General features: G+C 36.2%; 1 protein-coding gene across 1 annotated transcript; it reads right to left on the bottom strand.

Moving 5' to 3' along the window:
• Positions 1-46,261: 46,261 nt before the first annotated feature.
• LOC116265264 (uncharacterized) lies at positions 46,262-47,338 on the bottom strand. Its single transcript, XM_031645817.1, has one exon. The coding sequence runs from the start codon at positions 47,336-47,338 to the stop codon at positions 46,262-46,264; it is 1,077 nt and encodes a 358-aa protein (XP_031501677.1).
• Positions 47,339-64,892: the final 17,554 nt, after the last annotated feature.

The following is a 64,892-nucleotide window of genomic DNA, read 5'->3' on the forward strand; positions in this document are numbered from 1 at the left end:
TAGTAGTTGCAAACATTTTCATGATTGACGAGAACCACCACTTAAATATAGGTTGTGAGAGATGACAACCAAAATTAGGTAGTAAATATAATCATAAAAAACTCATCTTGTTTTTTTTTTTTCTGAAAAAACAGTGATAAAACACCAAAAACAAGTCGGCTGAATAAAACGGCAAAAAGATATATTTTTTGAAAAGAATATCAAAACTAAAAACGTGGTTTTCCTATCTTTTTCATATTTTTTCAATTTTTCTAAAAAGTTACCATTTTTTTTTGCATGTTTTGCTTTTTATTTTTTATGCTTGCCATGTTATACGATAGAAAGACCTCCCATAATGAACAATGAACATGAAAATAATGAGCTTCCTAAATGTTGTTTGTCACATTCTGGCCTGTACATGAGTACAAAAATTCAATCACTCAATTAGTATGCTTCACATATATTTCTGATGCTCATATCATGCTTCATGCGAGTAATGAAACGTGGTGATTGGTCATACAGATTATATATGATAATTAATCACTGAGTTGATCTGAGTATCACATGCAGATTCTAGTATTTGGATCCCTATGTTACTGGAATGTCAACAATCCAGCATCCATAAGTTAGAGCACACAAAAAAGCAATTATTTCACATAAGACTGTAGAAATATCACAATATCATTTAAATGTCTTGACATGAGCATCTTAAACATGTTATCCAGGTGAAAGAATCCATGATCAAAGATGCATGCTAGAAGCTCTAGGATCAAAGCAGGAACTAGGGGTCGTCTGGTAATCACAACCATATAATTACAAGCGAAAAACATGCCAGAAAATGAAAACAGTTAATATCCCTGTCTATTGTTACCATAATTTCTCATTTAGCTTTGAAAAGGCCAACCAAGATGCGACAGACAAGCTTATAATGGAAAGAAGATTCCCAGCTTGTCCAATTGGCAAAGATAAGCCGACTGACAGAGACATTGTCCTATCAAATCACATACCTAAACCCCCAAATAGGAAAACTATATGTAGAATATTTCCTTCAATTTTCAAACTAGGAAAAAGGATGGATTTCTTTTTCATGTTGCATTGGACACGTATCCTGATAAGCGATAAGGATACCAATGTAGATTTGCCTATATATAGATATATATATAATGAGCTTGTGATGTTGAAAAATACAAATAAATCGAATTCTCTGACATGATAAAGCTGAGACCTTCGTTATTTGAATCATTAGAAAAAATTAATATGTACATGAAAAAAAACTATGATTTTTAGTTGATGCATTTTGAGGCACATAAAGTCTAGGGAAATGAATTGGTTTGTCAAAAATATCTTCAAATAGGGAAGGCTAGACGACACTGTAGATGGCGGACACATGGACCGAGTTTATCAGCTAACATGATTTGTCAATTCAACTCTTTCTTATTATTTTTCTTTCATTTGACCTTACCACAGAGTAAACTTAACTTTCAAGGTGTGTGCATGGGTATATTTTACAAGAACAATACCTAATTAAACAAAATCAGTGACAGTGGTGAGATTCTACAACATGTACATCGAGTTGGCTCAATTGGAATTCGTTTATTTTTAATAATTTTTTTAAAAATATATATATATTATATATTTTTCAAGAAATACATATAAATATAATTAAAATCAATTAAAAATTATGGAGCCCGACCTGGCCCGATGCCCACCCTTACTTGCATTGGCATTGAGGGTAATATATATATATATATATATAATTTAAAAATATCATTTTTTGTTGTTATATGTATCTGTCATAATATTTAAGGACAGATTCATGGAATGTTGTAACATAATATTACATAAATTTGTCTAATATTTGGGACACATATAGGGAACAGTTACATACTGTTATTGTTGCCAAACGGACCCAAGATCAAGATAAGACATAAGCATATGTGGAGGCAAGTTACGATGTACGTAGCTTCACCCAGCTCTGTTGGTGGAGAAAAAAAGCCCGGTCAGAGGTAAGGAGTTTTCTTGTAGTGGCCGCTATCACCATCTCTGATATCTTTGGCCGAGTAAAGGCTGCTCAAGCCATTACAGTTCCAAGAAAATGATCAAGTAAGATTATTTTGAGTGCTAAACAAAATCAAGTTAGAATGCATGGAGAATTAAAATGAAAAAATAACCTGTGAAAGTCCAACAAAGAGAACTTTAGATTTTGTCATTGAATGGATATGGTCAATGATAGTCGAAGGGTCATATAGTCAATGTATTTGAGTTTAATTGGACATCTAACCAAACCAGTTCAAGAAATATCAGATATGGAAAAAAATTTAATATCCGATTAAGAAATTGGATTGGATTCAGATTTAAGAAACGACATCTGACTGGATTCAGATTCAGATTTGGATGTACATATATATCCAATTGAATTTGGATTCAGATCCAGAATGGATTTAATTTTCAATAAAAATCTTATATTCAAGTGCTCTTACATTTTGAAAATCAGCCAGAATTGATTCAGAATTCGAATTCAGATCGTGATATTGGATTTTAGATTCATTGTTTGTATTCGAATCAGAATTTGAATATGGATATGTGAATATCCAAAAAAACAGATATAGTACAAGATTTATCTTATTTGAATCTGATACAATAACATTCCTACTCCCAACTCTAATCCAAGGACTCCAGAAAGACAATAAATAACAAAAGATACAAACCCCTTAAATTATTCCCTACTGGCCTGCAAGTGTCATGCAACAGAGATAGCTAATAAGAAACTTTGGTAGATAATCAAAATTAAAAACTCCATCATATACGTATGTGTGTATGTATTTGTGTGTGTGCGTCTATATATATGTTTGCATCCCAAATTTTTATTGGTTTTGGAGTGCTTCAAAAAAATTGAGTTTTGTTTTGAAATAAGAAAGAAAAGGGACTCGCTCGTTGGTACGAGGATTGACTGTTCCCGGCACCTTTACCGGGGGTAATCGATCCAAGGGCTATGTTCATCATTGATGCATTTCATTTTAACTTAAACATCATTTTGATTCTATATGCGGTGTAGAAAATATTGAAAGTTTGATGTTTCAAATTTTTGAAAAGACTCTTGAAAGGTTGCTTGAAAATGTGAAATGTTTTGAGGAAAAAGTGGAATTAGTAAGTATCGTTTGAAAAGCTTGTGAAATCATCTTGAAATCACTTTAGTGTTCTCTTAAGACTTTAAGTAGGTTTGAGATTTTGCTCTAATTCGGTTACCACCTAGTTAGAGCTCCATCCCATCTTTCTTAAGTTCTTTTGGAGAGATGCTTGTGATCATAAGTGAAATAAAGTGGGTGAGAATGCATAGATGCATTAATCCTATATGAATGTAAAACATTCCTACCACAACATTCATCTAAAGTCATTCCTACCACAACAAACATCTAAGGTTTTTCTTGTTGTATATAAGAAGGGAAAATTTTTGAAAGAAGATTGAGATTGCAGACCATCAAGCATGACTCCAATGTTGGGTCATTACTTGGTTTGTGGTCTTAATGAAGTTGGTAGATAAAAATATCATGAGAGGAGAATGTTAAAAAGAATACAATAGATAAAACACTCTTATGAAAAGAAAGAGAGAGAGATAGAGAAAGACATGCATACATGTGTACATACCATCACATATACACATACATGAAAGCTTAAGAGAAAAAGATGTATTGATTTGAAGAGAAATAGAAATTTTAGAGGAAAAGAAAAATATCATACATATATATGGGTTTGAGAAATTTTATAAGAGAAGATATTTGTCTTGAAAAAATGAATAAATATTTGAAAGAGAGGAAATAAAGCACATGTACATACATATTCATGCACATATTAAAATTTATAAAATGAAAAATAAAAGCATAGAGAGAGAAAGTTGGGGGTCATCATGTTGGTATAGATGTATATAACATGTGTATACATCCATACCTTCACAAGATTAGAAATCAAGGAATAACTTAAAATTACCAACTTCAATTTTAATGTGGGCCGGAGGGGAGCTTGGACTCATACAAGAGTCTAAGCTAAGTCCCTAGGGCCATGTTAGAAGGTTCCTTTTGAAAATGTTTTAGAAAATAAGCAAAGAATGTTATTATTTAGTTTATTGTAAGGGATATATTTCTTCCACCATTGGGTATAGAAGAAAACAAGCAACATAATGACACACTCGTTAGGGTTTCTAATGGGATGATTAAGAAGGAAACTAGCGTAAAATGACATACAAATCATATTAACATATACATTTTCGTGAGGGTTTATCCCAGGTTAGACAAGTCCCAACCTCAAAAATTAATATGAAAATAAAGAGTCCCCAAACCACACTCTCATTCCCATCATACATTCACATATAAGTAGAAAATCAAGCAACTATGCATCGAAAATATATAGACAACATTCAAGGAAGGAAAAAGAGAAAGAGGATGACGGAAAGTGAAAGGTTCAATTAGGAGGGAGGACATGATGTAATTATGAAATGATATGTCACCTCATCTTCTCATGTTTCCGGTGCACTTGAGTATAGCCTCTTGACTCTAAAATAGAGATTGAGAGCTATCTCGGCCATGGGGCAATAAGGAATAGAGAAAAATAAGATGAAGCAAAAGAACAACAAACAAGTATTAATGAAAAGAAATAACATGATTAAAATAAAAGATCATCTCGTCTTTCCATGCTCCCGGTGCACTTGAGCATAACCTCTTGTCTCTAAAAAGAGATTGAGTGCTACCTCCTTTAGCCATAGGGAGATGAAGATGAGGAGAAAATATAGTAAGAAAAACAATGCTATATTTAATAAAAGAGAAAACATGATTCAATCACGAAATGAAAGATCATCTCATCCTTCCATGCTTCCCATGCACTTGAGCATAGTCTCTTGCCTCTAAAAAGAGATTGAGTGTTATCTCCTTTGGCCATGGGGAGAGGAGAAAGAGAGAAAAGAAAATAACAAGAACAAGGTTATATTGAAGAAAGGAAATAACAATAACAACAAGAATATATTCATGAAGGGAAAGAACAACAACAACAAGAAAATTTGAAAGAGCATGATTTAATCATAAAATAAAATATCATCTCATCTTCTCATGCTCCCGGTGCACTTGAACATAGTCTCTTGTCTCTAAAAAGAGGTTGAGTGCTATCTCCTTTGGTCATGGGGAGATGAAGATGAGAAGTGAAAATGAAAACAATCAACAAGATTATGTTCAAGAAAATAGGAATAACATAATAATAAGAACATATTAATGAAAAATAACAACAATAAGAATACTTGAAAGAACATGATTTTATCATAAAATAAAATATCATCTCATCTTCTCATGCTTCCGGTGCACTTGAGCATAGTCTCTTGTCTCTAAAAAGAGGTTGAGTGCTATCTCCTTTGGCCATGGGAAGATAAAGATGATAAAAAGAAAAAAAAGAAAAAGAAATGAAAGAGATGATGATTACATACCTCTAATGAGAAATGACCTAAGGAAGATAAACACTTTCACTTGAAATCCCCTTTGAGTGAAGCTCCAAGAGGGTTGTAGCTTGCTCCAAGTTGGAGAGAAAAATGGAGAGAGGAAGAGGGAGAGAGAGAGATCTCAAGAAAAACTCTAAGTCTTTAAGTGAGAATACACTAGAGTTTCTCCCAAGGGCCAATCTTACCCAAGAGGGGGGAAACTGGAGGGTATTTATAGAAGATTTTGAAGCCAAAACCCTAAATTTGAATTTTTTGACTTAAAAAGACTAAAAACACCCTCTAAAAGAAGATTTTTTGGTCAAAAGGAAGGGCAAATGAGTTTCGTCCACCCAAAAAGACTAAAATTACCCTCTAAAATGAGGTTTTTTGGTCAAAAAGAAGGGAAAATGGGTCTTGTCCACCCAAAAAGACTAAAATTACCCTCTAAAAGGAGATTTTTTGGTTAAAAGGAAGGACAAATGGGTCTTGTCCACCCAAAAACACTAAAATCACTCTCTAAAAGGAGATTTTTTTGTCAAAAGGAAGGTCTAATTGGTTTTGTCCACCCAAAAAGACTAAAATCACCCTCTAAAAGAGATTTTTTGGTCAAAAGGAGGGACAAATTGATCTTGTCCACTCAAAAAGACTAAAATTACCCTCTAAAAGGAGATTTTTTGGTCAAAAGGAGAAGCAAATGGGTCTTAAATGATCGATTTGGATCTGAACTTGGGTTTTGGATCTAATTTGGATATGGAAGTTGTATTTTGGATTTAATTTGGATCTAAATTTGAGTTTCGTGCTTGGATAAAACATCATAATCTTTTAGAAAAAAATTTGGTGTGATTACAATATATATATATAGATATATCATAGTCATAGAAAACGCGTTTTTTAAAAAAAAATGAAAAAATGCGATAAATTAAATGACAGTTTAAAACTTAAAAAAACAACATTTTTTTTGCAAAAAAACGTTAAAAATTAAAAAAATACATTTTAACATGTTTTTAACATTTTCTCTTATTTTTTCACTTTTTTCATTTTTTTAATGCCAAACAGTTTTTTTTATTCTTTTTTATTTGTTGCAAATCTACTTATCTTTTCATGTTTATGTTACTGGTTTCTCACTTATTTTACTTTTTGCTCGTTTTTAGTTTTTTAAAATTTTAAAAAATTTACCATATTTTTCTCATATTTTTCTACTTTTTTCAAGTGCGGTATTATACCCGAGAATAACCTCGCCAATATATATATATATATATATATATATATATATATATATATGGCAGATTTTGTATTTAAAAAATAGCAGATTATAAACTTTTGACGAACTCTTTGCAGAGGCCGTTAACAGTAAAAATGCTAGTTCTTTCTTATAAATCCTATTTTTCTTCTTATATGGCTTGGTAATCAACTGATCAACCTTGGTCAAAGCATGTAAATTTAAATAGTCAAATAAAGGAAAGAAAATTTGACGGAAGTCATTAAGAATCTCAAATTTATTCATGTCATCTCTTATTGTTAGATGTCATATGCAGAGTCAGGACGATGTGAAAGAAATGTACATTTTATTTCACTAAAGAAAAAAGATTTCACTGCTGCAAGTAATATAGGGACCTTCAAAAGTGATAAAGAAGAGCTAAGACACTAAATCTAAAACTCTGAATTGATATGCCACCAAAAGTTTCAAGGAATCCCATCAATTTGGAAACTCAGTCATAGTTATAACAGCAAAAATATAATTATCAAACTTTTTACTTACTAAACTTCCAAAAAACCAAAATTTTTAACAATTGCTAATAATGTGATGGTTGGAAAACTTGAGCATGTAGGAAAAAGATCAAAATTTCAACTTTTCCATGGATTTGCAGAAATTTTCAAGACTTCTTTTCCTTTTTTCTTGCAAAGTATTGTCACAACCAATTTATTGACCACAATTTTCAAATCTCAAAGACTGATTGAAATTTTCCAATGCAAAAGTTCTTAATTTTTGTCTCCCATATATGGGCCTGGGTGTTCCTAAGTTTGAGACGACAAGGGCAATGATCAAGAACACAAGTTCATCTGAGAAGAAAAAGAATAATCCAAACATATTCTCTAAGAGAGACCTCCACAACACAGGAAGCCCTGACACAGGTTGATCTGAATCAGTATCGGATCCGATACTTATATATATCAGAATCAGAATCTGAATCTAGTCAGATGTTATTTCTTAAATCCGAAGACATCTATTTCCTAGAGATTAATTTTTTTCCATATCTGTTTTTTTTTTTTTTTGGAACAGTTCAATTGGGCATGCGATTGAGATGGAAAATGACATTTAAAGTCTATCTATCTTACCAAGTGAAATACGAGGCAGTTCCAATTCTTTTGCTTACGTTACATGGAAAGGCATGATATCTAGATAAAAGGTAGAAACAGAGAGATAACATATAATTAAGTGACAAATTGTCAATGATTTTGCAAAAATTATCAAAAACAATAAATGAATACAAAAAACGTATAAGAGAAAGGGAGGAAGGGGGTGGTGGGATTCAAAAAGGAGTTCGAGTTGGTAAGGTGATGTTGGTCAAGATAATGCTCCCGATAAGGCTCGGACTCTCCTTTAAGCCAAAACTCCCTTCGAGTGGATCCATTAGCGCCACAAAGACGGGTAGCCTTTGCTTGTTGCACGCCACATCTGCATTGGGATTGATAACCACATCCACCATCGCCTTGAATTCCTCCACTGAGGCATTATCTTCTTTTCCTATTCGCTTGACACCACTTTTTGAGGTGTGCTTAATCCTTGAGTGCTCACCCTAGGCCTACTGACCTGCCCAAATGTAGAAGACACAAATCAATTTCTTGAAAACATCACCGGTTTCATAATTTGTTGCAAAGTGTGAATGGTTATCATGCTTCAGTAGGCCTAGTAACAATAGTATTTTCTTAAGCCATACCTCGGGCTTATTCCTCTGAGGCACCGCCACGGCTCCTGCTTCCCATGTGCAAACTGCAACCGCATAGGCATCAGCATAAAGTATTAGAACCACATTTCACATATGCTAGTGTAGATATAACAAAGCAAATGCGAGCACATTCTACCAGCCTCCTATGGAATTAGTGTTAAAAGATGGAAAAAAAAAACTCACGCATGTACCTGGTTCGGCATTTTGGTGCTTGCATCCATGGTAAAGAAAGTTCTCTCTTTATTCATTCTCTGATGTTCTTGAGAGAAGATGGACTCTCAATATATAGCGTACAGGCCTGACCATTTTAGGTAAGATAATCACGCAGGAATCCTGCGTGATAAACAAAGTGTCAAGAAAAAAGGGATCGGATCTATTATCAGGATCTGTTATTGTTATGCAAACTACATTTTCGGTGGTTAATGGATTGGGATAGAAATTGTGTATTATCATGATCTTGTATACCAAAAATCTTGTAAGTGATAACCTTTTTCTGTATTATATATATGTTACTTAAAGGAATCAATAAAAATAAGTTCTCTCCAGCTTTATCTTTCACGCTTCCTCTGTTTTCTTCTCTAAGTTTTCACACAAAGCAACAAGATCTTAATGGGTAAGGGAACAATGAAATAAGGCAACTATGAGAAAGGCAGCTCTAGATAAACCTTCCCAACAGAGAAATGAGGTAATGGAGGCAATCCATGTGATTTTGCCAACTATATATGGCTCATTCTTGGAAGTCTTGTAGTTGCGTCGCTTATGATGGCTGTGAAGGGTAAAACCTACCGATTGGACTTGAACCATGGCTTCCATGCACACTGTGAGAATTTGGAAGGTCACGGTTCATAAAAGGTTTCTTAAACACTGAGGAGAAAAGACCAAAAATTTACAATAAGGTGGTAACTGAAACTTGCTTAGATTCCTAAATTAGTCAGACTCTCATAGAAGCCAAGATTGGAAGGTTGAGTTGGATTTACAGTGCAAATTTTGATTCCCATTCTACCATCTTTTCTGGGTATTGGGGATTTTCCTAAGAAAACAATAAGATAGTGGTGGGACAAACATATAATTTATGATCAGCAGCATCTTTAAACGAATTCTCATTCCTACTGTTTGTTTTGGCTTATTCTTAGTAATCAAAACATAAACAATTGATAACGCGCTCAACAATTGCCAATTGGTATAAGCCGCAAAGACCTGAGTTTTTCATCTAAACTGCCAATTGGCTTAATTTCACGGAAAACATGAATTTCATTGCTCCAGACAATCATAATCCTTAATTTTGGTTATGAACACGACCACTCTTTGAAACCTTAATTTAATGTTCAAACTTGGGCCCAATTATATGGGCCCAATTATATGGAGTAGCCAGACAAGACCTGCCTCATAGTCCATTCAAAATATGTTAACCATATACTAATTGTTTTATAAAAGGAAAAAAAGTCTAGCTCCACCCCTGATTGCGAAAGACAAAAAATCCCACAAAAATGAAAAAAGAACAGACAAGTCATGGGCTTGGTGCTGGGTGTGCAGGTCACCATTTTGCTGGTCTGCATCTGCATGAAGGCACCATTAATCTCTCCATCTCAATATTTGTGTAAGTAGTGGCCCGTTGTTTTGCAGTTACCTCTGTTCTAATTTTCTTTCCCATGTTGCTACAGAAAAGTGCAGCATGGCTTGAGTTTGACACGCAAGTTCCAGTTAGCCAGTATTTAACTGTTCCGTTGCTGTATATCATTTCTAGTGTAGGCAGCATATCTCGTGGCTAAAAATATGGAATGAATAAAAGTTCTTACCATAAAAAAGACATGATTTTTTTCCTTTGCATCCTTGTATTGCCGAATGCATTGGAAGAAGTGGCATATATATGGAAGAACCAGCACCAAAGGAATTGCAACAGAACGACTACCGCAAACAGAATCGGCTTCAAACCATGCAATTGTTGCAACCTGAAGCCAATTTTTTTTTCTTTTCAATAACAAACTCACACTCTGTTGCTCCAAAGAAGAAAATAAAGAAAAAAAACAGTAAACAATGAAAAAGAAAGATAAGTGATTATGGAGCGAGTTTTTTATATTAACCGAGTTTTTTATATTAAAAAGTTGAATTCCTCCATTCATGCTTCCCCTCCTTCCTAGAAGCACCCCCAACTTACAATTTTCAGAATTCTATTTAAAAAATAAATAAATACAAAAAAAAATCTAATACTGCAGTTTTTTCAAAGTCAAAATCATGTGTGAATGTCATGTTTTGCAGCAGATCTTTAATTCAATGTACCAAAAGTTTGGATGGGTTAGCACAATATCCATCTACATTTTGGCCAATGGATGGCTGGTCATAACCCCCTTAAAACATGCCTTAAGCTAATACAAACTAATGTATGTATAATTTGTCCTTATTAAGGGTCTATTAGTCATTTTTATCAATTTAAAACAAGCTTAAGTCAGTAACAACTTAGACCTATTGGCAAACATATTTTGTTTAAGTAGTGGTGCAAAACTTACATTGTGTTTTATAACAGTGTGAAAATGGTTTTTCATGTCACTAGTTATTCCTCAGTCTTCTTCAAATTTCTTTTTATTTTATTGTGTTTTCTTGTTCTAACCGAAGACGGCGTTCCAATTCCAGTGACCTTTGAGCTCAGCCGCCAAGAATGAATATACATTGTTGGGGTGGACAAAACATCTCATAATAGATTTTGACTCAAGTTCTGACGATGATTTATCTCTTCAGTAGGACCTGGACAAGATTTTCTCATTGTTGTTTTTCTCTTACACTGTTTGAAAACCATGCCTTGGTTTTCCACTGGACAATTCATTTAAGACAAATTATCCAGTGAAACTCATTTGAGACAGTTTCCACCTACAATGTCATTTATGTAATGACCCATGGCCGGAGCCAAACTAGAATTTAGCAATATTGAAGTCTATTTTGAGTAAAAAATTCCGTAGCCCTATTATGTAGGCTAAATTCCAGTTTTTTTTTTACGTTGCAACGTAAATTGAATGGACTTCCATTGGATTAAAATTGTTGCTATTCATCATGAGAATTTGGAGATTGGGCAGGTTGCGACCAACATCTTTAGGGAGATGCCCTCTTAGTTGATTGGCCACCAAACTCAAAGACTGAAGAGTGGATATGTTAAACAAGCTCCCCGGCAGTCTACCAGAGAGATTGTTTATTTCCACATTAAAGAATGTTAAGTGGGTTAAGCTTCCCAACTCGGAAGGAATGTTCCCGTGCATATGATTTTTGACCAATATCAAGGAACTCCTGTTTTGAGAGGTTGGCAAAAGTGATTGGAAACCCGTGAGCCTGTTACCATAAAGGTTTATGCCCTTGAGTACCAACAGACTGCCTAGGAATTCTGGAATGCTTCCATAGAATTGGTTATGTGGTGCTGACCTGTAATCACCCCAAATTTTTCCAAAAATTTTTAAAGATCCAAAACCTAAGTTCAGATCCAAATTGAGAATTTCAGATCCAAAATTCGAATCACGTTCGAAACAACAAAATTTGAGCGTCGCGCGTGCATAGACCTTCCCTTTGTTTTAAAAACTCATTGCTCATGCCAAAATGTCTTTTTAAACCCAAGTCGCACGCTCGAACGAGTCGACAATCGACTAAACCAAAATCAGATTTAGAGCGAGTTCGGAGTCACTCAAAATGGAGTCGACCACCCATTTTTCTTTAACAAAGAACTTTTTTTTACATATTTAAAAAAAAATGAATGTTTAAACAATATTTTTATTTCATATTTATTTTATTAGATTTTATTTAATTTTATTTGACTCAAAATGGAGTCGACCACCCCGATGCTGTTGCGTCCGGGCGCTGTTATTTGCTCATCCCTCCCCCCTCCTTTTTGACAAAAAAACGCCCTTCAAGGGGCAGTTTTAGTCTTTTTGGGTGGGCAACAGCCCTGCCCACATCAGAAAATGCTTTTACAGGCCTAATGACCAATCCCATTTATTTGAAGCCTATTTCTTTTATAAAAAATTAAAAATAATTCAAAATTACGTGAAATTCGGATGAAAATGTTATAAAATTCATAAAAATTCAAAATTTGGGTTTTGGCTCCAAAATCTTCCATAAATACCCCCACAATCCTCCCAACTTGGGTAAGACTGGCCCTCCATAAATTCTCAATTGAAGACCTAGGGCTTCTCTTGAGCTTTCTCTCTCTCCCTCTTCCTCTTTCCATTTTTCCTCTTCCTCTCCAACTTGGACCAAGCTATAACTCTCTTGGAGGCATCATCTTGAAGCTCCACTCAGGGGGATCTTTAAGTGAAGGTGTTCATCTTCCCTAGGTCATTTCTTATTAGAGGTATGTAATCATCATCCCCTCATTCCTGTGTTATTTTATTTTCTTCTCATGTTCATCTCCCCATAGCCAAAAGAGATAGTACTCAATCTCTTTTTAGAGACAAGAGGTTCCTCTCTTATTTTCTTTTCTTCTCTCTTCATCTTTCCATAGCCAAAGGAGATAGTACTCAATCTCTTTTTAGAGATAAGAGGCTATGCTCAAGTGCACCGGGAGCATGGAAAGATGAGATGATCTTTCATTTCATGATTGAATAATATTTTCTCTTTTATTGAATATAACATTGTCTTTCTTTCTTTATTTCCTTCTCATCTTCATCTCCCCATGGCAAGAGGAGATAGCACTCAATCTCTTTTTAGAGACAAGAGGCTATGCTCAAGTACACCGGGAGCATGAAAAGATGAGATGATCTTTCATTTCATGATTGAATTATGTTTTCTCTTTTATTGAATATAACATTGTCTTCCTTTCTTTATTTTCTTCTCATCTTCATCTTCCCATGGCCAAAAGAGATGGTACTCAATCCCTTTCTAGAGACAAGAGGTTATGCTCAAGTGCACCGGGAGCATGGAAAGATGAGATGATCTTTCATTTCATGATTGAATCATGTTTTCTCTTTTATTGAATATACCATTGTCTTTCTTTCTTTATTTTCTTCTCATCTTCATCTCTCCATGGCTAAAGGAGATAGAACTCAATATCTTTTTAGAGATAAGAGGCTATGCTCAAGTGAAATGGGAGCATGGTAAGATGAGATGATCTTTCGTTTCATGATTATATCATGTTTTCTCTTTTATTGAATATAACAATGTCTTTCTTTCTTTATTTTCTTCTCATCTTCATCTCTCCATGGCCAAAGGACATAGCACTCAATATCTTTTTAGAGACAAGAGGCTATGCTCAAGTGCACCGGGAGCATGGAAGGATGAGATAATCTTTCATTTCATGATTCAATCATGTTTTCTCTTTTATTGAATATAGCATTGTTTCTTTCTTCATTTTTCTCTCATCTTCATCTCCCTCTGGCCAAAGGATATAGCACACAACCTCTTTTTAGAGACAAGAGGCTATGCTCGAGTATACTGGGAGCATGGAAAGATGAGATGATCTTTCATTTCATGATTAAATCATATTTTCTCCTTTATTTAATATAGCATTGTTTGTTTCTTCACTTTTTTCTCTTCCTCATTTCCCCATGGCCAAAGGAGATAGCACTCAACCTCTTTTTAGAGACAAGAGACTATCCTCAAGTGCACCGGAAGCATGGAAAGATGAGATGATCTTTCTTTTCATGATTAAACCGTGTTTTCTCTTTTTGTCAAATATAGCATTGTTTATTTCTTCATTTTTCTCTCATCTTCATCTTCCCTTGGCCAAAGGAGATAACAGTCAATCTCTTTTTAGACACAAGAGGTTATGCTGAAGTGTACCGGTATCATGGAAAGATGAGATGATCTTTCATTTCATGATTAAATCATATTTTCTCTTAATTCAATTTAGCATTGTTTCTTTCTTCATTTTTCTCTCATCTTTATCACCCAATAGCCAAAGGAGATAGCACTCAACTTCTTTTTTAGAGACAAGAGGCTATGCTCAAAGGCACCGGGAGCACGGGAAGATGAGATGGTATATCATTTCATAGATAGATCGTGCCCTCCCTCCTAATTGAACTTCTCTCTTTCCATCATCCTCCCTCTCTCTCTCTCTCTCTCTCTTTCCTTCCTTGAAAATTGTCAATATATTATCCATGCATAGTTGTGTGGTTTTCCATTTATATGTGAATGTATGATGGGAATGAGAGTGTGGTTCGGGGTTCTTTATTTTATCTTCATATTAATTTTCGAGGTTGGGAATTGTCCAACATGGGAAAACCTTCACAAATATGTACATGTTAAAAATGCATTCTCATGTCATTGCGTATAGTTTCCTTCTTAATCATCCAATTAGAAACCCTAACGAGTGCCTCGTTATGTTGCTTGATTTTCTTCCATACCTAACGATGGAAGATTTTTCCTTGTAACAAACCAAATAATAACATTTTATGCTTGTATATAAATCATATTTTACAAAATATTTTTAAAAGCAAATGCCATCTCTATTGTGGCTTTGGAGATTTAGCTTAGGCTCTTGCATGAGTCCAAGCTCCCCTCTGGCCCACATCGAAACTTGAAGTCGGTTATTTTCTATTTTTTGATTTTAAATCTCATGAAGACATGTATGTATGTACATGTTATATACATATATGTGTACATGAGGATTTTATTTTCTCTTTTTATATTTCTACACTTTAGTTTTCAAATTTTCATATACATATGAATGCAAATATACGTGTGTTATATTTTCTCTGTCTAGAACTTTTTGTTCATCTTTTCAAGATGAATGTCGTATCCTACAAATTTCTTATATATATATATATATATATATATATATACACTTCATTTTTAAAAGATTATACAAATACGTATACATACATGTGGAGAATAATATTTCCTTTTATTTCAAAATCTTTCATCTAATGATCTTTGAAGTCTTTCTCTCTCTCTCTCTTTCTTTTTATAAGAATGTTGCATGTCATCCATTCCTTTAAACATTTTCTCACGATCTTTTATTTACCGACTTCACTATGACCAAAAATCAAGTAATGACCCAATATTGGATTCATGCTTGATGGTCTACAACCCCAATCAATTTTCAAAAACTTTCCTTCTTATATATGATATTTACCAAAACAAAAATCTTATATGAATATTATGGTAGGAATGCTCTTAGATGAATGTTATGGTAGGAATGAATGATTTTTCTTTCCAATCATATAGGATCAATGCATTCTCACCCACTTAATTTAACTTATGATCACAAGAACCTCTCCAAAAGAACTTAAGCAAGATGAGATGGAGCTCTAAGTAGGTGGTAACCAAATTATAGCAAAATTTCAAACCCACTTAAAGTCTTAAGAGAACACTAAAGTGATTTCAAAATGATTTCTCAAGCTTTTCAAATAATATTTACTATTTCCACTTTTTTTCCAAAACATTTCACATTTTCAAGCAACTATTCAAGAATATTTTCAGCAGTTTGAAACATCAAACATTCAATATTTTTCTACACACCATATAGAATCAAAAGGATGTTTAAGTTAAAATGAAATGTATCAATGATGAACATAGCCTTTGAATTGATTACCCCAGGTAAAGGCACCGGGAACAGTCGATCCTCGTACCGACGGGCGAGTCCCTTTCTTTCCTATTTCAAAACAAAACGTCATTTTTCTGGAGCACTCCAAAACCAACCAAAAATTTTGGGATGCAAACATGACATTATTTGGAGACCTTGACAATGGCTCAGTGTTTGTGGGATCAACCCCTCAAAATTGTTTTTTCTTATAGAAAGATTTTCTATTGGAGGGTGGCAACTAAAATTAATGCGAAGATGACCATGGAAACTGTTATTTGTAAGATCAAGAACATGTAAGAGGGAGAGATTGCTAATGTATGAATAGAGAGTACCTTCAAGTACTGTGTTGCTAAGGTTCAGACCATCGACCCTTGTAAACCAGGACTGCATGAAGCTCCATTCCACACACAGAAGGAGATATTGGAATTCCAATTTGATAACACAATATAAGGGTCTTTGGTGACAAGAGATTTGAAAGACAGCAATCTGAATTGATCAGTCACGTTGCTTAGAGAAAGAAGTGCTGAGGGCACCTCCCCTTGGCCGAGAACCACAATCAAGGTGAAGGAAGAAAAACATAAAAGAAAGACAAGCGCCTGAGGTGACCTACCGGTGGTTGCCATGCCTGTCCAATTTGTTATGCAGAACATGCATGAGCAGGAATTCAATGTCTTCAATTTATGTATAGATTCTCTTCTAGAAAATTTGTCTTTTTCTTTTTTCAAGTGGTAGAAGGCTCGGGTCTTACTGCTTTGGAACACATTGTTTCATATTTCCAAATTGAGGGGCAGGCCTCATAATTACATCAATGAGACTCTTTCTTGTTTCCCTTTACCACTTTCAATTCTATTCAATCCCAAATCAAAGTTCTCAATTGAGCTTATTTTTTCCCTAGATATCCCAAACTGGTTTCGACCATAGTCACAAATATGCTGTCCGCCTTTTAAATGGCGAGGTTTTTCTTCATATAATATGGTAACATAGAGAAAACAGGAAAAATGTGGTAAATTTTAAAAAAATTGAGTAAAACTTAAAAGTTAAGGGAAAATAAGTTGAATGGTAGGCAATTTAAAAACATAAATAGATGAGAAACAAATAAAAATTAGAAGTTGGAAACGAGCAGTTTAGCACTAAAGAAGTACGAAAAAATGTCTAAAATAAAAAAACGGGAAAAAAACGAAAAATACTGTAAAAAAGTGTTTCCTTATTGTGGCATATTTTTTTTCCAAAAAGTTACTTGAATCGGCTGGTTTGTTCAAATTTATGCTAAATTAATTTGATCTAGTCCTTTGCGTTTAAAAAACTTATTGTTTTCTATTATCTTTTACACGTTGTTTAATCATTTTCCAAAAGAACATAATTTTCATATTTTGTGCTGATTAACAACCAAATCATTTAGTACAGCCATCATGGTCAGATTGTGATGCTGTAAAAATCATCTTTTAAAACGAGTGGATGAAGTTGCCGAGCAACTTCCATGTTGTCGGCCAATCTGCTGATTAAATGACTTCTTTGTCAATAAGCATAAAATATGAAAAATTATATTCTTTTTGAAAAATAAATAAACAGCATAAAAAACTAATTAAAAACTTTTTTTTTATACAGGTGGACTGGATCAAATTGACTTAACAAAGACTCGAAGCAACCGGCTGATTCAAGCCAATAATATTTCTAGCTAATCCGATTCAGTCGTGCTAGCGAAAAGTTGAAGCAACTATGCCATTCGTGCTATCGTGGCTCCCCATATAGAAACTAATCAAGCAACATTTTCATGAATGAGGAGAACCACCACTTACATATAGGTTGTAAGAGATGACAACCAAAATTAGGTAGTAAATATAATCATAAAAAAACTCACGTTGGTTTTTTTTTTTAAAAAAAACAGTGATAAAACATAAAAAATAAGTCTGCTGAATAAAACGGCAAATAGATAATGTTTTTTGACAAGAATACCATAACAAAAAACGTGGTTTTCCTTCCTTTTCATATTTTTTCAATCTTTTTAAAAAATTACCATACTTTTTTTTACATTTTTTTATTCAAATACAGTTTAAAATAAATGTCTTATATCCAATATTCACATAATACAAAAGTCAGTCTTCAACTTATCATAACGTGATTTGGATTCGGTTGTGTGTTTAAAAGTTAGATTCAGATTTAGTTGGGTATTTAAAAGTCAAGTCGGCTCGAAGGAGACGAGACATGCATTTCCAGCATATTAAATGCCTATGTTCAGTGGTCAAACTCTATGTAATTCTTTTCTTATCAGATATTTCTTACTAGTTACAAAGCTTTTTATTGTTAATTAATTTTTATACTCTTCAATTCATTTTTTTTGAAAGGGAATTTGGATTTTTAATTTTTTTTCTTTATCCAAAGATGCAATCATATTCAAAAGTCAGGTTCAGACCTAATGCTTATCTCGGATCCAAATATGATGAGGATTAAGTAGAATTTCCTACCAAAGACCTCCAAAGAATCAACTCATATTGAGTGAGTCAGCTGCATTTACCGGCAGCGTCTCGAATGCCAAAGGTTTAAGTAAACTGTGGCTGAAAGATGCAACAGCCACAGTCATATTTGGATCATTTACTTAAATGCGTTGTGCAGCGCATAGCCATTATACTTGACAGGCATTTAATATCCTATTTACATAAATTGTCAAAACCATAGTAAGTGGTCTAAGTAAACTGTGGCTGAAAGATGCAACAGCCACAGTCAAAACCATGGCAAAAGGTTAGTTGCCACAAGGGTTATTACCACAACTACTTTAGTTAACAGCCACGAGCAAGACCATGGCTGAAAACAACTTTAACCACGGTTTTTGGGTGTATTGGCCATGGTTTTGATTGTGCTTAGTAACATTTTTTTTTTGTGTGTGCTATGACTTAAGGGATCATTTGATGGTAGAGACACTTTCTAAGTATCCCACGAATTTGCCCTAAAGATCAAGAGAGATTCATTGAACACTATAACTACTGTTTTACAAACCTGCTCCAATTGTTGGGCTAGATTCGTGAGACATTCAAAATTTAAATTATTCCTAAGGAGGATTAGTTTAAATTCAGCAAAAAGTCAAAATTTAAAAATTCAAATTTTCTTTCAGAAAAAGAACTGAAGAATATAAAAATTGATTAAGAAGAAAAAAAAAAGTTTTTTATAACTAGTAATAAATGCATAACGAAACAACAGGTCGAGTTGACCACCTTCGATCTCATTCATCAGCCATTAATTTCATGTCCAATTATTGAATCAATGGACACTCAACACAACTAGCCATCATGGTCAGATTGCGACGTTGTGAAAATCAGTTTTTGAAACGAGTGGATGAAGTTGCCTAGCAACTTCCATGTTGTTGGCCGATCTGGTTATTTAAAAGACTTCTTTGTGAATCAGCATAAAATATGAAAAATTATATTCCTTTTGAGAAATAAATAAACAGTATAAAAAGCTAATTAAAACAATTTTTTTTTTTAAAAAAGCAGGTAGACTGGATCAAATTGACTTAGCGAAGACTTGAAGGAACCGGCCGATTCAAGCCAATAATATTTCTAGCTAATCTGATCCAGTCCTTGCTCAACTATTCAACTATGCTATTCGTGCTATCGTGGCTTTTGCCTTTCGAGTTGAGTTCCTGAAACTTGAACTCGACTCGTTTATTTTTCAAGTATATTTGTAAGCTCAAACTCGGCTCGTTTATAAATGAGTCGAGCACAAGCTGAGTTTTTTCAAGCAAGTTCAAGTTGCACCCGAGTTGACTCGCTCATTGTACAGCCCTACCTGTTGAACATTTACAATAGAGTTATTGTCACAAATCAGAGGATCGATGTAGTGTTACCAGAATCAGCCCGAATCGGTTGGTGGCTCCCCATATTGAAACTAATCATGCAACATTTTCATGAATGACGAGAACCACCCCTTACATATAGGTTGTGGTAGATGATAACCAAGAAACAAGCATTCAACAGTCGATGGAGAATTGTTCGATGACAACCACCAAATTTCTGAAAACAGAAGTGAAAGAATTGCTCTCTGTCATTTGATTGTGTTATGTTGTTAGTCAAAAGCAGAATTTATGTTGCATTAACAGCTTGTGGTGCAATGGAGAAAGATCAGCATAACTTCAATTAATGCTGATATACACGATGATGTTTGCCAAGAATTGTCTCAACCCTTCAAAAGCACACAAAAGCAAACAAGCCAAAACACACAAATACACATTAGCAGTTAAACTGCACAAAAAGAGAGATTAATTTCTACGTAAGACTAAAGCAGCCAAAAAGCATATTATTTGACAATCATTTCTTAGGCGACTTATAGCATAGCATAACCAGTACTCAAATATTTAATTCACAAGAAAAATAAGATCAACATTACTTGCACAAGCATATCAGTGCTGTATATGTTAGAATGTGTGTGAGAACCCAACTCTAGTTTCAAAATTTTAACGGAGGCCAAAATACGATTTTTCAATTTTTTTATATAAGTTAAACTAAAGTTTAAGAAATTTACATATCAATGTTTGAATTTTTTTAAATTTGATGGTGGGGGGCCAAGGCCCCTGCCTCCGTCCCTGGTGTGTGTAGTAACTGTGGGTCTGTCTAACTTACTACTAACAATTTTGGTTTGACATAAAATATCTTGTCAGATATTGTGGAATTTTAATAGTCTCTGGTGTCATATCTCAAAGCATTAACGTACTTTATTGATTTAGGCAAAATCCAAAAAACCAACAATCGAAAATCATAGCAACAAAAGAACATGAACTTAATGAGCTTTCTTTTGGCGATGTTTCGTAACATATTTTATTGATGTTTTAATCAATTAAATGGATTTCAATTTTATCAAAGTGCTTCCTAAATGTTGTTTGTCACATTCAGGTCTCTACATGAGTATAAAAATTCAATCACACAATTAGTATGCTTCACATATAGTTCTGATGCTCATATCTTGCTTCAAGCAAGTAACCAAACCTGGTGATTGGTCATACAGATTATAGACGATAATTACTCACTGAGTTGATCTGACCATCGCATACAGATTCTAGTATTTGGATCCCTATGTTACTGGAATGACAAAAATCCAGCATCCATAAGTTAAAGCACACAAATAAGCCAACAACCAGCAACATCTAGCTCCCAAAAAAAAAAAAAAATCAAAATATCATCAAAGATAATCACAACAGGACATTATTGTTATGCATGGAATGTTGTAACACAATATTACATAAATTTGCTTAATATTTGGGACAGATATGTGAAACAGTTACATACTGTTAGTGTTGCCAAATGGAACCAATATGCAGAGGCAAGTTACGATGAACGTAGCTTCACCCAGCTCTGTTGGTGGTGAAAAAAGGCCCATCAGAGGTAAGGGGTTTTCTTGTAGTGGCCGCTATCACCATCTCTGATATCTTTGGCCGAGTAAAGGCTGATCTCAAGCCATGATAGTTCCAAGAAAATGACCAAATAAGATTATTCTGTGTGCTAAACAAAATCAAGTTAGAAAAAATGGAGAATTAAAATAAAAAATTAACCTGTGAATGTCCAACAAAGAAAACTTTAGAATTTGTCATTGAGTGGATGTGGCCAATCATAGCCGAAAGGTCATATAGAGCCAATTCCTTCCAAATTAGGGTTGTCAATATATTTGATTTTAATTGGATATCCAACCAAACCAGTTCAAAAAATATCAGATACGGAAAGAAATTTAACATCCAATTAAGAAATTGGATAGGATTCAGGTTTAATAAAGGACATCTGACTGGATCCTGATTCAGATTTGGATGTACATATACATCCAACTGGATTTGGATTTAGATTCAGACACGGATTGGATTGAATTTTAAATAAAAATCTTATATTCAAATGCTCTTACATTTTAAAAATCAGCCAGAATTGATTCAAAATTCGAATTCAGATTGTGATATTGGATTTTAGATCCATTGTTTGTATTTTGGATTTTTGTCTCCTATATATGGGCCTAGTTGTTTCCAAGTTTGAGACGACAAGGGGAGAAAAAGGATAATCCAAACATATTCTGCAAGAGAGACCCCCACAACACAGGAAGCCCTGGTACAAGTTAAGTCTTTCGATTTCAAAGATGGAAACAATAGGTATGATGTAGGAAAGAATGAGGAATGAAATCCTAATCCAAGCCGACCCTGAAACAGAGCCTCAGGGATTTGATCACATTCCCAGTCAAAACTAAAGGGAATCAATTTACAACAAAGCTTGATCACATCTTATGAAGACTATGGTGCTGGCTCAGAGCATTAGCCTGAAAAACCACAACCTTGCACTAAATTTAAATTTCAATCTTTAAGGGGCACTCATATGCAAATAAGATAAACTTGATGAGCCGGGGTGCCCACACCAACTACAACATTGCCACTGGATCAGAGCCCAATTGGAAGTCTTATCTATCATTTGGTACTCTATTATAGCTTTCGTGGATGAATGGTCCCAAAATGCACCTTTGAGACACTTTTGTCCAGCATATGAGGGTGCAAGCAAACACCAAAATGAACGTCTGTGACACTCAACTCTCTTATCTTTTTCTGTTTTATCAATTTTTTACATACCAATATGGATTGGACCAAAGTTCTTACGTACGCTAATACCTTGTCCTTTATAGGGTGTTATAGACACCCAATCCGACCCAAACAAATAATAGATGGAATGGATGAAGTTAAGAAAAAATAATTACATCTCCTCAAACAAACAAGTGACCAAGTCTAAATTTTGTTTTTAAAACATCCGGTGTAAACAAACACTCGAAGAACCGACTGTTACAGGCCATAATGTTTTTATAAATGTTTACAGAAGCCAAAGTGATTTTTTTAAAAAAAAAATTGCCAACGATTAAGTTTACATTTCTCTACATCTGGGACGGTACTACTGAACTCAAGATCACTAGGTGAGCCACATTTTTTTTTTCTCTAATTATTAAGGGCATTTTTTGACTTTTAACTTGGGTCATTTGGCACCCCACCCCAACCATTGACTTGAGTGTTACGGGGCTAAGCATACCATCTATTACCTTAGCATGTGGAAGAACAACTTGAGCAAGACAAGTTCCGGAGGGATAATTTGTCTGCATTTTGAGGTCAGTTGGATGAAGGGAACATCTTTTAGGAGAAAGATCTCATTTCGACAGAAAAACCCATCCTAGGGTTTAAGCATTCAGCACGCTACAGTGATGGGGGCGACACATTCAATACGAGTGCTGTCAATATTAAAACTAAGAAGTGAATCATTAACACTTGCTCATGCCATGTGAACTCTCACTATACAGGAACCTCACACCACTTCAGCACACACTTGACCCACTTGTAGGGCTATATAGGAGCGAGTCAAAATTAAGCTCGTTCAGCTTGGCTCGATCTTGTGTTTAGCTATACAAGGTCATCTTGAACTCAATTCGATAGACCAAGCCACACCTCGAGCATGACTCTTTTAAGTTTGCTTACCAACTCCCCATTTGACCAAACTTCTTTCTTTGGTTTTAAGCTCTATCACCTGAGTGGGGGGTGTGGGTGCGGTTGCCGATGCGGGTGTGAGTGCCGGAGCAGCACATTATAAAAAATTTAAATTCTGCGGTGCGGTAAGGGTATTTTATTATTATTATTTTTATTAATTTATTATATATATAACAGAATAAGCATGCATATATTATTATTATAATTTAGTTATCAATGTATATAACATACTTGAATAGTTGTATTGCATAGTAAAATATCACAACAACATATATTATATAAGTCATTAGTAATATGGCATTCTAATTGGGCTCGGGTATGAGTTGGAGCAGCGCCCATGTCCGGTGCGCACCTGACTCAATGTGACTCGGGTGCGGTAGTAAAATAGAAGAGTCCGGGTGACTTAGGTTTTAAGTTTGAAAATTTCAAAAGAACACCTAGCTCATCGTCCTTGACCTCAGCCAGAACCAGTAGCGTAGCCACATTGTGGCTGGTGTGAAATCTTAAATATTTATTGCTTTATATATATACATACATACATATATATATATATATATATATATATATTCAACAGATTTGAGTTTGTTTAAACAAGTGCCCCTCCATTCAATTTCTTTTGACTCCATCGGAGCTCAGCCAATTCTCGAAGACGACTAAGCTCGATTTGAGCTTCAACAACATATCTATTGAGATTGCAGCATCACCGCGGGAGCTAAAGGGCTTGGACCCATATGGCGGGTTTGGTCAGCCTCGATTTGGCCTACACTTGGCTCGTCGGCACTATCCCGGCTTCCATGGCTTGCCTGTGCAACCTGACCTACCTGTCCCTAAACCACAACGGGCTCACCGGGGTCATACCATCTGGACTTGGTGGGCTTCCCTTGATTCACAACCTCAACCTCAACTACAACCGGCTCAGGGGGCAGTTGCCATTCCGGAAGGAGGTGGTGGAGCGGTTGGGCCCCAAGCTCAAGCTCACCGGAAACGACGGCCTGTGTCTCGGCTCGGAGATTGTTGGCACTGGCTTGGTCAAGTTGGACGTCGATGGCTGCATCTCTGACAATGTTGCCCAGTCATTGGCCCGTGATGGCTCAGTGGTGAGCTCGAGCGGGTCGAGTCTCAGATCGGATTCCTGGTATGGTGTGGCTCTGGCCCTGCTGCCTGCTAACCTCCTCACGTTATGACACTAGTGTCCTTTTCCACTGCTTTTTCTTATTATCTTTTTGTCTTGTGTAAAGAACATGAACAAAGTGTACATTTTTTGCGTTTTGAGTATACAAGAGGAGCCTGTTTTCACTTTTCATCTTCAGTTGAGTAATTAGACACAATTTGAGATTCTGTGTTCGCTTCTTTTGATTATATGTTTTGATATATATATATATATATATAAAGAAAGATAGAGATTGCATATTATAGAGGCCAATAGAGAGATCTACCTCGTTCAATGGGTCTGTTCAATTTAGAGTAGAGGATGGTTTCCTGGACTTCTCTTGATAATAAAAGGATGTTCTGAGCTACGTGGAATCAGTACCTTCCGACCAAGGAGTTTTGTACTTGATAGATTCCGTTTTATACTGTTTGTGACCGATTCGGTACACCGATCCGCGTTGAATACCGAAAGAGGGTTGTTTGAATTGGGAAGGGCGGTTCGCCACTATTTTTTTTGTTGCTCGCGGGACAAATCTCCAAGTTGCATGAATGGTTTTGTCGGTACGAACGAACAAAGAAAAAGGAAATTGTAGTCAAACACGGCCCCGCTAGGCCCGTGGAACCATATGTGCAGTTGGAACACACTCTCTGCAAAGAGTGGGTACAGAGGCACCACCGAACTAATCCCCTTCGTACCCTTTGTTTTGCTTATTGTGGATCTTGGATCTCGGACTGTTTTACTTTGATACGAACGATATGCCTTACAACAATGCATGCAATGTCCATCTAACGTGTGTCAACACTCGAATTTTTCCACATTAAAATTGAAGCAATATGAAAATTTTACAAGAGTTGTGAAATTTTGCAATTTCAAAGCCAATTTTGAACCTAAATGTAATTTGGATTTGAATCATGAATTTAACCCATGGCATGAATCCCATTGCAGGATTATGAGTCCAAACTATGTCCAAATTAGGTTTTGACATTCAAATTCAATTACAAATGTCATTTGACATCCAAATCTAATTATAAATGTCATTTGACATTCAAATTCAATTACAAATGTCATTTGACATTCAAATTCAATTACAAATGCCATTTGACATTCAAATTCAATTACAAATGTCATTTGAAATCCAAATCCAATTGCAAATGTCATTTGAAATCCAAATTCAATTGCAAATGTCATTTGAAATCCAAGTCCAATTGCAAAATTCAAATTTTGACTTAGATCTAAGAATTGGATCTAATTCAGTCTAGAATGCTACGTGGACCCATGTGTGGGCCCCACCTAGCCCGTGTGGTCAAGAGCCCCCCCAGGGTTCACACCCGTCATTCAAAAATAAATAAATAAATGTTTTGTCCCAATTAAATGAAAAAACCATTTTCAAGGAGAAATGAATGATATCATAACTAAAAACCTAGGAAAAGAGAAACATTTATGCATCTCTCTCTTCTTTAACTAGGTCCTCTTTAAAGAGTTTTCAATCTTCGAGAAGCAATAACTAGGCTGGTCAAACCCACTTAATTCAAGTAGGTTCGACCCTAGTGCACCCAAGTCTTAGCTAGGCTCAGTCAACATGAGCTCAGCTTGGTCAAAAACTAGGTCTGTCTCACGATCCAATTAATGGACGAAAATAGACTTTGACCAAACCAAACCCACTTTGACTAAACCCAGTTAAAGTACAATTTAGCTCAACTAAGAGCTTTCTTATCTCAAATTTATCAAATTACCTCAAACAAAGTCAAACTATTTGCAATTGAGCTTTGACTTTGGTCAATTGGTCGAAATAGACGAATGTGGATAATTTTGCCCCTCTATGATCAAATTGAGATTACAGAGCCTAAATTGACTTATGAAAGGCAAATAAATATTTGGATTTGTCAAATAGATAAATCAAATACCAAATTAAAATTCAATTTTTCAAACAAAAGTTTGATTCAGTTGAAATCCATCCTCAATCAAATTATGGATGAAAATACCCTTTTCGAGCCAAATTTGATAGAATTTTCAAATTTTATTCAAATTTAAATTGGATTATCATAATTCAATGGCATTTGGAGCTTAATTTTTTTTTGTTACGTCCATGTTCTACAAGACTCCAGATCTATGTAACCTAGTTCTATTTCTTTGGTATTTTCAAGCATGAAAAAATGCATGAAGCCAATCCCATAAACATGCCGATGGCCATATCTATAAAATTATTTTCTGTAACAGTACGAAGTTCAAGGATGCTATTTCATATTGAAATTGTGGAAGCATTGCAATATGTGACCCATATCTCGCTGTTATTGCCTTCAGTGTGAATAGGGGAAAAGTGAATTCCTTGAAGCATTTTTAAGATTAATCTAATTAATGTTTAAAGAGCATTAACAAATAGGGTGACGAGTGCAAGTATGCTGGGTTCTTGGGGTTCATGCAAACTTTACAATTTTAAGATTCTCATTTTTAAACAAAGTGTACTTGGATACTCTGTGAGCGATAAAGACTTTTTGACCTTTATCGAGTTTATTCATGTGCTGGGAATGTGTTACTATGCAAGATGAAACTTGGACTAGGAGAAGGATGAGAGCTTAAGAAAATAATCCAAAACATGTCAAGGTTATTTTGTGATGGAACACTTGAGGTTAGTAAACTGGGCCTTTAGGCAATTCCGTTTACAATGGAACCTTGAATTTGACCTGGTTCGACCAAGAACCTGGCTTGGTTCTCAGGAGAGGAAGCAACTATCTGGCTTGTTGGCCAATTCATTCCCAAATGCCTTTACCAAGTAAAAAGCTCGTCAAAAGTTCGTTGACCATCTGGGTGAATGTAGTGGACCTATGATCCGGTAGAGAGCCGATGCTCCTACCCAATTTCTTGTCTCCCCAAGGTACAAGATCTGTTTTCAGTGCTTTAAAGGTACTATCATCTTGTTGTGCTCCAATTTGTGCATTGGTGACCCCTCTTTGTAGCACAGGACGTTGACACCCCTAACACTCAAAATAAACATAGTTGACATTGCCATCCGACATATATAAAAAAAAATAGCAAAGTTAGAATAATTATTCAAAGTAAAGCTCACCAAACATCATAGTGCTTAAGGCAATCACTTTTTCCATTTAAGTGTTAAAAAAGCAGCATAAATCCACCAAAATAAAAGATACAATTTGTACAACCAAAAGCCTCATTCAGTGGGTTGCACACATGAACATGAACATGTAGACACACATTTATATGCATTGATAGAACAAGAAAAAAGATGGAATGTAACCTGAACATTCCCTTGGGCCACAAAGCAGGGTTATTTATTAATCATCTGATGTCTGCAGTTATTTCTTTTTATGTAGATGAGCCCACTTCTAGTGGATTTATTGACTACTTGAGATGGACTAAGACCCATCTCCCAATAACTTGTTTGGGTATGCCTCTTTGTCAAGGGAACTTCAGAAGTGACTATTGTGTGGAATTTGAAGGGAAAGTTACAGAAAAATTATCATTCTAGAAGTGCCGCTCGCTCGATCTCTTATTGTTTCGATGATAAAAATCAGGAAAAAACCGTGAAAGACTCAACCTGTACCAAGGCTTCCTGTGTTGCGGGGGATTGTCTCTTGCAGAATATCTTCTGATTATTATTTTTCTCCTCTAACGGACTTGTGTTCTTGATCGTTGCACTTATTTTCTCAAACTTGGAATAATTAAGATAATATTGTCTCACACTTGGAAGAATTAAGATAATAAGATCGTTTTGCATTTGAACCTTTTCTATCAGTCTTTGAGATTTGAAAACTTTGGTGAATAAATTGGTTGGTTGTGTGAATATTTTGCAAAAACAAAAGTGAAGATTTCTTAAAATCATTTGAAAAGTCGAATAATTTAGGTCTTTTACCTAGGTTCTTAAGTTTTCCAAATGTAACATTATTACCTCTCTCTCTCTCTCTCTATATATATATATATATATATATATATATATATATATATATATATATATACATGGTTGTACATTACATGAGGCTGAGGTAACCGAGTGGTAGCCATGCCTGCATGCATGAACAGGAATTACAAGTCTTTAATTTATGTATATATTCTCTTTTATAAAATTTCTCATTTACTTCCTGAAAATGTAGAAGACTCAACTCCTCCTCCGGCACACATTGCTTCACATTTCCAAATCGAGTGGCACGGTTCATGATTACATTTAAAAAATATGAAAAAATGCAAGAAATGAAAAAAACAGGAAAATAAGAGAAAAATGAGAACAAACAATGTTTTTTGTTTTGGCATTTTTCTCAAATTTATTTTTCATGTTTTTAAAACGGATTTTATAAAAAAAATTGCATTTGTTGTGACCATATTTACTAACTAATTTTGGTTGTCATCTACGGCAACCTGTGAGTGGTGGTTGTCATCAGTAAGACAAACATGTGCAACAACTCAGAGAGAAAGTTGCGTGCATTTAGCGCACCATGCGCAATAAAAGAGGAAAAACATTTCTTAATTTATTAAAAAAAATGTCCTTTATAGCCTTTTTACTTCTTTCTTTTTCAATGTGGACTAAAGGTATTTTAGTCATTAACCATGCTAGCACATGAAAATTAGTGCACCAATATAACGTATATAACTAGATTGGGCAAAATATAGGGTGGTTCCACGATAGCAGGAATTGTATAGTGGCAACCCACGTCATAAAATAAGCAACGACTGGATGGTGTTGAGTACGCTGTATTCTGGGACAGGCCATGAATTTATCAGGTTAGATTAAAATATACGTTGTTCATATATTTTTGAAAAAAATTGGACATGGTTGATGAATGGGCTTGAAGAAGACGAGACATTCATTCCAATAAATGTTTCCATTAAGTGGTCAACTCGGGACTCTGGGAGCGCTACGTGCTGTTTCCTTATGCATTTCTTAATAGTTATAAATGCTTTTTATTCTTATACTAATTTTTATATTCATCGATTCATTTTTCTGAAAGAAATATTTAGTTTTTAATTTTTTTCTTTTTTGCTGATTTGCATTTAAATCATTTAGATTATGGATTGGCCGGTTCACCAAATTGGCAGCATTGTTGACTCGATCCAGAAACCAATTTTCCTAATTAAGATAGCCTTGGTGCTTGTCATTTACTCAAAATTAAAGCTCTACGAACTCAATAACTCCATTTTAAGCTAGCTAACTTTTCGCGAACTGAAGAGCAATATCCAAAGATGCGATGATCAAAAGTGATAAGCGGTTGATCATGCAATGGCAAGAAAACTCATTCTAATTATATAGGTGTCTCCTCCTTATTGGCATGAGAGTTTGGTAGCCAATCAATGACTCTTTATTGCAAGAACAAAGATATCTTTGTCCTTGTTGTGAAGAACGAAAGGGGTGAGGTTATCAGAACAAAGAGAAGTTTGGTCCGACCAGATCGTTGCTGGGAGCCTGAACAAAATTGCTATGAACAAAAGGGGTGAGGTTGTTATAAACTTTTGTCTTACCTTTTTTTTTTTTGTGTATCCCTATATATTCCTTCCTCTCTAATTTTTAGACAATAAAAGGGTTGGGGGCACAAGCAAGAAATTTTTCATAAGGAGGACCGAATTAAAGTTTCTAAATTTTGATTTAAGTCGAACTCTCATTTTTCAAAATTTTTATATAGGACAAGTGAAAATTTTTAAAATTTTACATGCAAATTTTTAAATTTTTTTTTTCAGGTACAGCCATGGCTCTTGCTGGCCCTACCTTGGCTCCGCCCTTGGTTGGAGGTGCCCTTTTCCCACATGTTTCAAGCGAAATATGCAAGAGGGCCCTGATGGCTTAATCCCTATGTTGTAAAAACCGATGTTTGAATCAAATAGACACTGCTGCCAATTTGGTGAATGGGCCAATCCAATAATCTAAATTATTTTAGATACAAATGAGGAAAAGTTGAAATTTTGGGCAAAATGAATGGAAGGATAGATATAAAATTAATTAAGAATAAAAATTTTATGTAGCTTACCTTTTATTTTGTTTTGGTAATTTTCAAACTCACAAGGAAGAAAACAAATCAGATCAATTGGGAGTTGGTAAATGAGATTGAACTAGTCGAACTCAGTACCGATCAAGGTATGAGCCGACTTGAGCTCGGAGCTGACCGAGCTCAAGCATGAGCTCTACTCGTGTGCAGCCGAGAACTTGTCTCCATATATTCTAATACAAACAACATGCACCCAGATATTCCCTACCTTATTTTTGGAGCAATCAAAAATTCAAGGCTGCCTCATGGTCTGATCTCTAGTTGTAAGAACCGGCTTCTTAATCGAGTCGGCAATGTACGCTGCAAATTTAGTTAACCGCCAATTCAATAATGTAAATGATTTACATGCAAATCACCAAAAAAAAAAGGAAAAAGAATGGAAGAATCTAAAAAATAATTAAGAATACGAATATTTTTATATCTATTAAAAAATGCATAAGGAAACAGCAGGTCGAGTTGACGTACCACTAAATGCAGTGTACTCAATTAAGAAGAAAAAAAAGGATAGAGTAGAAACCTGGCAAAAAAGAGAACGTGATGATGTGTAAATAACAGGACCTACGAGTTAGAAAAGGTCCGGTTGGCACTGATTGTGGAAATGACAAACGACATCACTTTCTTTTAAAGAGGAGTAGACCTGAATCTTCTAACAATTTGAATTAAACAAAAAATGAAGGTGAAATTTTCCGAAAGAAGAAAATCTACAAAGGACGTTGCTAATTGTTCATGATCATAAGATTTCTTGGCACCTCAATTAAATGATAGAATCGATGTACATCAATAATTTCCTATCCTCTTTTGAACCAACAGACGTTCTAGCCATCGTAATCTGATTGCAAGATAAAAATCAGCAGCGCTATGTCCCGGCAAACTTGGATCGAAATCGAACGCATAAAGTTGGCCTAATGAGACCATTAGTCAAAGGGATATTAACCAGTTTTGTCATTCAATAATTTTGGAATAAAACTTATTTTCTTGGTGAGTAGGAGAGACCACTGGAAAGAGCGGCTACCCAAACTCGACCCACCTCAGACCCATATCTAGGCACTGTAGCTGGCCTTCAGGCCCCAGACATGTCGAGCCGGGTAGTACCGCCCAACAACCTAACAGGCAAGGACCAAGCATTATAGTCAACCCATCAGCATCCTGGCAGGCCCGACAATTTTCTTAAATTAAAAAAATTACATACAACTAAAAACGTGAAAAGAAGGTTTGCTTTGTTCTCTCTTGCATGGATAAATTTAGCTTATTACAGTGGAATTGGCTAAAGGTTATGAAATTGAACCAGGCACGTACTTGGATTTGAATTCTGATTCGAATACGAACGCGAAAAATTCATACACAAACTTTTCATCCCAAATCAGATTTCAAAGTCTAAATCCAGTCCGAATCTGATTTTTATATAAGTCTGTATCTAAAACAGAATTTTGAACCCAATCCAAACGATTTTCAAACTGTCAGAACACTGAATGTAAGACTGTTATTTAAAACTAAATTTGACCTAAATGTGAATTTGAATCTGATTAGATATTTATGTATATCTAAATCTGAATCCAATTGAATGACATTTTTTAAATACGAAAGTAGTCTAATTTCCTAATTAAATATTATTTTTTCCTCATATGTTTTTTTTTAAGGAACAGTTTGGGTGGATATCTGATGTAAATTGGAAGACAAAAATGCCCTTGAAAATTAATAGAAAAAAAATTACCCTTCACATGGTATGAATTTAGTGATCAAGCCCTCGAATACACAAAAGCAAAAGGCATCATTGGGAGTGCCCGGCAAAGCCAGTACTGGGCTGGCAGGGAGACCTGAATTTGGGAGTTTAGACTTTAGAGGTCATGTAGATATGGTCATGTCATTGATATTGTTAGTAGAAAGCGATAGCAGCATTCTCACTCATTTTGTTGGCCAATTCATTGCCAAATGTCTACCAAATAAAAGCTGATCAAAAGTTTCGTCGACCATCTGAGATAGTGTAGTGGACTTATGATCTGCTAGAGAGCCAAATTTCCTACCCAATCTCGTCTGCCTTGAGCCTGAACTACTATCACCCCTGCTTCAATTTGACACCCTAACACTCAAAATAAACATAGCTAATATTGTCATCATGCATATATAAAAAATAATAGCAAAGTTAAAATAATTATCCAAACTAAAGCTCACCAAACATCATAGTGCTTAAGACAACCACTTTTTCCATTTAAGTGTTAAAAAAAGCAGCATAAATCCACCAAAAATAAAAGATACAATTTGTACAACCAAAAGCCTCATTCAGTGGGTTGCACATAAGAACATGAGCATGTAGATAGACATTTCTACGCATTGATAGAACAAGAGAAAAGACAGAATGTAGGTAGCTTGAGAGCTTTAGACACCTAGTAGTTGAGTGAATAAACTATAATAAATGCACAAAATTCATCTAACTTAAAGAAGGTCCAAACTTCGACAAGTTATGATATTTGGTAATCCATATACAAGAATTTTGAAAGTGGAATGGAGGGAGGAAGGGTGTTTGAAAAGGGCAGACCTTCTTGGGTTTCTGATAATTGATCTCCCCTTGGTAAATCCTCAACGACAAGATTGTGGGTGGAAATCTGTGGTTCTCATCCTCAAGATTCAGAAGTGGATGTTGAGCAACTCTCAATTCAGATGATAAATGGAACACCAATAATCAAGATCTCTTCAAGGGTTTTGGAAAAGATGATGCAACCCTTTCGTTGGACTGTGATTGGCTGTTTTATTGGAGACTTACAGAGGAAGAGCAATCTATATGCTTGCATTGCTAATGACCTGAGAAATCCCAACTTTAGATAAAAAATAGATCCCTAAATGCCAATTTGGATCTAAAGCTAAGACTTTGTCCCAAATTCAGATCCAAATTCAAAGTTTCAGATCCAAAGTGGAACCTCAGGTCCAGGCCCAAATCTAAATCCAAGGTCCAGATCCAAAATCGTGCCCTAGGTAAAAAAAGGTTAAAAACTCATATAGACTCGAGAATCAAAATCAGGCCCAAAATAGGAAAATAGATTCAGAAAATGGCCCACAGGTCTAGATTAGATCAAAAAACCAAAAATCTAGATAAAAAAATATTTCAGACTCAAATGTTTGAAATCGAGCCCAAGAATCAATTCTCAACATCATTGCTGCCCCTCGCTTTTCAATTTGACTCAGATTCGTAAAATCCAAATATGGATGTATAATCCACATTTCAAGCCTAAGCACCTATCTAATCGCCCATCCAACCTTCGACATCGATCTGCGACCTTGAAGGAAATTAGATCCAGATCGAAAACCAACCTGTAATCATAAAAAATGGAGCCGGACCCGCTTTATGAAAGGAATATTTTATCTATTAAAACAATTACATATTTTTGTGTTAAACTTTGATTATTTTTAGGGTGGCACCTACCTAGGGATGGCAGGGGGCAAAGGCTACCCTCAATTTCCCCCACGCACCAAGTTTTGTCAGTGCTTGGTACACTGCCTAGAGCAATTGGCGCACTACTAAGTACTCTGGCGTAGGGTGCAGGGCACTACCGTGCATGGTGCTATTGAGTGCTATGGTTGAGGTGCACGGCCACACCAAATGCTCTGTCACCCCCCTCCAAGGGTGTTTGGAGGGCCAAGGGCTAATCTCCACAACTCATAGAAATAAAAATAATTCAAAAAAATGAAAAATTCATAAGAAATCTTGAGAGATTAAAACTCTTTCACATGTTGAATTTTAGCTTTATTTCTTTCTATAAATAGCCCACCTCCACATCTTGAAACTTGGGTATAAGCTGCTAACCTTTGAGGAACTCCTTGAGCCCTCTAACTATGAGCTTGGAAGTCGTTTTTGTCTATTCCTTCATCAATTCTTCTCTGGCTCTTTCAACCTTCAAACTTGGGATTCTCCTTCTTGTCCAACCTTCACCTTCAACTAGTAGAAAGGAGAGCACGTGGAGACCCTTGGAAAGCTTCTTCAACACGTCAGAGTTTTCATTTTGGACTCATCTCTTTTTAAACTATACTATCTTGAGGTATGTAGTATTATTTTCTCTTGATCTTTCATTTGTCATCTCCCCATGGCCATGTAAGAGAGCTCTTGAAATTTCCTCTTCAGAGCCAAGATCCACTGAAGTATGAGAAAGGTGAAGCCAAGTCTTGTTTCTTTGATAAATTCAAATAGGCACAATATGTGTTTTTTTTTTAACCTTCCATTGAATGTATGCATTCTTTATATCTCTATGAATGCATACATAGCTAGTTGACTTTTGAGGTTGGGGCTTATCCAACTTAAGAAAAACACTATGAATATATAGATGTTAAACTGCATTTTTGTATTATTCTATGATAAGTTTTGACATCATTTATCCTCATTCCCTTAACAAATACCTATTTGTAGTCCTGTTAGTATCCTTAAAAGAGTGATACACCTTTAAAAGAGTGGCTTCCCAACCGGATTTAAGAACAGAAAGAGCATTCTTTATTGATAGTTGTTTTTTCTTTTGTAGTTAGTCTCTCTCTCACACCCAATGGTGGGAGAGACATACTTTTTTGAAATATTTTCAACTTTGTCTATATATATATATATATATATATATATATATATATATATATATATATTATTTTTAAAAAGATTTCAAAAATAAGTCCTCCCTAAGGAGGCTATGGAGACTTACTCTAGGATCTCCCATGAGCCTAAGTTCCTCTATCGCCTACTTAAAAAGAAGTTGAAATTTTCAAATTTATTTCCTAAATCTTAATTTCTATTTAAAAATAAAAGTGGTGTTAAAATATCTTGTTATTAGATCATTTTTTCTTCCTTTTTTTCTTCACATTTTCTCAATTTGTCTTTTTTCCTTAGAATCTATATCTCTCTGATTATTCCTCAAAATCTCTCTTTTACTATTTTTCATTTGTCAATTTCTTCTCTCCCTTAAAAAATCTTTACATCTCTCTCTCTCTCTTACACACACACATACACACAGACACACATTTTTCTCTTAAAATCTCTTGCTCTTCTACTAGTTTTTCTCTTCATTTCTTTCTATTTCTTATAAATATTTATTTCTCTCTCTTAATTTTCTCTAAAAATCTCTTGCCCTTTTACTGGTTTTTTTATGTCTATATTTCTCTCTCTTAAAAATCTCTGTGTATCTCTTCTTTAACTGTTTTGATAATGTTTTATGAAATACTTTCCTTTAAAAAGAATTTCCTTTATTCTTGTTGTGCATTTTTTTGGTAGACTTGAGAAATTGTGCTGAGGATATAGTATATCAAAATTTTAGAAAATTGAAAGGATTTATGCAAACTATGGTATTGAGGTGTCCTTACTTAGAATAAGGCACAAGCTGCAATAATGGACAAAGTTCCAAGCCTCTTTCACATAACTTGCATGGAAATGTGAGTTGTACTACAAGATTAGTAACTCAAATGCCTTAGGAATGGAAAACACAACATATTAAGCATATCTTGTCGATGACATTTGAAATTGCAACAGGAAATGCTTCAGCCACCCACTGCCTCAAACGAAAATCCCCTTCAAATTGTTCATCAGTAGGCTTTCTTCCTGTAAACACCTCAAGGAGGAGAATTCCATAGCTGTAGACATCGGCTTTAGTTGACACTTCCTAGCCATCCCCTATGCTTAACTTGTTGTTACATCCATATTGATTGATTTAGTGAATCGAAATGACAAGTTTGCAAGAAAATGAATGAGATTCAAGTAATTCATCTGTTCCTTATCGTCAATCTAATGTGTTTCACTTGTTATATGAATGATTTAAATGATTGAAACTCACAAGTTTATATGGATATAAATTTGATCTATGCATTAGTTTTATCCCTTGTAGTTAGTTCAATAAGTTGAACTTGTTGTTATATCTATAGTGAAAGATCTAATGAATTGAAATCACAAGTTCGTATCAATACGAGTGGGATTTAAGTGATTCATTTGATCAAGCATACTTAATTGAATGTGCTTAACTTGTTGTTACGTCTATATTAAATAATTTAGTAGATTGAAATTACAAGTTTGTTTGAAAATGAAAGAGATTTGAGTGATTCATTTGGTGTCTTATAGGTAACCTAATGTGTTTCACTTGTTATTACATATATTTGATCACTTATATTTAATTGAGAGATTAAGTGATTCATTTGATCACTTATATTTAATTGAATGTGCTTAACTTGTTGTTACATACGCATGGAATGATTTAGTGGTTTAAAATAGAAGTTCGTTTGGAAATGAAAGGAGTCAAGTCATTCAATTGGTCCCTTATAGTCAATCTAATGTATTTCACTTGTTATTACATCTATAATGAATGATTTAAATGATTGAAATCACAAGTTCATAGAGTACAAATGGGATATATGCATTACTTTAACCCGTGTAGTTAGTCCGATGAGTTGAATTTGTTGTTACATCTATAGTGAATGATCTAAAGGATTGAAATCACATGTTCATATCAATACAAGTGCGATTTAAGTGGTTCATATGATAACACATACTTAATTGAATGTGCTTAACTTGTTACATCCATATTGATCGATTTAGTGAACTGAAATCACAAGTTTGTATGAAAATGATTGAGATTCAAGTAATTCATTTGATCCCTTATAGTCAATCTAATGTGTTTCACTTGTTATTACATCTATGATTAAATGATTGAAACTCACAAGTTTATATGGATATAAATGAGATCTATTCATTAGTTTGATCCCTTGAAGTTAGTTCAATAAGTTGAACTTATTGTTACATCTATAGTGAACAATCTAATGAATTGAAATCACAAGTTCGTATCATACGAGTGGATTTAAGTGATTCATTTGATCAAGCATACTTAATTGAATGTGCTTAACTTGTTGTTACGTTTATATTAAATGATTTAGTAGATTGAAATCACAAGTTTGTATGAAAATGAAAGAAATTTGAGTGATTCATTTGGTGTCTTAAAGGTAACATATTGTGTTTCACTTGTTATTACATATATTTGATCACTTATATTTATTGAGAGATTAAGTGATTCATTTTTACTTGTTATTACATATATTTGATCACTTATATTTAATTGAATGTGCTTAGCTTGTTGTTACATACGTATAGAATGACTTAGTGGTTTGAAATAAGAATTGGAATGAATGAGAGTCAGTCATTAAATTGGTCCCTTATATTACATCTATAATGAATGATTTAAATAATTGAAATCACAAGTTATATGGATACAAATGTAATCTATGCATTACTTTGAACGCATGTAGTTAGTCTGATGAGTTGAATTTGTTGTTATATCTATAGTGAATGATCTAAAGGATTGAAATGATTTAGTGGAATGAAATCATAAGTTTGTATGAAAATAAATTAGATTCAAGTAATTCATTTAATATGTTATAGTTTATCTAATGTATTTCACTTGTTATTACATCTATAATTAATGATTTAAATTATTGAAATCACAAGTTTATATGGATATAAATGGTATCTATGGATTACTTTGATCCTTTGTAGATAGTCCAATGAGTTGAACTAGTTGTTACATCTATAGTGAATGATCTAAGAGATTGAAATCACAAGTTCGTATCAATATGAGTGGGATTTATGTGATTCATTTGATCACTTTTATGTAACTGAATGTGCTTAACTTGTTGTCACATAATATTCATTGATTTAGTAGTTTGGAATCACAAGTTCATATGGAAATGAATGAGATTCAGGTCATTTAATTGGTCCCTATAACTAATCTAATGTGTTTTTCTTGTTATTACATCTATAATGAATGATTTAAATGATTCAGATTACAAGTTCATATGGATACAAATGGGATCTATGCGTCACTTAGATCCCTTGTAGTTAATCCAAAGAGTTGAACTTTTGTTACTTCTATAGTGAATGATCTAAAGGATTGAAATCACAAGTTCGTACCAATACAAGTGAGATTTAAGTGATTCATATGATGACACATACTTAATTGAATGTGTTTAACTTGTTGTTAGTCTATATTAAATAATTTAGTAGATTCAAATCACAAGTTTGTATGAAAATGAATGAAATTCGAGTGATTTATTTGGTGTCTTATAGTTAACCTAATGTGTTTCACTTGTTATTATATTATAATGAACGATTTAAATGATTGAAATCACAAGTTCATATGGATATAAATGGAATCACATTACTTTGATCCCTTGCAGTTAGTCTAATAAGTTGAACTTAATGTTACATTTATAGTGAACGATCTAAAGAATTGAAATCACAAGTTCGTATCAATATTAATGATTTAAGTGATGCATTTGATCATGCATTTATAATTAAATGTGCTTAACTTGTTGTTACTTTGTATTGAATGATTTAGTGGATTGAAATCGTAAGTTTGTATGAAAATAAACTAGATTCAAGTAATTCATTTAATATGTTATAATTTATCTAATGTGTTTCACTCGTTGTTACATCTTTAATGAATGATTTAAATGATTAAAATCAGAAGTTTATATGGATATAAATGAGATCTATACATTAGCTTAGAGTTACATCTATAGTGAATGATCTAAGGGATTGAAATAACAAGTTTGTAACAATACGAGTGGTGTTTAAGTTATTCATTTGATTATGCATACTTAATTGAATGCACTTAACTTGTGATTACATCCATATTGAATGAATTGGTGTATTGAAATCACAACTTTGTAAGAAAATGAATGACATTCGAGTGATTATCTTTTGCCCTATAGTTAACCTAATGTGTTTTGCTTGTTATTATATCTATAACGAAAGATTTCAATGATCATTATCACAAGTTCATATGAAGACAAATCGGATCAATGCATTACTTTTATCCCTTGTAGTTAGTCCAATGAGTTGAACTTGTCACATTTATAGTGAACCATTTAAAGATTCAAGTTCGTATCAATGCGAGTAAGATTTAAGTGATTCATTTGGTCATCCATAATTAATTATATGTGTTTAACTTGTTGTCACATCCATATTGATTGATTTAGTGAATTGAAATCACAAGTATGTATGAATCACTTAATGAATTACTTGAATCTCATTCATTTTCATACAAACTTGTGATTTGAATTCACTAAATCAATCAATAGTGAATGCAAGCATATAGATTAATCAATAGGATCTATTTTTTATCTAAAGTTGGGATTTCTCAGGTCATTAGCAATGCAAGCATATACATTGCTCTTCTTCTGTAAGTCTCCAATAAAACAGCCAATCATAGTCCAACGAAAGGGTTGCTTCGTCTTTTTGAAACCCTTGAAGAGATCTTGATTATTGGTGTTCCATTCATCATCTGAATTGAGAGTTCCTCAACATCCACTTCTGAATCTTGATGATGAGAACCACAGATTTCCACCCACAATCTTGTCGTCGAGGATTTACCAGGGAGAGATCGATTATCAAAAACCGAGAAGGTCTTCCCTTTTCGAAACCCTTCCTCCCTCCATTCCACTTTCAAAATTCTTGTATATGGATTACCAAATATCATAACTTGTCAAGTTTGGACCTTCTCTAAGTTAGATGAACTTTTCTGCATTTATTATAGTTTATTCACTCAACTATTAGGTCTCTAAAGCTCGCAAGCTACCTACATTCCGTATTTTTTCTTGTTCTATCAATGCGTATGAATGTCTATCTACATGCTCATGTTCATATGTGCAACCCACTGAATGAGGCTTTTGGTTGTACAAATTGTATCTTTTATTTTTGGTGGATTTATGCTGCTTTTTTTAACACTTAAATGGAAAAAGTGGTTGTCTTAAGCACTATGATGTTCGAATAATTATTTTAACTTTGCTGTTGTTTTTTATATATGCACGATGACAATGTCAGCTATGTTTATTTGGAGTGTTAGGGTGTCAAATTGAAGCAGGGGTGATAGTACTGTTCAGGCTCGAGGGAGACAATAGATTGGCTAGGAAATTCGGCACTCTTATGGACATAAGTCCACTACACTGTCTCAGATGGTCGACGAAACTTTTGATGAGTTTTTTATTTGGTAAAGACATTTGGCAATGAATTGGCCAACAAAATGAATGAGAATGCCGTTATCGCTTTCTACTAGCAATATCAATGACATGACCATATCTACATGACCTCTAAAGTCTAAACTCCCAAATTCAGGTCTCCCTGTCAGCCCAGTACTGGCTTTGTCGTGCACTCCCAATGACGCCTTTTGCTTTTGTGTATTCGAGGGCTTGATCACTAAATTCCTACCAAGTGAAGGGTAACTTTTTTTTCTATTAATTTTCAAGGGCATTTTTGTCTTCCAATTTACATTAGATATCCACCCAAACTGTTCCTTAAAAAAAAACATATGAGGAAAAAATAATAATTTAATTAGGAAATTGGACTACTTTCATATTTAAAAAATGTCATTCATTGGATTCAGATTTAGATATACATAAATATCTAATCAGATTCAAATTCAGATTTAGGTCAAATTTAGTTTTAAATAACAGTCTTACATTCAGTGCTTTTACATTTTGAAAATCATTTGGATTGGGTTCAAAATTCTGTTTTAGATACAGACTTATATAAAAATCAGATTCAGACTGGATTTAGACTTTGAAATCTGATTTGGGATGAAATTTTGGGTATGAATTTTTCTCATTCGTATCCGAATCAGAATTCAAATCCAAGTACATGCCTGGTTCAATTTCATAACCTTTAGCCGATTCCACTGTAATAAGCTAAATTTATCCATGCAAGAGAGAATGAAGCAAACCTTTTCACGTTTTTAGTTGTATTTAGTTTTTTTAAATGCAAAAAATTGTCGGGCTGCCAGGATGCTGATGGCTAGGTCTGATGACATCGTCCCCGCTCTTTTCTTTTCTTCTTCCCTATTCCATCTTTGCCCTTTCTCTCTCTTGCTGGTTCTGTGAACCCTAGTTTCTACCATTACTGATCTCACCAGCGGGTTGATTTCTTCGGAAACGGAACTTGGCAGGGCTTGGGATCCATTCTCGAAACCCTAGATTTCTCAAGAACTCTCTCTCTCTCTCTCTCATAGTTGGGTAGGGTTTTTGATTATCGTTTTCCTTAGGACTTTTCTTGCAGGTTTCTTATAGCCTGTTTGGTTGGAGGGAAATGGAACGAAAGGGAGGGATTGAGCAATCCCTCCTCTGTTTGATTGGCTAATTAGAAAGGAGGGAAAGGAAAGGGAGGGATTGTGTAGTGTAAATGCAATCCCTCTCAAATCGGATGGATTGGGAAGGAAAGAAAAGGAGAAGGTAGCAAAAGTGTTGACTGCCCACAATACCCCTTCAATGTTTCTTTTTTCAACAAAAAAAAGGAGGAGGAAGAGCCGAGGCCTCCTCCCTGCTGTGCGAGAAACAGGCCGCTCATCCCCATGGGACCTCCTCCTCCTTTCTAAACACCCATTTTCTGGAGGTACGTTCTTTTCTTCTTCTTCTTCTTCTTTGAGGCCTCCTCCCCATCATCCTCTTTTCTTCTTCTTCTTCTATGTTTTCGTTTTTTCTTTTTTTTTTCTTTTTTTTTTGGTGGCGACGGAGACCTGACCTCCTCCCCATCCTGTCTCTCTTCTTCATGGCGATGGAGGCAGGTGGTGCCCCTATTACAGCAGCAGGGAGGGCCCGACGGCCCTTTTTCTTCTTTGTCACCTGATTTTCATGACCAGCAGCAGGTGGGGGAAGGAAGAAAAAATGGCGTGAAGATGATGGTGAAGCTGGATCACCCCATCGCCTTCCCCTTCGTCGAATTCCCAAAGGCCTCCCCAATAGAGTTCACAAGCTTCCTGCCACCACAGTCGATTGGAATCCATGAGTGGGAATGGATTCATAAGCAGCTACATCATCTCTATCAATCTCTCCGTCCCACAGTGATGATTAGCTGTTCTTGAGGAAGCTGCACGGTTTTCTTCTTCACCCACACATACCTTGATTTTATCATGCTTGGAAAAGGATCGGTCGCCTCCAACAGTCTCTTGTTTGAGTACCAATTGAGCGAGTTTGGGAGGTATTCTTGGTTTCATCATGCCTAATGCCTACTTGCGAAATGCTCCTCGCGTTCTTAATTTTTTAAACATCTTGATTGGGGTATTATTGTAAAGTATTATAAATTATATCCTTTCCTTTCCTTTATGTATTCTAAACAAACGTTTAACCTTTCCTTTCATTCATATCCAAACAAGTTTTTAATCACCTCTTTCTTTTCCTTTCCATTCCATTCCTTTCCCTTCCCTTTCTCTTCCCTTCCCTTCCCCTCCCTTCCTTTCCCTCCCTTTCCCTCCAACCAAACAAGCGTTAGGGAAGTGTAGTTCAAAGAAGAGGGTTTTGATAGATTCCACTTTCAGCAAAGCATGTCGTTTCTTTTTGAGATTGGGGATCGTACATTGAGGGATTCAGGTAATGGATTCGGTTGGTTTGTGTTGGGGAGGAGTTCGGCGACGGGGAATTCTGCTTTGCTATGTTCGCTTTGGCTCTTGAAGCTGAAGGATGAATGATAAGGGCCAGACGATGAATCGAACCTATGGAGGGTGGCACGGCGGAGGTAGCAGTGGGACGAGCATGGCTAGTGGGTATCCACAGTCTGGCCGTGCAGGCTGGAAGTCGAAGAAGATGGATATGCGGCGGAAGGGGAGCGAGGGTGTTCCATCAGCACAACAACAGGGTGTTGTCGGTTACAACCCGCCGAGGCTTCAGTAATTGCAGACTCAGAACAGGCTGAAAGCACAGGGATTCTACCCAAAGGGGAAGTTCCACAGGTTTGCACCCTTTGCACCACGGAATACGATGTCTTTTATCATCCGTGCAAAGAAGTCCGGGGGAATTGCCTCTCTGGTCTCTCCCTGCCCAGTGACTCCCGCTATCTTGACAACCACAGGTTTGGCTGAACCCCTCACTCGACTGAAACCCTTGCTCGAGCAGAGATCATTGAGTTTTTGGGACCCTCCCTCATTTGAAGGAGAGAGGGTTTCAGAAACCTTGTTTTCTCTGATTTAGTGGGAGAGATAGAGAGAGAGAGAGAGAGGGTTTCGCTTGAGGCAAAGGACTCCATCATTCAGACAATGCAGAAAAAACTGATGAAAGGAATGAGCTGCAGTAGTGAAGGGCTTGATTTTCCTCCTTTGAAGGCGATGGCATTCCCTACTTTTGGGGCAGGCACCTCGCCCACCTGCTATTGCAGAGACGATGAGATGAACAGGTCCCTACTATACTAGGGAACATGGCGAACGGCAACCAGACGACCTCGATGGTGACTGGGAGCAATGAAGAGCAAGCAGTCCATGGCGATGGCGAGCAGGGGTGATCGTTGCTAATAAAACACGTCAACGGAAAGTGAAGAACCCTTACTGAGCGGAGGCCTTAGCTGCAGCGAACTGAGCTAATGATGATGGCAATATGGCATCGGAGGATGGAAGAGGAAGAGAGGAAAAAAAATGAAAAATGACAAATCAATGAGGAAAAGTAAAACAATAAATATCGGTTGCTCGTGCTAACGAGCCTAGTTGGATAAGCGAGCTTAAACAAACTCGAACTTGGCTCGATAACATAAGCTGAACGATTAACTAAAGCCTGGCTCGTTGAGTAGAAAAGCTAGCTCGAACTCGAGTTTGAGCCGAACTTTAACGAGCCGAGTTCAAGTTGCTTGGCTCATTGTTCACCCTTATTTGGAAGGATATAGAACCTTGAATTATTGTTACATGAATCTGCCTCAATTTTTGGGTAGATTCATGGGATGCTTATAAAGCGTCCCTACTGCAAAATAACCCCTAAAAGTTCCTTTAATTCTTGTATCTCAACTTTTAACTCAATCATGTAAATGACTAATTTCTCTATGACTTCACATTTTCTTGAGTTTTTTTTTGTAGTTTAGAGGCATAACATAGTTTGACCAACATATGCATGTTGATACATCCCCCTTTCTAGAAGCAACTGATCATGTATCAAAATCATTCCAAGAGACGTGCTTAAGAAAGAAAACACAACTAGAAAATTCTACCGGCATAAATCCCAGCTTAATTCCCCATTTAATTATTTTCAAGAAATCGTAGCTTCCTTTAGGTCAACAAGATGTATAATCTTGAATTAATACAAAACAAAGTGATGCATAGACTCGAAGAAATTAGATGCACCACAAATGATAAATATCAAACATTTGAGCACGATTAGAAAGTGGAAGTATCAAGATTAATCTTGCTTGCTTTTTGCAATTGTATATAGGCAAGGGTCGAACCGTTGTTGAAATACAATTTTACATATTTTTTATATTGGTTATTTTAAAATTTTTAAAATTTACATATAAAATTTTGATTTTTTTATATTTTCTAAACAAGAACACGTAATAGAGAGTATTTTGATCTACAGTCAGATGGCCATTGCATGCATTGTCGTAGGGCATATCATTCGTATCGAAGTAAAACAGCCCGAGATCCAAGATCCACAATAAGCAAAACAAAGGGGACGAAGGGGATTAGTTCGGTGGTCCCTCTGTACCCACTCTTTCAGAGAGCGTGTTCCAACTCCACATATGGTTCCACAGGCCCAGATGTGCCGTGTTTGACTACAAGTCCCTTTTCTTTGTTTGTTCGTACCGACAAAACCTTTCACGGAACTCGGAGAGTTTCCCGTGAGCAACAAAAAAAACAGTGGTGAACCGCCCTTCCCATATCAAACAACCCTCTTTCGGTATTCAACACGGATCGGTGTACCGAATCGGTCACAAACAGTATAAAACGGAGTCTATCAAGTACAGAACTCCTTCGTCGAAGGTACTGATTCCACGTAGCTCAGAACGTCCTTTTATTATCAAGACAAGTTTACGAAACCATCCCCTGCTCTAAATTGAACAAACCCATTGAGCGAGGTAGATCTCTCTATTGGCCTCTATAATATGCAATCTCTCTCTCTATCTTTCTATATATATATATATATATATATATATATATAATCAAAAGAAGTGAACACAGAATCTCAAATTGTGTCTAATTACTCAACTGAAGATGAAAAGTGAAAACAGACTCCTCTTGTATACTCAAAACGCGAAAAATGTACACTTTGTTCATGTTCTTTATGCAAGACAAAAAGATAATAAGAAAAAGCATGGAAAAGGACACTAGTGTAATAACGTGAGGAGGTTAGCAGGCAGCAGGGCTACGCTACTGGTTCTGGCTGAGGTCAAGGACAATGAGCTAGGTGTTCTTTTGAAATTTTCAAACATAAAACCTAGGACTCTTCTATTTATTGCCGCACCCGAGTCACATCGAGTCGGGTGCGCACCGGGCATGGGCACAGATCCAACTCATACCCGAGCCCAATTAGAATGCCATATTAGTAAATGACTTATATAATATTTGTTGTTGTGATCTTTTAGTATGCAATACAATTATTCAAGTATGTTATATACATTGATAACTTAATTATAATAATAATACATGCATGCTTATTCTGTTATATATATAATAAATTAATAAAAATAATAATAATAAAATACCCTTACCGCACCGCCGCACTTAAATTTTTTATAATGTGCCGCTCCGGCACCCACACCCGCATCGGCAACCGCACCCGCACCCCGCGCTCAGGTGATAGAGCTTAAAACCAAAGAAAGAAATTAGGTCAAATGTGGAGTTGGTAAGCGCCCTTAAAAGAGTCATGCTTGAGGTGTGGCTTGGTCTATCGAATTGAGTTCAAGCTGACATTGTATTGCTAAACACGAGCTCGAGACAAGCTGAACGAGCTTAATTTTGACTTGGCTCCTATATAGCCCTACAAGTGGGTCAAGTGTGTGCTGAAGTGGTGTGAGGTTCCTATAGGTATACTATCTGCACCCTCAATAACATTCCTTGCACTTCATCTGTATCTAACACCCTGCGAAAATAAGTAGTGCACACTTCAAGAATCTGTCTACTCTGTACATATTCAGTGCCATCATACTCTATACTTCTAATCTTAAGCTTAGCTTGCCTAGACTTAGCCATCTCATGAAAAAAGGAGGTGTTCTTATCCCCCTCTGCAAGCCAACGAATACGCGATCTTTGTTTCCACATTACCTCTTCCATGAGAAGGGCCTGAGATAGTTGCTTCCTCACTCTGTGTTCCTCATCAATCGCACCTTCCACGCCTTGTTCCATATGCTCCCTGCATTCCTCTAGCCGGCTTTGAAGGGTGGTGATGTTGAGGCGCATCATTGGGCACCCCCGAGCCAAACCTCTCCAAGCTTGAAGCATCACTACCTTACCTTCTTTGTCCATCAACCAAGGCTTAAAGAATCTAAACGGCTTCTGACCCCATGTATCATCATTAATGTCCTTGGACTGATATAGAAGTACACTATGATCGGATGCGGTTGACGTCTGGACGTTAAGCCTACCTTCTCCACCAAAACCAGTTTTCCAGTCATTGTTAACCATGCACCAATCCAGCTTACACTGCACTAAGTCTTGCCTTTGTCTATGGTTCGACCACGTAAACCTCTTGTTACTATCTTCAACCTCCTTTAACCTGCAAGCATAAACAAAGCGACTGAAAGATAGGTAGGAAGCAAGTAATGGAGCAGAACCCGAGTTATTTCGGCTGTTGAGCATGGCATTGAAATCACCAATTAACATAACTGGTCCTTCGACTCTAGAAACAAGGGCCTCTAGTTTGTAAAGGCTTTGCAGCCTTTCCCCAAACCTAGGAAGCAGGTACACACCAAAAACTACAAAGACTTTTTCATTTGCCAGTCTACGAAAAGAAACACCAACCCAATTATGATCAACAACCAGAGAAGTAGCTTCCATTTCCTCCTCTTTCCAAACACATAATATTCTCACCACACCATCAGTACCTTCAACGTTAGACACAAATCTATAGTTGTGGTATCTTTCCATAATTATCTTCATCCTATGATTGGTAATCATCGAATCAAGAACAAACCCAACAAAAGGATTAAACTTATTGAGAATCAGACTTAATTCTTGCTTTGCAGGCTCTTCGCAAGGCCTCTAAGGTACCAGCTAAATACTTTCATGATTTAAAATGTTGATAGCCTCTACCCTTGCTCCCTCAATTCTGAGAGCCCTTCCACTAGCATTCTCTTCATTATCTTCCAAATTTGGAAGGTTTATAAGTGCCTGATTCATATTGTCAACCACCTTTTTCCGCTTCTTGGACCCATTATATCGGTGAACAATTGCATCTTCCAAACTAATCACAGTGGCTGGTAGGTGACCTTTGTTGCCCTTGCTGGCAAACCTGGTTGATTTTCTCGTCCCCCTCTGCCTAGCATCAACTACTTCAATGTGGCTGCTCACATGGTCAGAACCCTGATCAGTGCCCTCCTTCATATTCAAACTACCATCCTTCTCCTTGCCGAAGTAAGAATCCTTAGCCCCAGCTGCGAACATGAATTTGATTGGAGGTACATGATCATCCAGGCTGTTAGTGGCGGTCTGTTGTAGACAAAGGAAGGGGTTGGGAATCCCTTCATCAGCATTTTCAGTGTTTCCTTCCTCTGGCATGCTTTGTGAAGTGTCCCTCCCCCATGTCGTCCCTCCTTTATTAAAGTTTTTCCTCACCTGGCAACCCACTCTCTCTACCTTTTTCTGCTTTAAGCCCCCATCTCCAATATCAAGAGCCAGCCTACTTCTCAGACCTGGGTCAGTCTTATTACTATTCCCTGCATCATTCTCAAGCTGACTCCCAAGTGAGGCAAATCTGTTTCCTTGTGTGTCCCTTCTCCCATAGTCATTTTTCTGCATCCCACCTCTTTGTTTCTTAATGACCAGAACTTTACTCCAAACTTTCTCCTCAGCGCCTGACGTTTTTGCTATACCCTTATTCTTACATGCATCCTCGTAGTGTGAAGTAGTGCCACAAACACAGCAGTAACGAACCCTAGATTCGTATAACACTTCTTGAGATATCCTGTTTCCCTTGGCTTCAATGATGATTTTGGGCAACAGTCTGAAATCAAGCGGAACATCCATGCACACCCGAGCGAAACCTAGTTTGTCCCTGTGCATCGTGCATTCATCTGCTCTAATGAAGGAGGCACCCATACCCCTAGCAATAGCTTTAAAGCTATACGAATTCCTAAACAAAACTGGAAATTGGGGAAGACGAATCCACAAAGGGATCGATTCCTTTTCATTCAAGTCATGGGCTTGGTGCTGGGTGTGCAGGGCACCATTAATCTCTCCATCTGAATATCCGTGTAAGTTGTGGCCCCTTGTTTTGCAGTTACCTCTGTTCTAATTTTCTTTCCCCTGTTGTTATCCAAGCCAAGGACACCCTTTGGATCATGTCACCTATGCTATGGGAAAGTGCAGCATGGCTTGAGTTTGACAACAAGTTCGAGTTAGCCAGTATTTAACTGTTCCTTTACTATATATCATTTCTAGCATAGGCAGCATATCTTCGTGGCTAAAAATATGGACTGAATAAAAATTCTTACCATTAAAAGACATGTTTTCTCCCTTTGCATCCTTGTATTGCCAAATGCATTGGAAGACACGGCATATATATGGAAGAACCAGCATCAAAGGAATTACAACAGAACGACTACAAAGAACCAACACCAAAGGAATTGCAACAGAATGACTACTGCAAACAAAATAAGCTTCAAACCAAACCATGCAATTGTTGCGACCTGGAACCAAGATTTTCAAAAAATTAGCCAATACAAATAAATGAACATATTATGAATGAACAAATTGCACATATATCATAAATTCTTCGTATAGGTTAAGTTGATCTTTTACATACAAGAACTTGCAAGAAAAGATGAAGAAGTCTTCTAAATAAAGGCACTGCTTTCTGTCAATAAATTTGAACCTTGCCGCCTTGTAGATAATAATAATAATCATAGTGGGGTACTAAGCTGAGCAGTACTACTTGGTGCTACCCTTTAGATGCATTTTGAAATATTTTCGATGCCCACTCCGAAGAAGTGCACCCCAACCCAGACTTTCACTTGGAGTGACCAAATGCATTTCAAAATATTTTTGTATACCCACTCAAACGTGCTCTTGTTCACAATTACAAGATTGGTTTGATTCAATAAGAAAGGAGATGAAATGGTTGTAAAAGATACTTTCGAAATTTTTTAGTTACTTCATCAAATTGAATACAAGAGAACAAGAACATAGGTCGGATGATTTTCTTTTGAAACAATTTGAGAAGTTTTTTGCTACCTGAAAGTTTAAGTATCCTTTATAATTATTTCTTTTCAATAACAAACTCGCACTCTGTTGCTCCAAAGAAGAAAATAAAGAAAAAAAAAACAGTAAAATGATAAAAAAAAAGATAAGTGATCATGGAGCGAGCTTTTTACATTAAACGAGCTTTTTATATTAAAAAGTTGAATTCCTCCATTCATGCTTCCCCTCTTTCCTAGAAGCACCCCCAACTTACAATTTTCAGAATTCTATTTAAAAAAAAATAAATACATAAAAAAATCTAGTACTGCTGTTTTGGCAACGTCAAAATCAAGTGTGAATGTCATGTTCCGCAGCAGATCTTTAATTCAATGTACCAAAAGTCTGGATGGGATAGCACAATATCCATCTACATTTTGGCCAATGGATGGCTGGTCATAACCCCCTTAAAACATGCCTTAAGCAAATACAAACTAATGTATGTATAATTTGTCCTCATTAAGCATCTATTAGTCATTTTTATCAAGTTAAAACAAGCTTAAGTTAGTAACAACTTAGAGCTATTGGCAAACATATTTTTTTTTTTAATTAGTGGTGAAAAACTTACATTGTGTTTTATGACAATGTGAAAATGGTTTTTCATGTCACTAGTTATTCTCCAGTCTTCTTGAAATTTCCTTTTATTTTATTATGTTTTGTTTTTCTAACCGAAGACGACGTTCCAATTCCAGTGACTTTTGAGCTCAGCTGCCAATAATATACATTCTAGGGGTGGACAAAACATCTCATAATAAATTTTGACTCAAGTTCTGACGATGATTTATCTCTTCAGAGAACCTGGACACGCTTTCCTCATTGTCGTTTTTGTCTTAACACTGTTTGAAACCCAGCCTCATTTTCCACTGGACAATTCATTCAAGACAAGTTATCCAGTGAAACTCATTTGGGACAGTTTCCACCTACAATGTCATTTATGCAATGACTCATGGCCGGAGCCTAACTAGAATTTAGCAATATTGAAGTCTATTTTGAGTAAAAAATTCCGTAGCTCAATTATGTAGGCTAAATTCCATTTTTTTTTCTATGTTGCAACGTAAATTGAATGGACTTCCATTGGATTAGAAATTACTCGTGCTTAAAATCAGATATATCCCAATTAATATAATTACAAACAGTGGTATAAATTTTTTCAAAGGGCAAAACTAGCATAGCATAAACGGTCGGGCTTGAGGCATATGGAGATGCATGTCTCTAGTAGATTCCCAAGTGGTGGAGTTTGGTATATAAGTGGAAGGGAGCAGTGGTACACTACTAATGTACATAGCTCAAAGCCCTATAGACTTGGGGAACGAGGGGACTTAATGCTTCTTCTGTTTTGAGTGGTGAGTTATTGACCTTGAAAGGGTAACAATAACTCGTTCAAGTTTAAATAAAGTAACTGCATGTATTACATAAAATGCTGTTAAACAAAGAAATTTAAACTTGTGCTTTTAGTGCACCACTAAAAGTTAGATGTGCATTTAGAGGAGTTCCATAAGTTTTTGGATTCATGTTCGCTTCGAATTTGAACTCAGAATCGATGACAGATTTGAATCCAAATCACTAATTAGTTATGATTCAAGTATCGTGTGTGACAAAGGATTTAGAGACTACCCGATATCTGACTCGAATCGGCATCCCATAGGAGGCATTTATTTGGCCGTGGATCTGAGATCCCCTCGGATCTCAAATCTTTTTTCTATATGACCCACTGTTCAAACAAACAGTGGATTCCACGTGAGTGAAAAATATGGATCTTAATCCAGGTTTCTCCCTCAAAACTTATGTTCTGAGGTCGGACGGAAGGAGGTCTCAAATCAAATCTACTGTTTTCACGGAAAGAGATTTGGTCCTCCTTCGAATATCTCGACCCAAAAAATGGACTGGACTTGGACGTGGATCCGATCACTGGTGAGATCATCCAGTACCAATGATTGGATCATCCATGGTTTAACATTCAAATCGGGTTCTGTGTCAGAAAAAAAGTATAAAGTTCCACTTGTACCGCTTCGTCGAGTGGTAGCCACGCCAGCTTAACACATCGGATACATGAAAATGTTGCTTTGTTAGTGCCATATGAGAGCCATGAACCGATTTGGGCTGATTCTCGTAAAACTAACATCGATCATCTGAACTTCTGTATTCCGGCAGCAACCCCTATTGCCGGAATTTCTCAGGCTCAACTGAATTTCTCTGCTGCGGATGTCAGTGACGAGCCCATTGCAGATCCTCACGAATCATCTCCAGAAATCTCCTCTCGGCAGCTCCTGTTCTCAGCCTACAGGTTCAGCTCGAACTCAGGCAGTCATATTTCCTTCTGTTCAAAGGCTATGGTTTCTTCTCTGATTTAAGACGGCAAAAGAGCTTCTCCAACGGAGGAAAGAGAGAGGAAACGGAATTTGGGGCTGTCAGACTGTAATGAGGTGGTTTTTTTTTATGGGCGCGCTTTGAACTATTTCTCTGTTTTCTCTGAGGAGAGCTTGACGGTGATATTCTGAGATCCCTGGATTTTCTGCCATTTGAACATGAGCATCAAAGCAGAAATTCGCGAAGCCTGCTCTTTTCGCGTTGAACGGACACCACCGAGTTGGGATTCATCGAAGATCTTCATTCACTCCTTCTATTTCGCTCTCGGCCCTGAACTATGGCTTCTCTATTTTCTGAAGGTTAGTTTTTTTCTCTTTCTCGGTGTCAAGAGAATTTGAGTTTCGGAAGTCGTGGAGTCAATACTTGGAGCCAGAAAAGGAGGAGGAAGACGTCTGCTGCTGCTCAAGGGAGACCTGCTGCTTGGCCTGCTTGCCGAAGGAAAGGCGGAAGTGAACCCACATCCCCTCATATATCTCTGCATCCTCTCCCTCCATGGTCATGTCTCTGGATCGATCTTTGCACGACGACAGGAAGAGATGCAAGTGATCGTTTTTTGCAGGAGCCCAGCTGACCATTGTCTTCCTTCTCTAAGAACAATAAGAAGGAACTATGGCAGACCAAGAAAAGAATAATGGTGACATCAGTAATTGAGAAAATTCTCAGGTGATGACTGATTCCATCTTTTTACATCATTCTGATAATCCCAAAAGTGTGTTGGTATCTCAAGCAATTAACAGTGACAATTTTGCCATTTGGAGTAGAGCCATGATAATGGCCTTGTCAGCGAAAAATAAATTAGGGTTGGTAGATGGATTTATCAAAGAGCCAAAAGAAGGAGATAAGAATCGTGCCTTATGGGTTGGATGCAATAATATGATTCTTTCATGGATTTTAAATTCTATTAGCAAAGAAATTGCTGCAAGTATTGCTTATGCTACTTCTGCTGAAGATGTATGGAAAGATTTAAAAAACAGGTTTACTCAGAGTTTAGCACCAAGATATATCAACTGCAGTTCTATATGTCGACTTCAACAAGAGACTCTAACAGTTACTATGTTCTACACAAACACTAAGGCATCATGGGATGATCTTAACTCTATTCTCCCATACCGTCTTGTGCATGTGGTGCTATGAGAATTTACTCAGATCATATTCAAAGAGAGAGTAATCCAATTCTTGATGGGGCTAAATGACTCATAGGGAGCAATTCGTCGTCAAATATTACTACTTGATCCCTTGCCCAACATTAACAAAGTTTATGCTTTAGTTCTACAGGAAGAAAAACAATGTGAAGCAAGATTCACATTGTCACATTCCTCGTCACTAGTTCAGCCTCCACTGGAACCTGGCCGAGTCATCCCCTGGAGCCGCAGGATCTTCATTGCTGCCGACTTCATGGTCATCGACATCAGTGCTATATAAGACAAAAATGTGCTGGTCTTGAGAGGAGATGGGCCCATGCCGTCACGGTGCCAGGTGCTCTATCTCTCCCTCTTTCTTATGTGTGGTACACTTGACAGACCATGTTGTGCTTGGCTGGCATGACAACAGAATTCCCTGCAGGGATTTGGTTCACCGAGTGCTCTTGGGATGTTAGGAGGAGAGTCCACTATAGTTGAACTGGCAAGCTTCACATGATTATAGAAATCATAAGCTCGTCCAAATGGGACTCAAGAAACCATGGTTATACTCTGATATGAAATAACCGGTGACATGTCGTTGACCAATTAACCTTCCAAGTCTGAAATCCGTATTCACTAGAACCTGCAGATACCTTAGTTAGTACACATGCTTTGATGTTTGCCGGTGGAAACATAAAAAATGAGCCGACAATGGCTGGGGCGCAGCTAATATTCGTCAATCCCAGGTCAAACTGTAGATTATGAACATAACCTATACAACTTGCTAGCAGTTCCATTCAGATGATGAGCTGAGATTTGATCTGGCAAGCTGTTACCTCTTTTTACAACCCGTTAGTATAAATGAGCTCTTTGAACTTTAGCTTCCACAAGCTATTTTTAGTTTATCAACTTGTGCTTTTAATTAGTTTACACAAGAAGAAAATGTAGTCTCCCTTAAACACAAAAAGTGAATATAGTCTGACTCAACAGTTGGAAATTAGTGGACAATGTGTCATAACAGCAAAATAAGTGACGCAGAATTTGAAGTTATAAGTTATAAGCACAAGCAGAGTGATGGGATCAATTAGCACGTCAGCTGTGCAGCTTCTTTGCTGATCATTTGTTTGACGAGTTATGTGTGATTCTATGTCAGCAGTAACACATTATTACTGCCTTACTAATCTGCCTTATATAACAAGTGTTCCATGGATCTGGTTCATTTTTTAAGTAGATTCATAGTAGAATAAAAATGGGCCTATATTTGAAAGGATCTGCTTGTGTTCCGCTAATTCATTTATTGGTCTGTCAAAGTGTCCTGGTAACAACGGAATCAGTTCGAGCCAGGGTCTGGTAGCTTCAACTACCAGGCCAGCTTGGTTGGACCCATTTCTCTGCTGCTCTTTATTAAGGTTTGATGTGGAACTAATGGATTTCTTCCTTATATAGCCTCGCATCCAAATTTGGATACAACTTTTCTTAATTCTATCCAAACTTGAATCAGAGTATATAAGTATCTGTACTGTCAATAATATATTTTATATGAATCAGATCCATGGTCATTCGTATCCAAACTCGAATCGTATTCTAATATTTTACTTTTTTATTTTCTGTATTTGGGTGGTGGCCTTTTGGTATTGCGATAAAAGTTATTCTTAGATGATTCAAAAGCACCACAACCCTGCCCAAGAGATGGGGATGGCATCATTGTTATGAAACAAAGAAAGTTTTTCTGACAAGTCAGTGTGAAAAGAAATGAGCCGGGAGCAAAAATAAGTAAACAACCCTATTCATTTTAGAAAAATGAAAAAGAAGTTGTTTATTTTTGTCATTTTTCAAAAGAAGAAGCTGTCATATCCTTTTAAGCCTGGCGACTACCTCCTTCATGTCTACTCTTACATTGGAGAGATATCATCTCTGAATTTGAATTCAAGATCTGGTTTCACAATCAGAATCCGAATTTTGAACTGTATCTAGAAGATTTTCAAAAGGTAGCATTGGATATGAGTAATTACTTAAAACAAAATCTGATCTGAATCCGTATCCGATCCGATACTTATATATATCATAATTTGAATCCGAATCCAGTCGGATGTTATTTCTTAATTCCGAAGACAATCTATTCCATAATCAGAGATCAATTTTTTTCCCATATCTGTTTTTTTTTTTTTGGAACAGTTCAATTGGACATGTGATCAAGATGGAAAATGACATTTAAAGTCTATCCATCTTACCAAGTGAATGACGAGGCAGTTCCAATTCTTTGGCTTACGTTACATGGAAAGGCTAAATAAAGGCAGAAAGAGAGAGAGAACATATAATTAAGTGACAAATTAATGATTTTGCAAACATTGCCAAAAACAATAAAGGAATACAGACAATCATATGCCAAAAGAAAAAGAAAAACCGGGGATCTTTTAAATTAGAGAAAAAGAACTGTCTTTTTGAGCCTTTTCACTTTTTTCAAATTCTTTTATCTGTAAAACAAATTTCTTTTTTCTATTTAAAGAGAAACATATTTGTCATTAATCATACTGACACACAAAATTTTGGTGTACTAAAATACCATGTTTGGTGCAATGTGTTATTGCTTACAAGTATGAACTTGCATTCCACATCAAATCCCAAATGCCCGGGCTTCTTAAAAAAAATGTAGGCTAGGCCCCGAGATGAATGCTTTTTTGTAGGTTCTATGTCAAAGTTTCTCCGGTATCTCCACCCGACCCAAATTTCCTAACTAAAATACAAAAATAATGCCCACTCAGAAACCACTATCCTATAAAACACTGTCCTAATACAGCTCGCTTGTGACTTACCCCAGCACATACTACAACGCCTTTAATGCTGCTAGTAGGGCTGCGCATCAGGTCGGGAGGGATTGGTCTGATGCTCAATAAAATCTGACTCTATGCATTCATGAAGGTCTTCTTATCAGTTTGAGTCTGGCCCATTTAGTTATTGGGCAGAGTCAGACCATCATGCTTCTGTCCGACATGCAGCCGGTTCGATGTCAATTTTTATTACTAAAAGGTTTCCTTTTCTAATGTCTTCAAAATCTTCACCGACACATCACTAGTTTTTAAGAAATGTTTGGGGATGCACCAAAGAGTTTTTAAAAAGAATCAATGTAATAAGGAAGCCAAATGTCAGCGTTATGGAAAAAAAGATTTTAGAGAGAGAGAAAGAAAAAAAAAGACAAAATGGAGAGGTGGGGTTTAAATGTGTATATTGAACAGAATCAGGCCTCCAATACCCGACTCAAAGTCGGGCCAGCCTAGCCTAGCTTAGCTCAGCCCAGCAAGTTTGTTTTGTCAAGTTGGGTAATCTTTTACCCCAGCACATACCATCGCGAGGCATGTAGTCTCATTTTTTCTTTCTCTTCCCTTCATCATCTCCCCATGGCCATGTAAGAGAGCTCTTTAAATTTCTTATTTAGAGCCAACAGCCATGAGCAACTGAAGTCAAGTCTTGTTTATTTCATCAACTCAAATAGGCATGATATGTTTTTTCTTTTTCATTTTATTTTTTACCTTCCATTGAGTGTATGCCTTTGTTATATCTCTACAAATAGATAATGTGCATGTATGGCCAGTTGATTTTTCTATTGATATATGGATGAACTATGATTATGAGAGCTTGTGGTGGGATTTTTTTTTTTTATATTGTTTTTTGAGGTTGGGGATTGTCCAAATCAGGAATGCTACAATTAGTTTTGACATCCTTCAAATCCTCATTCCCTTGATAGAATACCTATTGATCATCCTATTTGTAGTCTTAGAGAAGTGATCCACCTTTAAAAGCGCGTCTTCCTATGGGATTGAAGCACAAGTTCCTCTCTCGCTTGCAAAAAAATATTGAAGTTGAAAATTTTCAATATTATCTCATAAATTTTAATTTCGATATAAAAAAAGAGGGCTTAAAATATCTCGTTGTTAGATAATTTTTTCTTCCTTGTTTTCTTCGCTCTTTCTCATTTTTTTCTCTTAGAATCTTTATATCTTTCTTATTATTCCCTTAAAATCTATCTTCACAAATTTTCCACTCTCTATTTCTTTTCTCTCCCTTAAAAATGTTTACATTTCTCTCTCTCTCTCATTTTTTCTTAAAATCTTTTGCTATTCTACTATTTTTTTCTCTCTTTATTTATTTTCTTTCTCTTCAAAATCTTTATCTCTCTCCCTCTTGCACTCATTTTTCTCTTAAATTCCTTTGTTCTTCTACTAGTTTTTGTACTCTTAAAAATATTTATCTCTTCCTCTCTCTCTCTCTCTCTCTCTCTCTCACGTTTATCTTAAAATATCTTGCTCCTCTACTAGCTTTTCAACTAAAATCTCCTTCTCTTCTACTAGTTTCTGGCTTTATTTTGTTCCACTGACTTATAAATTTTTGTTTCTCTCTCTCCCTTATTTTTCCCTTAAAATCTCTTGCTCTTTTACTAGTTTTTCTCCATCTATATTTTCTCTCTCTGAAAAATCCTTATCTCACTCTCTCTAAGTGTCTTGATAAAAGTATATGAAATACTTTCCTTTAAAAAGATTTTCTTTCCTTTGCCTCATAAAGTTTTAAATTTTTTACCAAATACCACACCACATATAGGTTGAAGATAATGTTTGGGTGAATATGAAAAGCAGGGAAAATGAACACAACCTTACTTAAACAAATTTTGGGATGCAAACAACCTTATTTGCACAGAAGGCAATGTCAAGCTGGGCGAGGGACACATATTGCAATGCTCCCACAATACTTGAATATAAAGTAGCATCCTTGAACTTCGAACTGAGACCAACAAATAATTTTATGAATGTGGCCATCGGCGTGTTCATGGGTTTGGCTTCATGCATTTTTGTATGCTTGAAAAGATTAAAGATATTACTTTCTTTGAGACAACAGCAAGCTTCCTTTAAACAATGGTGGATTCACTTCCTATGAAATAGAATAAAGATTTTCCAAGTTTCACTTTTACTTGTACGGGGAAGGGTCTTCTATTTAACTAACTGGGTCATTTGGTCCTTTTTATCATTTTAAGTCCATAACACATGCTCCTTTGTTAGAGGGCCATCACATATAGCATGCTCCAATAACACATGATGCTCACAGCATAAAACTCTTATCCTCGTCATTCAAGGGCTCTTCTTTTGATAAAATAGAATTCAGTCCAAAACTTACTGCAATTATGTATTTTTGTTCATTCTTCTTGTTGTGCATTTTTTTGAAAGGTTTGAGAAATTGTGCTGAGGATTTATCTAAACTCTGGCTATTGAGGTGACCTTACTTAGAATAAGGCACAAACCGCAATAATGGACAAAGTTCCAAGCATCTTACATGTAACTTGCACTGGAAATGTGCGAGTTGTTCTACAAGATTGATCACCCAAATGCCTTAGGAATAGAACACACAAGCATATTAAGAATATCTTTATTAAATCCTATATGCAACTGTAATTGAGCAATGCAAGTGAGAGCTCTCAATGAAAGCAATCAAACTACATTTCCACCTCCAACTATTTTTGCCAATGGCTGGTGCCCTGGAATTAAATCCCATTGTATCTATGAATATATTTGAATTATCCTTCTATCATTCTTATCTTCTATCGTATCCTTCTCAGCCCTACAACCACTTCCTTCATGTCCATTCTCTCATTTGGAGACACCCTTGAACATGACAAGCCTATCTCCATGATCATCACCAGCAGTTCATTCATAGCAGCTGATCTTTCAGTTGGAGTAGTGTCACTTTCGTTCTAAAGATGGCTGGCAATGACATCTGAAATTGCAACAGGAAATGCTTCAGCCCCCCATTGCCTCAAGCTAAAATCCCCATCAAACTGTTCTTCAGTAGGCTTTCTTCCTATAAACACCTCAAGGAGGAGAATTCCGAAGCTGTAGACATCACCTTTGGTTGACACCTTTCCAGCCATCCCAAATTCTAATTCAACCATCCAACAATATTAGACATGATTAGCAAGTATAATATAATTGGCTAACGCTCATCTATGACACAATTGCACTAATTGGTTTTGGGCAAGAGGCCTGGAAATTAATGGACTTAAGCAATTGAACCTCCAATCCTGCCTTTCTCTTGTTGTATTCTCATATATACATCTAAAAATGAATACAAGATTATGATTTAGAACTAGACGTAGTTATCGGCCAGGTACCCAATGGGTACCCCACCAGACCGGGCCCAGGTTTGAGCCCGCCCGATAATGTATCGGGCCAACCCGGGTTAGCCCGACGGGGGTCTGATCCATCCCAATAACTTTTAAATATTAATTTTATTTTATTAATAATATATATTGTTATTTAAAATATATTTTATATCCAAAAAAATTATTTTATATTTAAAAATAATTTTTATGTAACCGCACCGGTCCTAGGCTCGGATTTCAGACGTCAGGCTGGCCCGAACCCAGTTCTTATCAAGCCGGGCTGGCCGTTGCCCAAGTCTATTTTGAACTGATGTCCTATATATATGATATTCAAGTGCTCTTAAAAGAATATAAACACAAATCCAGATTTTTTCTATGGGGCATGTGAGATTTGTTGACCTTCATTAGTTGGTTGGCGCAATGATTTCACAACATAAAGGCCTAATTAAACTCATCTTACTTCTAATGCTCCTGTGACCTTTCTCAAGGTTCTCTTAAATGAATGTAAAGACTAGCATGCAACACCACAAGCCAAACAAACAACGAATGCATTGTCCATGTAAAAGATTTTGTCAATGACCTTACATTATTGAGCTAGGAACCACTTGTGTGTGTCTTTATGCGTGAACTACCAAATCATGATGATTAGAAGGATCATGGGTGTTGCACATCAATTAATATATTTATTGATATTATATTGCAAACCACAAAAGAGTAAATTAGCTAAACCATGTAAGTCAAGACCAAATTATATATATATATATATATATATATATATAAACATATATATATATAGTTGAAATCAGTGGGCTACCTATGTTACGGATGACTCCTTTTCTTATTTTGTGACCCTAAAAATGGTCTCAATGCTAAAAAGGGTTGCCAAAACATTGACTATCATCAATGCATTTTTTGCAATGTTTTAAACAATACAAAATTAAAAAAAAAAGCTTAGCCAGCTGATTTCAATATAAATAGATGAATGAATGAATGAATATATATATATACACACACAGAGAGAGAGAGAGAGAGAGGGAGAGAGAGACAACTAGGACTGGCAAACCCACCCACTCTCTCTTTGTATTTTCTATCTCACCTTATGACCTCTCCAGCCCCTCCCATGTGATCCCACCCTCTCTTCCACTTTCTCTGTGAATTGAAGAGAAAGAGAATGTGTTCACATGCACACACACATATAAGCACTCAAAGTGAGGTCACGTTGACTCAAGAAATGGTTCAGGCAATTATACTCACACTTCGTGAAACACAAAATTTATAAAAAGACAAAATTAAAAAGAGATACATACCTGGTGCAATGTACCCTGTGGTTCCCAGAGTGGCTGTAAGAGTAGAATAATTCTGACCAACTAGAATCTTTACAATGCCAAAATCGCTGACATATGCTGTCATGTTCTCATCTAGAAGCACATTACTTGGCTTCAGATCACAATGAACTATAGTCTCCGAGTAACCATGGTGAAGATATTCTAGAGCACAAGCCACATCTATCATGATATCCAATCTCTGAACGAGATTCAAGTGATGGCCATCTGAATCTAGATAGACTTCTAGGCCCCCAAGGGGCATGTATTGGAGAACTGAAGCCTTGAAATCTCTACTAGAGCTAGACACAATGACTTTAACGAGATTTCGGTGCCTGATTTGGCACATGACAGTGCACTCGATGTCAAAACTTTAGATGCTCCCTCAAATAACAAATTAAGGACCTTAACAGCCACTGTCGTTCGATCCGCTAGAATTCCTTTGTACACTGAACCAAAGCTTTCCCAAGAAAATTTGCATTACTGAAGTTGCTCATTCCATGAACTAACTCTCTGTGAGAAATCATCGGAAGTGTAATTTCTCATAACCTTTCAATGTCATTGGGATGTTTCAACAACCGCTTCTTTCTATAGCATGAGATACCGATGAGTGTGCAAACAATGTCCAAAAGTGTTGAGCCTCCAATTGTGCAAGCGACAATGACTTCAGCTACATTGCTCTTACTTTGTCTCTCTGTTTTGTGTAAGCACAATGAGACTTGGAATTTGGGAGCTCCACATAGTGCATAGTTCCCTAGGAATGACTAGACATAAAAGTTTGCCAACTTTCCACCACTTGGAATCTCTCCTTCCAATAGATTGAAGGACAAGTCCAAGACCTGGATGTATTGAAGTTTCTCCAATGATTTTGTATCTCACTAGAAAGCTTATTATGGGAAAGGTCAATAGTGCCAAGGCTTAACATGTGATGAAGTTGTTCAGGAATGCGACCATCAAATGTGTTCTGAGAGAGATTCAAATACTCTAGCATTTGGAGCTTTGATAATGATGCCGGCAATTCTCCACTCAGCTTGTTTGCAGAGATATCCATATGGTCCATGATGATAAAATTCCCGATACCCAATGGCAGGTGACCGGTGAAGGAGTTGTCCTGCAAGTATAGCTCCCACAAGTCCTTCAACTCACAAAGACCAGGCGGTAGTGTTGATGACAAATTGTTTGAACTTAGATACAGCCTCTACAAACTAGTGAGATTGTTTATAGAGCTTGAAATTGACCCAATTAGCATGTTGTGTCCAATATCAAGAGCATACATGCGGACCAACTGGTAGAATGATAGTGGGACTGGGCCTTCTAATGCATTGTTGTCAAGAAGCAACACCTATAAGCTGTGCATCTGTCCTATATTTGGTGTAATGAACCTTTTATTTTGTAGGAACTCAACTTTAAGGAAATTAACTTGGTCAAGTTGGCTAGGGCTAATGGGATAGTACCTTCAATCTGATTAGAGAAAAGGTCAAGTTTCGACAAGGTGGCTGTGAGGTTTCCAACAGAGGCAGGAAGAATGCCGTTCAAAAGGTTTTGTGATAGATAAAGTTCCTCTAGCATCCGACACCTAGTGAAGGATGTGAGAATGGAGAGCTCTCGGTTGCCAGGGACATTGGTCAACATATTTCCCCCAAGTGAAAGGTACTTGAGTTGTGACAGACTACCTATTCTAATGGTATCGGAGCACTAAATTTATTGCTTTCTGCACTAAGAACTTGAAGTCTTGTAGCATTAGAAAGAGAAGCTGGGAGAGGGCCATCAAAATTATTTATATGCATATAGAGTCATCGGAGATTGGGCAGGAAGCGGCCAGCATCTTTTGGGAGATGCCCTGTTAGTTGATTGGTCATGAAACTCAAACCCCAAAGAGCGGATAGGTAAACAAGCTCTCAGGCAGTGTACCAGTGAGATTGTTCCTTTGCATTCTAAAGGCCATCAAGTGGGTTAGGCTTCCAAACTTAGAAGGAATGTTCCCCTGTATCTGATTTTCACTGATAAAAAACCACCCCAGTATTGAGAGATTACCCAAAGCAACTGGAATGGTGCCAGTGAGCCTATTACCACCAATGTTTAAGTACTTGAGTTTTGACAAACTGCCTAGAAACTTTGGGATGCTTCCATAGAATTGGTTGCCCCTGCTGACAGTGTTTGGAGACCTTGACAATGGCTCAGTGTTTGTGGAATTAACCCTTTAAAATGGTTTCCCCATATGGAAAGTATATTCAATGAAGGGAGGCAGCTAAAATCAAGGATAAGATGAAGAACTTGCAAGAAGGAGAGATTGTTGATGTATGGGGAGAAGGTACCTTCAAGTGCCTTGTCGGTGAGGTTCAGAGCAACAACCCTTTGTGAACTACGGCTGCATGAAACTCCATTCCATTGGCAGAAGGAAATGTTTGAGTTCCAGTTTGAGAGTACATTGCAGGGGTCTCTGGTGACCTGGGATTTGAAGGATAGCAATGCAAATTCATCGGTCACATTGCTTAGAGAAACAAAAGCTGGTGATACCTCTTCCTCGCCAAGCACTATAGTCAAGGTAAGGAAGCAACACAGAAGAAAGCTTATGGGAAAAGGTGACAAACTGGCTGCAGCCATACCAGCCGAAGTTGTTGGTGGTACTTCTGTGCCTGCATAACCATGATAAGGAATCAAAGCCCCATTTATAGATTCTCTTTGAGAAAAGGTGTCTTTTTTAAAAAAAATTGTTAATCTTGCACAACCATGACATGGCTGATCACATTAATGGCATTCTCATGGCCACGTAGCCCTTACTTCATTGTATATTTCCACTATCATGTTTTCTTTATGCCAGTTTTCAACTCTTTCTTCCGTTTTTCTAATTCCTCCTTAAATCATTCAATGAAAAAGACGTCATGATTCAAAGTTTGGATCAGACTTATGGTTTGAGTTAGATCCGAAGATGATAAAAATCAATTAATGAATCTTGTGAGCTCCCCATAAAAAACCTGCCAATAATTGACTCAACTATCAGGGCAACTTGAATAATGTAGAACGGTTCAAGATAGGACAGGGAATGCTTGACGTGTATTAACTCCATATTTGGTGGCAGTTAGTAGGGGCCCAAGAAATTTTAATCACTCAACTACTAGCAAAAATACCATTATGAGGGGGGCATCAATTTATCAATTAATGTTCTAGCCCATCAATATTTAGATGGTCTAGGCCGATGACAGGGAAATGTTTAAAGTAGCATATTTTGGCACCAGAAGCTCTGGATCGATCTCTCATTTTCCTTCTGGTTGTCACACTTGATTAGGTAGCATTCGATGGCCTCTTTTCTGAGTCTGCATTGTAAGATCCTCAGTATAAGTAAATTAAGGATCTTAGTAATATGGATTTTATATCAGGTAACATGTAAAAAACTATGGATATAAAGTCGGATGGGGGGTATTCAAGCTTAAATTCATATATTTGAAATCCTAGTGATCTCAGAACATTGTGGGTCTCAAATCTGTGGTGAAAGAAACACACCCTTAGTTCCAACGGCATTTAATGTGAGGAACAATAAGCATCACTCTATCTGATCAAGGGACAAGTTATCGTAGTAAAAATTAAGTTCTTCCCCCTTTAATTTATACAAACTTCCACATCCCAAAGCTTTTCCAGTAAGATGGTAAGAACTTCTTTGTGTATATATATATGTATGTGTGTGTGTGTAGTATGTAGTTGTCCATAACCAAAAAGCATACAAACGTTTTGTATTTAGTGGTTGTAAATTTGTTTCAAACTCCACACATATTTTATTGATAATGAGCACTGCATGCCCTACATTAATTCAAATAAGTCTATTTTCTAGTGTTCTAATTATTTAAATAACATGCTAATTACAAGCCGAGTCAGTAGCACTGACCGATGCAATTTGTACAGTTGTTACAATTAGTCCGTCGGATCAGCTGATTCCAGGACTAGCATTAATATAACAGGTTTGAAGATCCTTTGCTGCATTAGTTCTTGTCTGGATCGACCTCCTCATCAAGCTTGCCATCAATCTGGATTATTCATAAATGAACACTACTGACTTCCTTAAGCTTCACATTTCTATGGTGAAGCTTGTTCTGTATTTGGACTGCACTCACTAAATTTTGTATTCGGACTGCACTCACTCAGATGTCAATTTTTTTACATTGCTCTTCTTTTGAAATTCCATTTAAATGAACGTAACATTCCCAACATTTTTTATAACTCAATTTCGTGTGGTTTTAGAAAGGGAAAATTTGGAGTGCCTACAACCATTTTCCCTCATCCAGAGATAAGAGTAAATACCAAAGAGTTGT

The sequence above is a fragment of the Nymphaea colorata genome, chromosome 12 (genome assembly GCF_008831285.2).
Source record: "Nymphaea colorata isolate Beijing-Zhang1983 chromosome 12, ASM883128v2, whole genome shotgun sequence".
NCBI lineage: Eukaryota > Viridiplantae > Streptophyta > Magnoliopsida > Nymphaeales > Nymphaeaceae > Nymphaea > Nymphaea colorata.

Excerpts from the sequence above, each read along its gene's own strand:
- LOC116265264 (XM_031645817.1), bottom strand. The coding sequence starts at position 47,338 with ATGAAGATAATTATGGAAAGATACCACAACTATAGATTTGTGTCTAAC.